Here is a 72,089-nt window from a genome sequence, read left to right as displayed (position 1 = left end):
GATTCTGCTCCCGCCAACATACAGCACGCGTAAGAACCACGAAGATAAGATACAAGAAATTAGGGCTTATCCCGACAATAAGGTCTTCGGCTCTTTCAAGACTTAATAAAGACCTTAACCTTTCGTAACGTTCGCTAAGCAGTTACTTAATCCTAAGTTAAGTGAATAAGGTTTAAACCTTCTAATTATAAGCAGAAATTTCAATTACTGACTTCCAATATAAAAAGATAAGACACTTGTTATAATCAGCAGATTTAGTACAGATATCGAACGCTCTTTTGACACCACAGAATAACAGATACAAACTTACAAGTCTTGCACTTAGTTTATGCTTAGCGTTTACAGATTTGATTGAGGTTGCAGACCCTCATGATTTAAACCCATCTAAAACAACTTTAAAAGAACAGTACTTTAAAACATTAAAAGATAATTCAATATTGCTCAAAGGAAAGACTTAAAGCTAAGGAACAACAAATGGAAACATCAGTGCACATTAAGTGGCGCCGGCAGAATAAGAACAGAACAGTTCAAGAGCAGATTTACCACTTCAGTCAGTGGCACATCTAAGTAAACATTCATGTAACTCAAGACAAACTCAGAGATTGTAACAGACCAGCTGCCCGTACAATTCTTCTTATACACACATTAATTGAAATCACTAAGCAAATCAACAAAGTTACACTCGCAACTTCAAATGTGTTGCAAGAAAACCTCATCTTTCAATCTCCACAGGCAGGTTCAGTGAAGGAATAAACACATTACACACAATATCCTATTTAGTACTCCATATTTCATCATTCAGAGCACTATTCCTGCCGCCAATATCCAAACTGCATATGGCGAGAATACTCCAGAAGGCGAATTACTGATGCACTCTTTCTCCAATACCGAGAAATCAGTCACAATGGACCAATCGTGCGTATGGTTCCCAGTGCACCGATAGGCTCCACCGGCCACCATGTCAGCAGTCCTTCCATGTTGCCGCCTCGTACCAACGTCAACTCGCCAATCGCAGCACGGATCCCGCCTTTTCCTCCCTCGCAAACAGTAATAAACCGAGCTAATCAGTGGGGCATTCGCGCCTCCTTTTGGGACGCCAGTGAAACAGAAGATCCTAAGACAGCTCCACGACGGCACAGCTCGATTAGCTGCACTTTAATTACAACCGCCCGGTATACTGATACACAGTATCCAAACGAAATAACCTGTACTAATATTTTATTGTTTATCACCATTTTGGCTCTTCTTGTGTGTTTCTCTTCTTTTGCCATTACTCTTGTTTTGTTTACAGATTTTTCACTTCACAATAGGCACACAAGCTGAAAGGATGGTGCCGTCATCCGTCCCTGTTGTAATTATGACGCCACATGACATCCTCGCCAACTAAAATAACAACTGTGAGAAATTGGTACGTTAGAATTTAGGATGGTGGGCTGTGTTGCTCCATGGAAGCACTGCGCCCTCGACTTTGAAGAGGACTTTCTTCTTCACGTACAAGAGAACCCGAGGACAAGTATTCGAAAGATTTCCCATGACCTGTGCTCCTACAGCACACAGCTCAGAGGTCACTGTCTCTACTGTGCTCATACTTTGAAACGGGAGAATTAAAAGTGAACCGATCCTCAAAATGGCTTCAAATCCAAACAATACATTTGCAGAAGTGGTTTCCAAACCAAAACATCGTCTCTTAATTCCCCTGTACAGCCCCTAGAAGGCTTTGAAACGAATTTTTTATCACCCTGTGTTCACGAAATAAATTCACAGTGATCAGATTTCTGCACTCTGGACCGTCTGCTCATGATTTAATATTCATGACTTAGTCGTTGCAGTGCCCTAAGAACAAATCCTAAGAGGTGACACTAATAAGACCGCCTTGATATTTCTTGGCACACAACGGAAGGAAATAACTTCATCATAGATAATGAAGGATCTAACTTCACTAATAAACTCTATAACTTATACGGTAAACACGTTCCTCTAAAATAGTAAGAGTACTGAGAATACTCGCCCCTTGGTTTACAGGTTACATCAGAAACCTTACGAGTTTCAGAGACGTAGCATACAGGACTCCTCGGCAACAAGCAACTACGCAACCGAGTTAGTCAGCTTGTAACGAATGGAAAGTTCGGGCACTCCCACTAGTTAGATGAGGACCTTCGCAGACCCAGCATTCTGTGAAAAAATCTACGTGGTCTATGGACAGGCAAATCCAAATCTGCAACTGAACCCTTAGTTCCCACTGTTTCGTCAAGCCGATATCATTACGAACAAGGGCGCTCACCATTGATTCTCTTGTAGTACCAGTATTTGGTACTAACAAAAAGAATTATATGAAGTCAGTAAACCCTAACACGGCTAGGAATTCAATTGCACGAAATAGGTGCGCAGCATTAGGACGTGATAATATTATATTGCAAATGATTTTCTCGTCGATCCACTACTACCCCAAATAAAGAATATTTTTAAATATTCTCTGGCCTCCTGACCAAACAGCCTTGTCATAAACAGAAGAATTTACCAAACAATCCATCTAATACAGGCCAATATGCATTCTACAAAAATTATCCAAGCCTTTAGAATACAGAGTTCAGTGTCACCATCATAATTATTAAATATCAAATAGCCACTGAGATGAATTCCAGTCTGGTCTCGAGAAAATCTTAGCACTGTGACTACTCTTATAAAAGTGGCTGACGAACTGAAGAAGCTATGAACAAGCAACAGGCGAAAGTTATATGCTTTTCAATTACAGAAATTCTTCAGACATTATCAGCTTTGATATTGTGCTTGCGGAACTCACAGGTAAAAAACTTCCTTCTAGTGTTTCCACCCATACCTTACATCTCGCCAACAGTATCCCACGATAAGAACAAGAAGGTCAGAAAGAAGGGATGTGTTGTCAGGGGTCCGACAAAGTTTAGTGTTTGGCCATTTATCATGTGTCAGCAGTTCTCTCTCTCTGCGAATATTACACTACTATCCATTACAATTGTTACACCAAAAAGAAATGCAGATGATAAATGGGTATTCATTGGACTAAAATATTATACTAGTACTGACATGTGTTTACATTTTCACGAAATTTGGGTGCATAGATCCTGAGAAATCAGTACCCAGAACAACCACCTCTGGCCTAATAAAGGCTTGGATGGCGTGTTCAGGTACAGCTGCCCGTGCAGCTTCAACACGATACCACAGTTCATCAAGAGTAGTCACTGGCGTATTGTGACGAGCCAGTTGCTCTGCCACCATTGACCAGACGTTTTCAATTGGCCAGAGATCTGGAGAATTTGCTGGCCAGGGCAGCAGTCTAACATTTTCTGTATCCAGAAAGGCCCGTGCAGGACCTTCAACATGCGGTCATGCATTATCCTGCTAAAATGTAGGGTTTCGCAGGGATCGAATAAAGGGTAGAGCTACGGGTCGTAACTCATCTGAAATGTAACGTCCTCCGTTCAAAGTGCCGTCAATGCGAACAAGAGGTGACCGAGACGTGTAACCAATGGCACCCTATAATATCACGCCGGGTGATACGCCAGTATGGCGATGACCGAATACACGCTTCCAATGTGCATTCACCGCGATGTCGCCAAACACGGATGCGACCATCATGATGCTGTAAACAGAACCATGATTCATCCGAAAAAATTACGTTTTGCCATTCGTGCACCCAGGTTCGTCGCTGAGTATACCAGCACAGGCGCCCCCGTCTGTGATGCAGCGTCAAGGGAAACCGCAGCCATGGTCTCCGAGCTGATAGTCCATGCTGCTGCAAACGTCGTCGAACTGTTCGTGCAGATGGTTGTTGTCTTGCAAACATTCACATCTGTTGACTCAGGGATCGAGACGTGGCTGCACGATCCGTTATAGCCACGCGGATGCCTGTCATCTCGACTGCTAGTGATACGAGGCCTTTGGGATCCAGCACGGCGTGCCGTATTACCCCTACTGAACCCACCGATTCCATATTCTGCTAACAGTTATTGGATCTCGACCAACGCGAGCAGCAATGTCTCGATACGATAAACCGCAATCGCGATAGGCTACAATTCGACCTTTATCGAAGTCGGAAACGCGTTGGTACGCATTTCCCCTCCTTACACGAGGCATCACAACAATGTTTCAACAGGTAACGCTGGTCAAGTGCTGTTTGTCTATGAGAAATTGGTTGGAAACTTTCCTCATGTCAGCACGTTGTAGGTGTCGCCACCGGCGCCAACTTCGTGTGAATGCTCTGAAAAGCTAATCATTTGTATATCACAGCATCTTATTTCTGTCGGTTAAATTTCGCGTCTGTAGCACATCATCCTCGTGGTGTATCAATTTCAATGGCCAGTAGTGTGCCTACAGCTGACGACCTTAATTTATATACACTCCTGGAAATTGAAATAAGAACGCCGTGAATTCATTGTCCCAGGTAGGGGAAACTTTATTGACACATTCCTGGGGTCAGATACATCACATGATCACACTGACAGAACCTCAGGCACATAGACACAGGCAACAGAGCATGCAGAATGTCGGCACTAGTACAGTGTATATCCACCTTTCGCAGCAATGCAGGCTGCTATTCTCCCATGGAGACGATCGTAGAGATGCTGGATGTAGTCCTGTGGAACGGCTTGCCATGCCATTTCCACCTGGCGCCTCAGTTGGACCAGCGTTCGTGCTGGACGTGCAGACCGCGTGAGACGACGCTTCATCCAGTCCCAAACATGCTCAATGGGGGCAGATCCGGAGATCTTGCTGGCCAGGGTAGTTGACTTACACCTTCTAGAGCACGTTGGGTGGCACGGGATACATGCGGACGTGCATTGTCCTGTTGGAACAGCAAGTTCCCTTGCCGGTCTAGGAATGGTAGATCGATGGGTTCGATGACGGTTTGGATGTACCGTGCACTATTCAGTGTCCCCTCGACGATCACCAGTGGTGTACGGCCAGTGTAGGAGATCGCTCCCCACACCATGATGCCGGGTGTTGGCCCTGTGTGCCTCGGTCGTATGCGGTCCTGATTGTGGCGCTCACCTGCACGGCGCCAAACACGCATACGACCATCATTGGCACCAAGGCAGAAGCGACTCTCATCGCTGAAGACGACACGTCTCCATTCGTCCCTCCATTCACGCCTGTCGCGACACCACTGGAGGCGGGCTGCACGATGTTGGGGCGTGAGCGGAAGACGGCCTAACGGTGTGCGGGACCGTAGCCCAGCTTCATGGAGACGGTTGCGAATGGTCCTCGCCGATACCCCAGGAGCAACAGTGTCCCTAATTTGCTGGGAAGTGGCGGTGCGGTCCCCTACGCCACTGCGTAGGATCCTACGGTCTTGGCGTGCATCCGTGCGTCGCTGCGGTCCGGTCCCAGGTCGACGGGCACGTGCACCTTCCGCCGACCACTGGCGACAACATCGATGTACTGTGGAGACCTCACGCGCCACGTGTTGAGCAATTCGGCGGTACGTCCACCCGGCCTCCCGCATGCCCACTATACGCCCTCGCTCAAAGTCCGTCAACTGCACATACGGTTCACGTCCACGCTGTCGCGGCATGCTACCAGTGTTAAAGACAGCGATGGAGCTCCGTATGCCACGGCAAACTGGCTAACACTGACGACGGCGGTGCGCAAATGCTGCGCAGGTAGCGCCATTCGACGGCCAACACCGCGGTTCCTGGTGTGTCCGCTGTACCGTGCGTGTGATCATTGCTTGTACAGCCCTCTCGCAGTGTCCAGAGCAAGTATGGTGGGTCTGACACACCGGTGTCAATGTGTTCTTTTTTCCATTTCCAGGAGTGTATAACGGCAGTCCAACAAACCTTCTACACAGCTATTTAGCACGTAAATGCCGATTTACACTACAGAAATAACGGCAGAAACAACAAAAAATATTTCCCGTCGAGCTTAGAAAGAAGTCAGTAGAGAAACTAATACTACACTTGACTACAGTGATGCTACTCTCCAAGGACTTTCGTACGAAAGCTCACGCAGGCTACAACTGGCGACGAATGTTTGTGTAAGATATATTTGTGATTGATGTATCTTCTTCTACATCATGCCAGCCTCCGAAAAACTGTCATGGCGACGCGATGATAGGTGTAGAGAATACCGTACTCTATGTCTACTCAATCGTATTAACAATCACTGCACTTCCTCTTACTAGTACTCAACTCTTACACTACTCACTGACACAGCACAGCAAAATAATCATTCTGAACAAAGCAAAAAGTCTCTGTGAACCATTGCACAACAGTACCACGTTCTAGAAATGATTTTAGTTCTATAATCATTTTCTGTACGAGGAATCCGACTTTGGAGCAGTCTCACTCACAATATCAGAGAAATTAAATTCCTCCAAAAACTCGTAAGACAGCTAATGATCCACCTTCTATCACATTAGCCATCTCTCCCATATTCTGTGAAGCTCATTCTCGTCAGTCACTTGCCCCCACAACATTTCCCTACCCTTCTGCATCTTGCTCATGAACCAAGTAATAATTTAAAATTCTTGACTACACGACGAATGTCAAGAAATATGTATATACCACCATATATATCAATATGCATGTACACTTCCAAATGAAAAGGAGTCACGATCTGTGAAAATAGTTGAAATGTATGAGTTCTCATTTTTCTAAAGTAGCAATTTGCTCTCACTATTTCGTGGTAATAAGATCTGTCTTCTCCATGCTTAAAATAATTTGCTTAATGTGCAAGTGATGATGGAAAATCGTGTCCGTTTGCATTTCTTCCTACTTTGAGTCATAAATTACCTGGGGGCGAAGCCCGATTCACGGGACAGGACTGTAATAAATTAAGTACATATATAGCACAGACGACGGCTGTAGGTGTTTATCGTAAGTTGGTGATAAAGCATCTGGAATTAACACGCTGTAATGGCCTGATGAACTTCTCAAGCACGTTTCATTTCATAAAAAGGTATCTGTTGTGAACACCTAGGGACCTCACCGGCAAGCGTCGACTGTGGTGTTTTTCGGGTGTGGAACAGTCCACAAAAATTTGCATTTATCTTTTCGACATCATTTTCACTCGATGTAGTGCGACACTACCCATTGTGGGCAGAGTTATCTATTGATAGTCTACTCCTTTTTAAGTTCCACAGTCGCTGTCACTACCATCTTTCCCTTCTTTTCATCCATTCCGCTTCTGGTAATGTTAAACATGGTTTCACATTTGCTAAGCTGAGCTAAATCATTCTTAAAACACTGTAATATCATCATCATCTTCTTCTTCTTCATTATCATTACTATTGTTGGTATTTTGAATATAATTACTAGGTTTGTGTTGTTCCTGGTCAAATGTAAGAGAGGGGCTACAGGCCCTAACCAGGGCAGGTAAATAAGCCACAAAAAATAAATTTTTGCGTTACCATACAGTGATTTAAAGGCATTCAACAAAATCAGAGGCACGTCGCAGTAATTAAGTACATAGATTTACTATAATTTCGTCCTCCCTATCTCAGTGTAGACTTTCTCTTTGTCTAGGAAGGGCAGAAATAGTGACTACATACTTTCCGGTAACTGAAAAAAATGATAACAAGAAACATTTGAGATAATGAGAAAGACTGTGGAAACCGACAAATCAAGGAATTAGAAGAGTTTGAGATGCAGTGCTATGAAAGGATGTTGGAAATTAGGTGGACTAATAAAGTAAGAAATGAGAACGTCTTCAACAGAATGGGTGAGGAGAGAGGTATGTAGAAAAAACTGACAGGGAGGGCAGTGAAAGGAAGAAGTCTGGAGGTGCAGGAAGGGTTCAATGGTTCAAATGGCTCTGAGCACTATGGGACTCAACTGCTGAGGTCATTAGTCCCCTAGAACTTAGAACTAGTTAAACCTAACAAACCTAAGGACATCACACACATCCATGCCCGAGGCAGGATTCGAACCTGCGACCGTAGCGGTCTCGCGGTTCCAGACTGCAGCGCCAGAACCGCGCGGCCACTTCGGCCGGCCCTGCAAAAAGGGTGCTTATGACATTGTGCGTAGACATATTGTGAGCCACGTTAACGTATTGCCGAGCTGTGTCAAGACATCAAGGAGAAACTTGCATCGTACTTGAGGAAATTTAAGCGGGCAAAAGTTATAAGGGACACAGAGGCTGGATTGTGTCTAACAATAAGTTGACGAGGTTGGGTGCAAGTGCTACACTGAGATGAAGAGGTTGTCACCGGAGAGAAATCGATGAAACGAAGCAGCAAATCTGTCATAAAACTAAGGGCCCACATGTAGAGCGTGCTTCACAATACATGTCAGGTACTTCTAGAGGTCGTAGAGGGGACTGCAAAAAAATGTGTGTGAAATCTTATGGGACTTAACTGCTAAGGTCATCAGTACCAAGGTATACACACTACTTAATCTAAATTATCCTAAGGACAAACACACATATCCATGCCCGAGGGAGGACTCGAACCTCCGTCGGGATCAGCCGCACAGTCCATGACTGCAGCGCCCTATACCGCTCGGCTAATCCCGCGAGGCAAGGGGACTGATTAGAACATGTTTTACACAGTAACCCTTGTCCGGAAACGTCATCCAACGTCGTTACAGATGTCAAAGTTATTGGTTCCGGCGCCTGTAAATGTATTTATATACAAGGCGATTTCGCGATGATGTTACATTCATTGATGATGGAGAAAGATAAATTTATGAAATTGAAGAAAGAATCCCTGCACCGGAAACGAATAAGTCGAACGTTCGAACGTTATAGGCGAAGACCGTTATGATACCTTTGACAGTGATATACATGTACCGGTACTGCTGCTGCTAAGACTGTAGTGTCAGCAACTTTCAAAGTTAATAGTATGGAGGAGGACAAGAAGCAATGTTTAGTAAACATGGGCTCCAAAACGCATACCATGAGAACTACGAGCGCTTGTTGAACAAATGTGTTTCACAGTAGCGACGATGAACAAGTGCTCGCAGCTCCTCAGGTATGCATGTTAGAGCCCATGTCTAATCGAATTTTTTTCAGGTCTTGGTCCATACTATAACCTCTGAAAGTTGCATACCCTACAATCTTAGCAACAACGTGGTATTCTCTAGTATTAAGGAAACGTGGAAGGGAGGACCCACCAATGTAACTTTCTTCCCACTCAATCTGTTTATTTAACAACATACAATCATAAATTTGTTTTCTTTGCAAATTAACAAATCTGTGAAATGAATAAGCCTTTACAAGAGAAATCGGAACAAGAACAACATGACAATAATTACAATGCCTCAGACCTGTAGCCCGCCTGTTAGCGTGTGAAACATCGGTGATTACTACCGTTCTGGACACACTTTCTCTTATTAAATGCTCTTCTATAACCCATGAAAACACATGAGTAATATTGTTTCAATTACTCGAACAGATGACGTATTTAAAAAAAGAAAAATTGGAAACTGTGAGTCGAAAGGTTCAGGGTTAAGATTAGCACCTACACTTAAATATTAAACAAAATAGGAAATAATTATGACAATGATAAGGCTTGCCCCAAAGTGAGCAACCTTTTCTTTTCAGTCAGCAACCAAGGTGCGTTTGGATCTCAACCTGTCCCTTTTGACACCTTTATTCTGATTACAGCCCAGGTGACAGTTGTCTGTTAATACGCTTGGCAGTTATGAAGGCCGTTCTCAAATGGTTCAAATGGCTCTAAGCACTATGGGACTTAACTTCTGAGGTCATCAGTCCCCTAGAACTTAGAACTACTTAAACCTATCTAACCTAAGGACGTCACACACATCCATGCCCGAGGCAACCGTAGCGGTCGCGAGGTTCCAGACTGTAGCGCCTAGAACCGCTCGGCCACTCCGACCGGCAAAGGCCGTTCTGAAGGAACGTTTTAAGACATTACGTATGAGCACTTATTACAAGAGGACTCACTCGGCGGAACCACAAATCGAGCTAAGAAAACACACCAATAATGACCCGGTCTTTCAAAGACAGCAACGCACAGTTTAGTACAACAGGTTGTTCAGATTGTAACTAATGCAATTACGATTAAATAATTGAACTGGTTAACATCTAAATTTAACCACAAAACCCCTGTTGCTTAACGGCAACCTGTACATTGGTACAATTGTTTCAACTGTATTTACGACCAGTAACTGAGTCATTAGAGCATTATTGATCGGTTATAAACCAGAAAGGAAAGCAATGTAATATCGGAACAAATTTTCAAACGACAACTATGGCCTAGTACAATACTACGGTCTATATTTACGACCAAAGAGCCGTCTGAGTATAACTCTGAGGGTCGCGTACAAACCAGAAAATAATAGAGAAAGGGAAAATAGTAACGGCACAAATTTTTAAACGACAACCAGTGTCTTAGTACAATTCTACGGTCCGTATTTACGGCCAAAGAGAAGACCGAGTAAAACTCTGAGTGTCAGGTACAAACGAGAAAATAATTAGGAGGTCGGGTAGACAATGACACCAATCACCACGAGTATTATAGAATGTCACAGAATGTCACTCCCCTTTATCAGCAAGCCGTTCCATGGATCCACGGTTCATCGAAGAAGTTACTGAGTTTTGCCGATGACAGCCAGGTTGAAAGTGGGCACCCAGGACACGAGCGGTAGTCCGACACGACTGTTGCCAACCAACAAACGGGATGTCGGCCGGCTGCTTGTAGTCGACGCTGACCCCGGTGAAGTACTCCGGTATCTTTAGTCAGGTGGGGCCCTCCTAGCGTAACTCGTGGCTTCGGCCGCTCGGACCTCGTGACCGCCTCTTGTCGCAACGCTGTCGCCAACCCCCAATCTTGGTGCCTCCTCTCTCGGGCCAGTGAACCCGCATATATATCGGCAAGCAAAGAGCTTCTGAGGACACAACCCCCAGATATTAACTCTTCCTCATAGATATTGGCAACAGGTTCGCAAGAGGGATAGTCGATACTACCCTTGAACAAGTGGCCCCAGACAGAATAGTCTAATAACTTAATGGTGTCACGGCACAACATGTATCCAACTGTGAGACGTACCAGAACGGTTATTGCTAATAACTTTCGACTAGAAACTTCCTGGCAGATTAAAACTGTGTGCCCGACCGAGACTCGAACTCACAACCTTTGCCTTTCGCGAGCAAGTGCTCTACCATCTGAGCTACCCAAGCTGACTCACGCCCCGTCCTCACACCTTCATATCAGCGCACACTCCGCGGCAGAGTGAAAATCTCATTCTGGAAACATCTCCCAGGTTGTGGATAAACCATATCTCCTGGCAGACTAAAACTGTGTGCCGGAACGAGACTCGAACTCAGGACCTTTGCCTTTAGCGGGCAAGTGCTCTCATTCTGCAAACATCCTCCAAGCTGTGGCTAAGCCATGTCACCGCAATATTCTTTCTTTCAGGAGTGCTAGTTCTGCAAGATCCACAAGAGAGCTTCTGTGATGTTTGGAAGGTAGGTGACGAGGTAATGGCACAAGTGAAGCTGTGAGGACGGGGCGTGAGTCGTCCTTGGGTAGCTCAGATGGTAGAGCACTTGCCCACGAAAGGCAACGGTTCTGAGTTCCAGTGTCGGTACGGCACACAGTTTTGATCTGCCAGGAAGTTTCGTATCAGCGCACACTCAATTGCAGAGTGAAAATCTCATTCTGGATCTTCCGACTCGTTCGTTGCCGGTATAGGGAACCTTCCCTCAATCTGACACATGTTTTCTTCTCCATCATGCTAGAAAGTCGGTAACATCGTCATTCAGTCACCCTGCAAATACGTACATTTAAAGGCACAGGCACCCATAACTCTGACACGCTGTAGCGTCGTTGGACTTGATCTACTAAGTCCCCTCTACTGCATCTAGAAGTGTTTAACGTTAACTATGAAACAGCCTTTACAAACGGAGACTTACCCACTGTCATTGTATCCAGACCAAGGGGAAAAGAAATTATATCGAAAGCCAAAAGTACCCTCTGCCACACACCATCAGGAGGTTTACGTAGTATAGATATATATGTAGAGACTTGTATCTCACGGGATTATGTAAATATCAGAAATCGCTAGAAAATGCGAACAGCTGGGAAATGTACACACTCCTCCGGTTTACGAGTCTAGTTTACAGCTTGTCAATTTCGAACGCCACTCTTTGGAGAGTTAACCTGATTTTCGAGATACGTGCCGCTGACGGACTTGTTTTATCATCCGGTACTACTCCTCCCGCAAGGTCGCAGTGATTGGTACAGCACGCGGGAGCCACCGCCTGAATCGGGGCCGGGCTGGAACTCGTCGCGCCGCGCCGCTCCGCGCTATTGGCTATCGACCAGCAGCTGCGACGGCGGCCGCGGCGGTTGCTGGGAGGGAACCACGGCTTACCTCAGACAAACGACCCGCGGCCGCGCCCGCCTGCAAATTGCATGTGATCGAGATTTACAGCCACGTAAAGGCCGGCCTGCCCCGAATTTCCCAGGGTGTCAGCTTGTAAGTGCCGGGACCACTCTTGGGGGCCGCGGCAGCTCCGCCACACTTTATGGCTACGCAGCTCGGGCGGCCAGCTGGCTGGCGGGCTGGCTGAGTGGGTCGCCCGACCACAGTCGCCGAAGTATGCGGGCATTCTTCTCCGGGCGTTGCGCTACAATCTCATGGTTTCGTAATGATAAACAACTGCGTGCAATTGGTGCGCCAGTACTACTGTTTACAACCACACTGCCAGCCGTTAAAACTGCAACGTCAGCCAAGACCGAAAGACTATTTTTGTATACCATCGTCACCAGTTTTGTAAAGGTCTCGTCGCTATTGCTGTGGAGGCCGACTTGCCACTATTGTTATGGTAGACCGAGTTAATGAGTTAACGAAACTGTTTCTGGTGCAATACACCACTCAGACAATATCTCTCTGCCACTGTTTCACAGCTATGCTCCAGGGTTTGGTAACAAGATAGGAGAACGAAGATTCTAGAACAGTCCAGGACGAGGAAGTCTGCAACTCTGCATGTAATATAACACAAAAAAGACCTTTAACGGCTAAGTACAAATAATCGTAGATAAACTTCACAGTACATAGTAAATGCGATTTACAGCAAGCGTATGTTCACATCTAAAAGTTCACTAAACAGCGTTCCCTGTCTAAGTCAGCCCTGAAAGATGATCTATAACGAAGTGGGCAGAGCTGTTCTCTTATCTTCCGAATAGGTTTCTGTCCGTTGTCGTCCGCTCATTGGAATATTGTACTCGGCTGGCAACTGGCCGAGGTGAAATCGATGTTTTCATTATTAGCGCCGCCCGTGGCGCTGGTGGAACTCGAGCAACTGGCGAGTCTCTATGACACTGACACCAGATCGCATTCTTGCGCCTGTGGTACATTTTCCATGGCCTTGTCTTGTTTGGACCAAACAACACTATATTTGGATTAATGTGCCTATGAAATGTCGTGTAAAGAATACATTAGATGATACCCAGTGTTCCTTGGAATCCGTTGTTGTCCGTTTCCTAAAGACGACGAGACTGTGAGAACCCTTGTTATTCAGAACTGATATGTTTAAGAAAGCTATTTCCATTCGGAAAGTGGGTGCCCTCAGAGACATAAATTATAGAGTCCAGCAATCAGTCGTCGTTTTTGGGATTTTATTACGCAAATCCAGATTTCGGCTAGTAGCTAGCCATTCTCAGGGCATCATCTTCTATGCTCAATGCATGTAAGTCTCTGTTGTTCGGGCGTCAGTGACAGTTGTTTGAATACTACTCAAAGCTGTTTTGTTCCCTACTTATTATTCATACGTGAAATCTATTTTATGATGTGCTCTTGCATAAACCGTCATTGCTTTCGTTATACAACAAGACTGTGGCATCCACATAGTGGAAATAGTAATTTATGATGCGGCACAGATCTGGTTGTTCTTTAAAAATGATTTCTTTGATGAAATTCAGAAAGATATCTCCATTTCTTTCTAGACAAACATGAACCCATGTCCAGACCATGTGGCTGTTAGGTTCAGCAATAACAACCATAACTTCCCATTAAAGTGAAAGTAATTACACGAGAGAACTAGCTCTAAAATTGTAAAAGTTCTTCCAGTGCCCCATCTGATAGGCGTTTATGCGTGAAAAAATTCACTCTAATGATATCAATGGTCTCTTTAATTAGAACATTAAGGTAAAAATTCTTTACAACTAGTGCCATCCATTTGCATCCATCCAGGATACTAATGCTTTCTAATTTGAAAACCAGTTCGTATGTACTATTGACCGAGAACTGTCTACCATAAAAATAATTTTTTACCAATATCTCGCTGATTCATGCCATAGTTTATACGATGAGCACCCTATAAAATTAACCACTGGTCTCATCGGTCTATCAAATTGATGTGATAAACCCTCAGACGTGGGGCTTGTTGATTCTTGACCTCAACGGTCTTAGCCGTTTTCTCATCCAATAAAAAGAAGCCGTTTTTCAAAAAGTTTCTAATCTGTTTTGCAAAATACTTTCTTGGACCGTGTTTGATTTTGACACTTCCATTAATTGCCAAGTCTCATTAACTTCGGTGATATATTCACTTACATACTTTCCGCATTGTTGAAATTAATGTCTGTTAAGTTAACAACCTTGTCATAAAATTTATGGCCGCTTTATCTCACAGTTTGCCTACCAGGATCTCCTTGTGAGCGTCTAAGTAAACCTATTTTCTTATTGTGTGTATTATCAATGTTCATTTCTTTGTTACATCGGATGCCATCGTTGCGTATGACTCAGTACATTTCAATAGATACTAATAATTGTTTTTCTATAGTCACATAATTAGAACGTCTCAATTAAGATTGGATGTAAATGAAATTGTAAAGCAAAAAAAACGTTCTAAGAAAAAATTGTGTCTTTAGGAAAATCCCAAAAAAGAGTGCTAATCTACTTAATGAGGTTACTCTTAGTACCTCATCTACTAATAAGAAGATTCATGTCAGCATGAAGTATAAAGGTCGTAATTCTGATAAGATTTCACGGATATTTGGTAAGAACATGAACATAGGCTTTACGAACTTTAACACACTTTCTTTGTTGCTACGTCACTTAATCGAGGAGCACGGCCATTTCTAAGACCAGGTATATACAGGCTGAAAAGCGGCGGCAGTGAGTCTATATACACTACTGGCCATTAAAACTGCTACACCACGAAGATGATGCGCTACAGACGCCACACTTAACCGACAGGAGAAGATGCTGTGATGTGCAAAGGATTAGCTTTTCAGAGGATTCACACAAGGTTGGAACCAGTGGTGACACCTACAACTTGCTGACATGGGGAAAGTTTCCAAACGATTTCTCATACACAAACAGCAGTTGACCGGCGTTGCCTGGTGAAACGTTGTTGTGATGCCTCGTGTAAGGAGGAGAAATGCGTTTCCGACTTCGATAAAGGTCGGATTGTAGCCTATCGCGATTGCGGTTTATCGTATCACGACATTGCTGCTACGTTGTCGAGATCCAATGACTGTAAGCAGAATATGGAATCGGTGGGTTCAGGATGGTAATACGGAACGCCGTGCTGCATCCCAAAGGCCTCGTACCACTAGCAGTCGAGACGACAGGCACCATATCCGCATGGCAGTAACGGATCGTGCAGCCACGTCTCGATCCCTGAGTCAACAGATGGGGAAGTTTGCCAGACAACAACCATCTGCACCAACAGCATCATGGAATATCAGCTCGGAGACCATGTCTGCGGTTACCCTTGACGCTGCATCACAGACAGGGGCGCCTATGATGGTATACTCAACGACGAACCTGGGTGCACGAATGGCAAAACGTAATTTTTTCGGATGAATCCAGGTTCTGTTTACAGCATCGTGATGTTCGCATCCGTGTTTGGCGACATCGCGGTGAATGCACATTGGAAGCGTGTATTCGTCATCACCATACTGGCGTATCACCTGGCGTGATGGTGCCATTGGTTACGCGTCTCGGTCACCTCATGTTCGCATTGACGGCACTTTCAACAGTCGACGTTACATTTCAGATGTGTTAAGACCCATGGCTCTACCCTTCATTCGATCCCTCTGAAACCTTATATCTCAGCAGGATAATGCACGACCGCATTTTGCAGGTCCTGTACCGGCCTTTCTGGATACAGAAAATATGCGACTGCTGCCCTGTCCAGCACATTCTCCAGATCTCTGACCGATTGAAAACATCTGTTCAATGGTGGCAGAGCAACTGGCTCGTCACAACACGCCAGTCACTACTCTTGATGTAGTGTGGTAACTGCACGGGCAGCTGTACCTGTACACGCCATCCAGGCTCTGTTTCACTCAATGCCCAGGCGTATCAAGGCCGTTATTACGGCCAGAGATGGTTGTTCTGGGTGCTGATTTCTCAGGATCTATGCAACCAAATTGCGTGAAAATGTAATCACATGTCAGTTCTAGTATAATGTATTTGTCCAATGAATACCCGTTTATCATCTGCATTTCTTCTTGGTGTAGCAATTTTAATGGCAATTAGTGTATATGTGAAACAAACACTACGATGTTTTCGTGAAAGATTCACAGAACATATTAATCTACATGCTGTTCGACGTTCGGCGATTAAGTTTCATTTAAAGAGTACTAGACATAACATTGACGACATTAAAGAATGCGTGGAAGTATTACATTTCGTTGATAAAGATGGAACAATGAACATGCAAGAAGATATTGAAATTTATATACATGCAGAAATGTACCAACATCTTTATTGAACGAATAGACTGAGTCCCAGATAGGATTTTCTTCGACATTTTTCGTTATCATTTACTCTGATGAGAACTTCGTAGTGGTCGTAACTTGGACGTTCTTTTGTGTTCGGTCCTTCTTCTTGTTACACTTTGACAGACACTCCATTATTGTGGAGTGTTGAATAGGGTTTCGAGTAAGTCATCCTCTGTTACCATCGGCTGTGTGTTAAATAAGGTTTTAATAGTTCGCCCTCTGGATTTTTCCGTCACTATTGCTATATGTTTTCAGATTGTGTTATGACAAGCACGATCTGCCTTCATTTAGTGCTAGGTGGTTTCCTGGCCACCGAATAATAACTGAATCGAATTTGCTACATAACTTGTGGGTGCGCTCATTCAGGTGACAATTACTTTATCTACGTCTTTCTTTGTTTTCTGTACGTTCCAGACCATCCATGAGCCCAAAGTAATACCTTGTTTCAGATTAGAATGAGAATCGACCATTAATTTCTGCAATGTGTTATTTTCGATTTATTTCTCTGACACTGAGGTTCATTCATTTTAACAGATGAAAGTGTTTGCTTTTCGTATGCTAATATGCGCTACATACTTTCTTTACGTGTCCAATTTGAAATCTTTGGAATTTCTCTTTGTGGGCGCTTTAAGTACATGACACGGCATTGAGACAACACAATGTTGAGTAGTGACTCTTGACGAGAGGTAGATGTTTTGACGCATATTTTGAGTTCCCGCGTATTTGGCCCATATTTTTACGATAGTTTCCTCTCCTCAGCTAGCCCACATGTACCAGTAATAAGGACTCCAGAATAAATGAGCCAAGGAAATGTAATACTCTTTTGACAGTGGTGGGTGAGTAAGGTATATTTGCGTTATTTTTAGTGTGGATAGATTTCGATTACGTACGCAGTTCAAAAATGGTTCAAATGGCTCTGAGCACTATGGGTTCAAATGGCTCTGAGCACTATGGGGCTTAACATCTGTGGTCATCAGTCTCCTAGAACTTCGATCTACTTAAACCTAACTAACCTAAGGACACCACACACATCCATGCCCGAGGCAGGATTCGAACCTGCGACCGCAATGGTCACGCGGTTCCAGACTGAAGCGTCTAGAACCACACGGCCACCGCGTTCGGCACGTACGCAGTTTCTGAGCATTCGGACATATGTTTTTGATAGTGGTTCAGTCTGGTAGATGTGGGCTTTGCATTTTATTTTACGACGACGTAGAGAGGTCCGCCGTATTTTGCGAACTTGTTCCACATCTCATGTTTGTTAGAATTGGGACAGATTGTAGGGATGTTATACTGTGCGGGCCACGTAAGGTGTCAACACCGGATGGTGAATTTGAGTGTTTCGTCTTGTTTCTAGGTATTTTTTGGTAGGGTAACCATTTGCGTTTATAATTACAGAATTTAGTATAACTTGGCAACACAACCGGTTTTGTACTCCTTCCCACTTTCTTCCTATGATTGTTGTATTCTTGTGATTTGTTTTGGAAACGACATGATTTCTGTCGTTCATTTTATCGCAATCAGGAGCTACAATTTTAGTACGCCTCTGGTGTGGTGATTTCATGTTTAAAGATGTTTTATTCATTTTTCATCATCTGTGGATAATTACACGTAAATTATGGGGTTATGCTTTGCTTTGTAAGGTTTATATACGTTTTCGACTGTATACGTTTCTACTGGTTTTAGCCTCTTCGTATTCACAGTGGGGATTTGACTTGCTCCGGTTCCTGAGATTCTAGCATTCCACATACTGATTTTGTGGGTGGGGGTGTTGGTCTTTCCAATTTAGTCACACTGCCCTCTGTGACCCATAGAGGTTGACTGCACTAATAGGACCTGTCATATAGATATATAGGTCCACGTGTTCTTAGAAACCGTGATTTTTTTAAAGCTATGATATCTTCATCTGTAGTGAGATTTTAGCAAGTACCGGCTGATGGGGGAGGTGGACCGTTCTGTCATATATTGATATATTCTGAAATTATGTTATTTTACCGGAGCCCTAATTGGTTCTGGTCAGAAATCGGTTCTTCTTTATCTGACGCACGTTGATCCACGTTCTTGGTCATTTTATTGACCTATCATGTGGCACTTTGCTGATTTTTGTTTTAACCTCATGGTGTAATTTGGATACATCGCATTGATATATCAAAGCATATGATGTTTCAGATAGCGTAGTTTTCAGTTTCGAAATACGTAATTGGTGCTTTAGAAGGGATTGTACCACATTTTACTGGTGTTACACCTTATTTGACGTTATTCTGGCTTACATCTTTGAATATGTGTATGATTAGAGATCAGAGGGTACCAGATTTTCTTAGGCTACCGTGCCCAACCCTGAGACAATGAAGCTGTATCAGATAGGTTGCAGATATCTAAATGTGTTTTCTGGTTCATAGGTCTTATTTCTAGGTCGGTTTTAACATAGAGGAAGATACTGTTTGAAATGGATATTTTCGTTTTGTTCTTTTGTGGTCAGGTGTTTGCGTTTATCGCACAAAGGTGTATTTGTGAACATAATATTTGAGGTCTGCTGTATTAGATTATTTAGGGGTACATAGGTATCAAGGGGTTTGAGAGGAATGCTTTTTCTGTTTTTAGATGTAGGTTGTCACAAAATTATGTAGTTCATGTACAGTTGCAATGGGTCTGTGATTAGCCTGTACCAGGTTGGTTTCACTTTCACCGTTACGTTCTTACACCACGTACACATCTTTGCCATGCGCCTGTAAACATTAATGAACATTTTCAGTTGGATTATATCTGATATTTGCGACCCTTTGTTAAATTTATAGCGTGGTACATTGTGTCGTTTTAATTATTTGAATTCATAGGGGCAAACGTTGCCTAATAGATGTCCATTGATTTTGAATATGATGACATCCGTGTGTTTGCTGACTGTGATTCAGATTTATTCTGCCTTTATGTTTTGTATACTTATACTTTTCTGGACTAGAGCAAAGGACAGAAGTAAAAGAAATTGAGGTATTGACTTGTTCCTCTATTTGGTACTTCGTAGAATATTGCCCTAAGGTTACTTCAGATAATACATTAGACTATCATAATTTAATGTGATTGTTGTTTTACAGTTGTTTAGTTTTCAAAAACTGGAATTTTTATCGTTATTTGGTAAACAGGGCCCGAGGATTGCGGTAATGTGTCACCAAAACTAGCCGTGTTAGACAATAAAGTCATTCTCAAGATATAGCTTCGGTGGTACTTTTTCTCATATTTTTGGATACTGTTGCTGTTTTCATTTGTTACTGCTTGTCAACATCCTGACAATAGCTCTACGCCACTAGTCAACCATGCCACCGTATAGGCCAACTGTCTTGGGCCATTACAAAGCGTATTCCTGCATTGCAGTTCTTTCGTTATTCAGTTTTCGTTAGGTAAGAAAGATATATTTGGAACTTAAGTTTCGTAATATTACATTGCTGTTTAATTCTACGTATTATTTTAATGATCTTGTTATAAAATATGTATCACTTAGCAACTGTCCCGTGCACATCGGGAAGTCCGATTTTTCGCATTTGCCATTGATTTCATTGAAACACTTCAATTTACACAGTGTATAAAATGTGTCTCTGTGAGCGTGCGTGCGTGTGTGTGTGTGTGCGTGTGTGTGTGTGTGTGTGTGTGTGTGCGTGTACTGGTTATAGTGTTGCATAGTGGTCTCATATTCAGGAGGACGACCGTTCAAATCGCCGTATGGCCATCCAGTTGGCTGCTTTGATAAAATAGTGCAAATTGAACCGAGGGAATTTTTCCGGAAGTGTCAGGGGTGGGGAGCTTGAGTATATTATTTTTAGTCTCGTTAATTTTTATATTTAGATTTGCTTCTATTTTCATGGCAAAGATGATCATTACGTTGTTATGTATATTCCTTTAGGCACTTATTATTATCTTGTTCACTGCTAGGGTTCTTATAATGTTAGCGAGTTTTCCGTTACCATTGTGTATCCTAAACATTTTCGTATCCTGTTCCATATTAAATGGTAGAATGCCAAGGTTTATGTGGTGGTCAGAAAATACAGAATGCCTACTTTTATACATTCAGCTTGTTTTGTGGTTCTTTAATAATCTGCTTGTTATTCCCAGATACGCTGAATTGCGATCTCTATATTCTGAGTGGTGTTTATCTGCTCCTTGACATTCGTCTTGTTTTTCTGCTGGTATGTACAAATGTGACTTTCGTGTATTTCGTACTCTGTGCTGTGTGTTCCACCTGCAAATCTTGTTTCTTCAGTGTAACTTCTACGCCGGCCCATGGTGGCCGAGCGGTTCTGGGCGCTTCAGTCCGGAACAGCGCGATTGCTACGGTCGCGGGTTCGAATCCTGCCTTGGGCATGGATGTGTGTTATGTCCTTAGGTTAGGTTTAAGCAGTTCTAAGTTCTAAGGGACTGATGACCTCAGATGTTAAGTCCCATAGTGCTCAGAGCCATTTCAACCATTTTGTAACTTCTACACTGTGTGCTGATTCGAGTGTGTATTTTAAATGTACCATTTATTTTTGATGGTCATGTCATAAGTGATTTGGCCTGTGTGTGTGTGTGTATGTACTGTAGTATAGTGATCGAGAGAAGTTCTCCTTTCTGACATGAAATACAAGTACATAATTAATGAGATTGCCCCATGCTGGACGCCAGTAATCAAGTGACATCAATAATTAAGAGAAATCAGAAAGGAAACGAGTATGAGATTAAGATACTGATAAGCGAATGGAGCTGACAGTTTAGAATAATAAAATATGAAATGGCTGCTGTTATTTCAGTACATTTCACACACAAAAAATTAAAAACCTCATGGCAGATTTGACTGGGCACGCACACGACTCAGTTATTAAGGGGAATAAGGGGTGGGGGGGGGGGGGGCATTGAATCATCTTGACATTATCCTTAGTCATTTGACGTGTGGTGACGTCGGAGGCAGGCGCTGTGCCGGGAAGGCGCGTCGCCTCGGAGCTGTGTAGTGGCGAGTCGGCTGCTCTCTTCGGTGGCCCGCGGCTGTGCAGTGAGGGCCACAAATGGTGTCCACATTCACAGGGCGCCGTGTGTTGCTGTAGCTGAAGCAGCATTATGGCACAGTCAGAAGGCGGATGTTGGTGATGGATGGAAAAGACAATGTCTTCTCCATCCGCGTTGTTTCACTGACTGCCCTCTTCTCGTCACGCCACCTAGCTCAACTACTTCTAGAACTGTTGCTTCTCTCGGCGTTGTCTTTGCAATCCGCCCAGTGACTTATGACCGTGCCTCCCAGTGCAAGTTGCAAATGTTCTATCTCGGTCACCTGATGTGCGACTCGAGAATTAGCGTCTTTCTCACGGTTTCAATGACAAGGCTGTTCGCAGCGTTGGTCTTAAATTGTCTCGATTTGTTCTGCACTTCTTGTTTGGTGTGAAAGCAGCCATACAACACTTCACTGTAACGGCTATATCTCCAGGAGGCCTGGGTAGTCTCTGGTTTGTGCTTCGTCTAAAAATCTGCTGGGGTTCGTGATATATAAGTAATCCCCTTACTGTCCGACAAACATTCTTTTAAGAAGGTTGACTTCTTTAACAGTTTTTTTTTAGTTTCGCACGTCTCTCCGGACCACGTCTTGGCGCTTTGCTCTCTGTCCCAATGCCTGAAGAGCTTGAATTCTTGACACGTTCTCGCTTATTATGGCAGGTAAAAACAGCTGTTGTCAGCCAGAAGAATCACACGTCTCCTCGTGCGCATTCTTGACACTTTTGTGTCTATGCTCCGTCCCAGTCTGCAAAGGCTCATCAGTTGTCGGTACCGTTCTCATTGTCTACTAGGCTCAAGTCAACGCAAGCCCCCCCCCCCCCCCTGGGCGCTTCCAGAAGGCGTCTCTGGCGCTCGCTATGTGGATCTGACTTTCTACTTGTCCTGGATCACCAGTGCTGTGTGGGAGAAAGTAGCCATAAGTGGAAGTATAACAGTTATGTCCATACTAATTATATGTACTTAGGACAACCAGGAGATATCCCAGTGTTAAATATACATGATGGCAAGATCCAAAAGTGTTGCAAGCAGAATCAAACAACAACTCAACGTTACGAAAGGTCTTTTTTCGTACCTAGTAAAACAAAAACTGAAACATTTTGTAATATATCTGGAGACATATTTGTTATATGGACTCAGAAAGAATGTATTAAGGCCACTAATTATGCATCACAAACAAGAGAAGTGAAAAGTGTGTGGCATAAAACTAACCAGCCTTATCTTCAGTAGCATACGTGGACCACATCTCATTTTTTTCATTTTATGGGACTTAACTGCTAAGGTCATCAGTCCCTAAGCTAACACACTATTTAACCCAAATTATCCTAAGGACAAACACACACACACATGCCCGAGGGAGGACTCGAACCTCCGCCGGGACCAGCCGCACAGACCATGAACGTAGCGCCTTAGGCCGCTCGGCTAATCCCACGCGGCGGACCACATCCCTAAGACGATAGTAATAATAACGACGTAGAAGGTGGTAACGAACGACGGTTGACTTAAAAAATGTTATTAATACATTTTCAAAACCGGTAATTGCGGTAGATTGTCGAATGATTGTACCGCCACTAACGTACATGTTATCGTAAGGACGCCGGCCGCGGTGGCCGTGCGGTTCTGGCGCAGCAGACCGGAACCGCGAGGCTCCTACGGTCGCAGGTTCGAATCCTGCCTCGGGCATGGGTGTGTGTGATGTCCTTAGGTTAGTTCGGTTTAAGTAGTTCTAAGTTCTAGAAGACTTATGACCTAAGATGTTGAGTCCCTTAGTGCTCAGAGCCATTTGAACCAATCGTAAGGACTGCGAAGTCAAGGTGACAGAATTCAGGTCTCATACGGGAGCACGTAGTCATTATCCCATCGCTCTATATGTAAGTGTAACAGGAAATGCCTTGACTAATTATGTTATAGGGTACCTTACATCTTCCTCAGTATTTTAGCATCTGGGGCTTGTTTCTAAATGAAGATGTTGAGACTAAGCTGTTCAAGTATACAGAGTCTCGTTTCATTGTACCAATACAGTCCGATAAGTTGGCTTAGAAGTGCACATCTGAATGGGGTGGCAAATTAATAGTTTGCCGAAACAAGTGACCCTTCCCAGCAATGTGCACTGACGGTCAGCGTGAAGCTGTCTGGCGGCTGGCATAATGCGGCAGACGCCCCCTCACACCACTTCGGGCGGAAGCGTGGCGCTGTTTGCTAATGCGAATCCAGACCGCACGCGGAAGCCCCTGCAGCGCGGCAGCACTCCAAACATTTAGGCTGCTGCCGCCGCCTCCCTAGTTTCCTGCTGTTGCCGGTCGGGCGCACGCAGGTAGCGCGCGGCATTCGGATGAGTCGAATACTCCACTCGCGAGCGCCCGCTCGCTGTTCGGCATTAGCAATTCCACCCAGCCTGGAAAGTAAATGCGTTGTCTGCATATCATCTCCGGCACTAATGCTCCGACGCAATCCTGCTGACTGCATTGTTTGCCGCTGTGTTTGCACTGTGGCCACTTCTCGTCTCCCGCGCGCTGCTGTCTATTGTAGCTGTGCGTTTGATACGTTTTCTGACGAAAGTGGTATCATAGCAGGCGCGGTTCTTCTGCACTCGTGTGCATTTCAGAAGAATTCAGTTTTTGTGTGCTGTTTTTTGAGGGAGGTAGTAGGTCTCCAGACTGGTTTAAAAAGACCTGTCACGAATTTATCACTTTTGTCGAACTCCTCATCTCCAAGTATCCAGTGGCGTAGCGTGGTTGTAAATGTAGGGGAGACACTGCAGTTACTATAGGGAGACAAAATAATACAATAAACAACAATGTAAACAAACGAAACGAAATGCATCAAACAAAACAACAACAACAACAACTAGTACTACTACTACTACTACTACTACTACTATCACTACCACTACCCCTAATAAAAATAATAATAATAATAACTAACTTATTGAAGAAACGATGACAAATTTGGAGAACTCCAGCTGAAAGATAAGAGGCACTTACATCTTCTTGTACACAACTGCAACGCGCCTGCCTCTTCTTTCCTCGAATAAGTCTGTAACTTGGTCTACAACGATCTGGTCACTCTCCAAGTACTGTCTTTTCTATTCCGAACGTCCTCAAACACGACAGTCGGGTGTTGGACATTGAATTCCTGAAATAATTCTTCACTCGTTTAAGAGTACTCATGCTTCGCTCACCGCTTGCTGTAGTTGTGGGTAGGGTCAAAACCAAACACAGAAACTTCGTTGTTTCTTCATAAACAGAGTCTAAATCATTGTTGACAATGTAATTCAAAAGGATCCTTGGAGATAAATGTTTTTTCTCATCAGCGTTTATGTTACACAGCTCATTTTCAAATTGTTCTTGTTTCAAATAAGAGTACTGTTCTAATAACTGAAGCAGTTTCAACTTTGGGAATTTGTTTTGACAGTTCGGGAATCACTTTTCGTTCAAATGTTCAACAAACTGAATTTGGGGAAAGTCTTGAAACCATATTTCCATCTGAACAATTTGCAAATCCAGTAACTCGCCGGCCAGAGTGGCCGAGCGGTTCTAGGCGCTACAGTCTGGAGACGAGCGACCGCTACGGTAGCAGGTTCGAATCCTGCCTCGTGCATGGATGTGTGTGATGTCCTTAGGTTAGTTGGGTTTAGTTAGTTCTAAGTTCTAGGCGACTGATGACCTCAGAAGTTAAGTCGCATAGTGCTCAGGGCCATTTGAACCAACCAGCAACTCGTAAGTTAATGCCCTCAAAGATGTCTTTTGACTGTCGCAGAATGATAAGTTGCCATTCAAACACAAGCTGCATTTAATGCATTCATCAACGAATATTTCCCTTCGTAACTGTTTCTCAAAACAGTTCTTATTTCGTCGTGGCTAGCTGTTCTACTGACAGCTTCTGACTGAAGAACATTAAAGAGATGAAGCACATAAACAAAGCACGCTCGGTAGAAGCAAAGCAAATAGACAAATGTCGTTTCATTCCCACAGCACAGCTCAAAGAATCTGGGTCCCACTGAGATTCTGTATCATAAATTATATAATTTAAAACACTGTATAGCTCCGAGAAATGACTAGATAATGTTGAAACTGCCCTGAAATGAAAGTTCCAGCGAGTATTCCTTACATGTGGTAGTTTAAATCATATCTCAGTTAGCAATACAGTTCGTTTTGACGATTGTCTGAAAATCGAATTGAATGCAGTAGGATCACTTACAAACATGCGTACTTGTCGTATGATTTTGGAGGCATGTAACAGTACCAAACTAATTTTTTGTGCGTAACAGTGAATAAACAGCGCGTAGGGACAGAACTGCTCCCCCAGTTGTTGTAGTCCTCTATCTCTGCCCGCCATTACTGAAGCGCCATCATATATTTACCTAACCACTTTTCCTTCCACATTCCATTCATTCAATACTGAATGAATAATGTTTGGCAAACCTTTAGCAGTTTTATTTTGAGTAACTTCGTAAAATCCAACGAATCTTTCCTCAGTTTTGTTTGCAATACAGTATCTGAATATTGTACTGATTTTACACTTGCATGACACGTCTAATGTTTTATCAGCCTGAATCGAAATGACATTGCTGTTCTAAATTTCAGCTTTTATTTTCTCTTTAACTGCCAGAGTTATTTCTATTACATTATTCTGTATATCCGGAGAAGTTGGTTTAAAAGTTGAAGGTGATGACAGATGGTCTTGGATTAAATGCTCTCCTTGAGCTAGTAAATCCAACAATTCCAGATTGTTATCTTTGTTGCTGGAGAATTGATCTTTCCGATGGCGGCGAGAGACTATTTCTTGATTACAAAGAAATACAATTGCCTGAATAAGACGAGCCCATGCTCTCCTGTCAGATGTAACTTGATCGCTGTATTTTATTGCTGTCGGACAAGCGGCTTCAGAAAAGGCGTGCTCAATTCCACTTTTACCCAATAACTGAAATGATTCCCTCTTTTGCAGATGACGTTTTGATGTCTGATGCTTCTGTGCATTCCTATCTATGTACTTTATTGTACAAATGCCTTCATTGCACAATTCCTTTTCACCACCAAACAAAAGACATATATAATAATACTATCTGTTACTAACTGCATTCGCAGTCAACAAAGTACACTTTTCGTACCAGGCTGACTCAAGAGTGCGTTTTTGTTTGGCTTCACTTAAAACTACACCGAATATAGCAGTAGGTGGTTTATTGGTTTCTCTTTCAGTTATACATATTTTCGTACGCTGTTATTGTTGTTGTTGTTGTGGTCTTCAGTCCTGGGACTATTTTGATGCAGGTCTCCATGCTACTCTATCCTGTGCAAGCTTCTTCATCTCCCAGTACTTACTGCAACATACATCCATATGAATCTCCTTGTGTATTCATCTCTTTGTCAACCTCTACGATTTTTACCCTCCACGCTGCCCTCCAATGCTAAATTTGTGATCCCTTGATGCCTCAGACTGATGACCATAGATGTTAAGTCCCATAGTGCTCAGATCCTTGATGCCTCAGAATATGTCCTACCAACTGGCCCCTTCTTCTTGTCAAATTGTGCCACATACTCCTCTTCTCCCCAATTCTGTTCAGTACCTCCTCGTTAGTTATGTGATCTACCCATCTAATTTTCAGTGTTCTTCAGTAGCACCACATTTCGAAAGCTTCTGTTCTCTTCTTGTCCAATCTATTTATCGTCCATGTTTCACTCCCATACATGGCTGCATTCCATACAAATACTTTCAGAAACGACTTCCTGACACTTACATCTATACTCGATGTTAACAAATTTCTCTTCTTCAGAAACGTTTTCCTTGCCATTGCCAGTGTACATTTTATATCCTCTCTACTTCGACCATCATCTGTTATTTTTCACCGCAAGTAACAAAACTCCTTTCCTACTTTAAGTGTCTCATTTCCTAATCTAATTCCCTCAGCATCACCCGACTTAATTCGACTACATTCCATTATCCTCGTTTTGCTTTTGTTGATATTCATCTTATATCATCCTTTCAAGACACTGTTCATTCCATTCAACTGCTCTTCTAAGTCCTTTGCTGTCTCTGACAGAATTACAATGTCATCGGCAAACCTCAAAATGGCTCTGAGCACTATGGGACTTAGCATCTATGGTCATCAGTCCCCTAGAACTTAGAACTACTTAAACCCAACTAACCTAAGGACAGCACACAACACCCAGTCGTCACGAGGCAGAGAAAGGCGATCCTCAAAGTTTTTATTTCTTCTCCATGCATTTTATACCTACACCGAATTTTTGTTTTGTTTCCCTTAGTGCTTGTTCAATATACAGATTGAATAACATCGGAGAGAGGCTACAACCCTGTCTCACTCCCTTCCAAACCACTGCTTCCCTAGAAAGGTAGGTTTGCCTTTCCTTAATCTTTCTTCGAAGATAAGTCGTAGGGTCAGTATTGCTTCACGTGTTCCAACATTTCTAGGGAATCCAAACTGATCTTCCCCGAGGTCGGTTTCTACCAGTTTTTCCATTCTTCTGTAAAGAATTCGGGTCAGTATTTTGCAGCTGTGGCTTATTAAACTGATAGTTCGGTAATTTTTACATCTGACAACACCGCTTTCTTTGGATTTAGAATTATTATATCCATCTTGAAATCTGAGGGTATTTCGCCTGTATCATACATCCTCCTCACCAGATGGTAGAATTTTGTCATGACTGGCTCTCACAAGGCCGTCAGTAGTTCTAATGGAATGTTGTCTACTCCCGTGGCCTTGTTTCGACTCAGGTCTTTCAGTGCTCTGTCAAACTCGTCACGCAGTTTCGTATCTCCCATTTCACCTTCATCTACATCCTCTTCTATTTCCATAATATTGCCCTCAAGTACATCGCCTATGTATAGACCCTCTATATACTCCTTCCACCTTCCTGCTTTCCCTTCTTTGTTTAGAACTGGGTTTCAATCTGAGCGTACGTTAATCTTGAGAAAAGCGTTTTTAATAAAAATTCTATAAGGTGTTCACTCATGTTGGCGACACACGAAAGTATGCACTAAAATCACACAAAGAATGGCTATGAACACAGAAAAAAGCACTCCGTCTTCAGGTCACGAGTGGCCTACCGGGACCATCCGATTGCTGTGTCATCCTCATTGGAGGATGCGGATAGGAGGGGCGTGGGGTCAGCACACCGCTCTCCCGGTCGTTATGATGGTATTCTTGACTGAAGCCGCTACTATTCGGTCGAGTAGCTCCTCAATTGACATCACGAGGCTGAGTGCACCCCGAAAAATTGCAACCGCGCATGGCGGCCTGGATGGTCACCCATCCAAGTGCCGACAACGGCCGACAGCGCTTCTATGAACACAAACCGCACGACTATCACTTCCGTGCTTAAATCCTGCATAGAAATGGCAGAGACTATTCGCAATACCTGTTAGCAAATGCAACGCACCAGCCTGCGTAGAAGATGGAGAGAGGAGAGGAGCCAAGAATGCCACTAAAGTGCAGGAGCAAGCAACCAGCTAAGGCAAGGGAGACGGAGACCGTGAGCAGTCGAGTCTCAAGCAGGGAAATACACCAATACTCAGGATATGGCGCGGGATACAAAACTGATGTGTATGCAAATTTAGAGCTCTTATTAGAAGGTAGTTTATATGTTTCTTAAGAACTAATACTCCATCATTTTAAGCAAGAATACAAGGGAGACTAAGTCTCAAACCTCCCCTCCCGCTACGCTACTTATAGTATCACTTGAACTGAGCGTCCTTAATTGTTTGCCGGATATATTTCGATGTCTGACCCTGATTACAATTTTAACCTTCCAGTGCAACGGAAGTTACTCGCCGATATCATATGTCATATGATCCAGTCTCTTCTTCTTCTTCCTGTTTTCGATATGTTCTTGTTTTCGTCGATTCTACGGAGAACCTCCACATTCTTTATTTTGTCAGTCCACCTAGTTTGCAATATCTCTCAGTAGCACCACACTTCAGACGTTCCGAATCTCTTCTTTTCAGATGTTTCTTATGTTTTCTCGTAATGGTGCTAGTTGCTGAACGTAATGGTGATAGAAAGTAGACTACGTCAAAATGCAGATAATATATAATTCTTTTGTCTGGAGAAGTAGAATGATTCGAGTGAACACCAAGCGTAAAATTGCATATTACTACTGACCCCGTGAATTACGATCGAAAAAGAACTAGGATTTAATTTTAATCTCCATGTGTATTCTGCAGGTTATTCAAACCATGTGAAAGAGAATCCGGTAGACAAAACACTATGAATGACAGTACCGTGAACAGTTTTCGTATTCCCACTAAATAACTGAGCTCAGCTAATTCGCTCTCCAGCAAAACGTAATGGTGATTTCTGTAAGACATCTATGAGTATTTTAGAGACAGGTTTGGTTTCAGTAAGTCTCAAGTGGGAGGTAAAATAACTTCACTAGATTATTTACTGAATCACCTCAAGGCATAACATAAACTAGCAACAACATGCCTCTGTTACACACTCATCAGTCAGCGTCCGTACCAATCAAACTAACAGACAACTGTGAGAGTGAGTGGCGGTGGATAATTCGTTTTATAGTGTACTCTAAAGGGGCAAGTTGGCAGACGATGAATATCAATTTTAAAAGTCGCACGCATTACTCTTTCGAAAGCATCGGTATCAGCGACTCCAGAATTTATTATTTACGTGGTACTGCACTGCCCTCAAAGGAGGGGAAAATATGTGCTACGTATACTTGACTTCCACCACACTAGATTCTATGTTCTTAGCAACTATTGTTTTTCCTGCTAAGGCTATAACACTTTTATTTTCTAGTTCTCTTTCGATTAATTCACTAACGCCGAAGGCCATTTTAATTACAGATTCATTTATAATTGCAAGCTTTGGACAAGGAATGGAAGCATCTTCTTCTTTCTTAGTTTGACTACATATAAGCAGTAAAAACACGCCGAAAATGTGAGTTGCATATGAAAAATAACGTAAGGCCCTGATGAAGGCTAGCTGCAACGCTGGCCGAAACGTTGGCGCATTTTAAAATTATGACGATGCGGTCTGATACCCTGAAGAATTTTATTGAAGAAAAATGAATCGTTTACAACAGCAAATCAGATTTTTTACAGCAGAGAAATCTTGCATACCATTATCATGATATTTCAGTTAGTTACATTATCGTGAAATTACTGTATATACGTCTTATCATTTAAAGAACGTCAAAATTATAGATATATTTCAGTTCCTCGAATTGATCAGTTCATAACGTTTTATCTTTCGCTACATGAGACGTCTATGAGATTTATTACAAAGATTTGACTTGTGTTATATCTGTCGCAGACTGCTTGAGCTCAAAATGTCATTTATTTCAGCACTCGAGCATAGCATGTGGAAAAAAGGTGAAACAGAACCTCAAGCACAATCAACGACAATGAAAATGCATACTAGTGTTTTCATTTTTCATTTTCACATTGCTTGATTCCTTTGGGTTCGCCGAGGGAAAATTGCTGCCCAAATAGACTATGAATAACAATTTAATTGATGTAAATATAAAGATTAATTACACAAGCGCAAGGAGTGGTTCTCAATGAAGTCTCAGTCTTTAAGGGATGAGGGCGTTAATCTGGCAGCCTATCAGCCATGGAAGACTGAATCACAATTACTAAAGTCACTATTAATGTCTCACATGTTCCACTAACTGTCTTTGGTTGCACACATAGCATGACGGACATAAGTACAAAAGTCCTGGAGATCCCCTGTAACATAGATTAAATCTCCGTGTAGCTGACGAAGACAGCTGGGTGCTGCATGTAGCATCGGAGTCAAAGAACCGTGGTCCGTACCTGGGGAGGCGATTTTATACTTATGGTTACGGTCTGTTGGTATTTATGGTTACGGTCTGTTGTCTTTTAGCTATTAATTATTAGTTTACTAGAAGTTTGTGTGAATTTTAAATGTCGCTGCCTTTTACAAGAGTCTTAAAACGATTTGTGCTACAAAGTGATGGAGAACGTATCACCCATCATCTATAATGTTCTAATTGCAGAACTCAGCTCGCCGAAACTAAGTAATGTGTTCTAGTTCCCTGCATATAATTCCGAGGTGTCAGGATCTATGATGGCAAATGGAAGTCTACTATAGTTAAAAAATCAGTTGTTGAGTACAAGTTCACACGCACAATTTATGTTATCGCAATTCATTAAAGTTCTCCTCACGTATTTAATACTTGGCATAGTTCAGAGATGACTTCTACTCGAAGTTACAAGTACCGATACTTAATTACCACTCTGTCTGTTAATTACATACAGCTAGCTTTAAAAGCGGTCAATAAGCTCGACCGCTTGCTGCACAGGCTTCCTACGATACTACGAGTGGCACACAAAACAAAATATTGAAAGTGAAACGCAGGCTGTCCAGTAAATTATCAATCGATAATAGTTTGCTTTTACACAGCTGTAGAAAATATGCACTTTAATCAGTTCGATCGAAAAATACTCCGTTCAGTCGCCTTCACTGCCATCCAGGACTTAACGTCCACGGTCGTAGAGAGAATTAAGGCACATCTGAAGCGTCGCGAGGTACATCACGGGCCACTGACGACGATGGGATAACCTCACTACACCACTACGGTGGTCATTCTATACCCTGTTATATCGTCGATGTTGACTCAGAGGAGACGATAAGCGGAACATCTGTTACTGGAACGCCTCTAGAGCCTGATATCGTGCACATTTGGCACCCTTTCCGACTACAAAATTTCCATATCTTTGTTGGTTGAAGTCTAACAACTATCCCATTTTTTCTAGGAGCAATTCTGCTTTATACGTACTTACTATAAAATTTTCAGTTACTAATTACAGAATTTTAGGAATGGAAACTAGTGTAGACTGTGGATTCTGAACTGTTTCTATGCTATCGCCTGTATCCCTCGTAATTTGGTGTAACTCCATCGTTACTTTAGACATAGTGCTGTTGGTTCATAATTGTAACTCATTTCTGCAGATTAGTTAATGTATCAGACTTTTACCTGCTTTCGTAAAAAATTCAGTTTTTACCGTATATGGAACAGGGTGTAGATGAAGATGAAATGGGAGATATGATACTGCGTGAAGTGTTTGACAGAACACTGAAAGACCTAAGTCGAAACAAGACCCCAGGAGTAAACAAAATTCCATTAGAGTTACTGATAGCCGTGGGAGAACAAGCCCTGACAAAACTGTACCATCTGGTGAGCAAGATGTATGAGACAGACGAAATACCACCAGACTTCAAGAAGAATATAGTAATGCCAATTTCAAACAAAGCAGGTGTTGACAGATGTGAAAATTACCGAACTATCAGTTTAATGAGCCACGGCTGCCAAATACTAACTAGAATTCTTTACAGACGAATGGAAAAACTAGTAGAAACCGACCTCGGGGAAGATCAGTTTGGATTCCGTAGAAATGTTGGAACACGTGAGGCAATACTGACCTTACGACTTACCTTAGAAAATAGATTAAGGAAAGACAAACCTACATTTCCAGCATTTGAGGACTTAGCTTTTGACAATGTTGACTGGAATACTTTCTTTCAAATTCTGAAGGTAGCAGGTGTAAAATACAGGGAGCGAAAGACAATTTACAATTTGTACAGAAACCAGATGACAGTTATAAAATTCGAGGGGCATGAAAGGGAAGCACTGTTTAGAAAGTGAGTGAGACACAGTTGTAGCCTATCCCCGATGTTATTTAATATGTGTTTTGAGCAAGCATTAAAGAAAACAAATTCTGAGTAGGAATTAAAATCTATGGAGAAGAAATAAAAACTTTGAGGTTCGCCGATGACATTGTAATTCTGTCAGCGACAGCAAAGAACCTGGAAGAGCAGCTGAACGGAATAAACAGTGTCTTGAAAGGAGGATATAAGATGAGTATGAACAAAAGCAAAACTATAATAATGGAATGTAGTCGAATTAAATCGCGTGATGCTGCGGGAATTAGATTAGGAATTGGGACGTTTAAAGTAGTAAATGAGTTTTGCTATTTGGGGGGACAAAATTACTGATGATGGTCGAAATGGAGAGGATATAAAATTTAGACTGGCAATGGCCAGGGAAGCGTTTCTGAAGAAGAGACGTTTGTTAACATCGAGTGTAAATTTAAGTGTCAGGAAGTCGTTTCTGAAAGTATTTGTATGGAGTGCAGCCATGTATTGAAGAGAAATGAGGAGCCTGCCGCTGTGGCCGAGCGGTTCTAGGCGCTTCAGTCTGGAACCACGTGACCGCTACGGTCGCAGGCATGGCTCTGGCATGATTGTGTGCGATGTTCTTAGGTTAGTTAGGTGTAAGTAGTTCTAAGTTCTAGGGGGTTGATGACCTCAGATGTTAAGTCCCATAGTGCTCAGAGCCATTTGCACCATTTTTTTTTTATGTGGATGTTAAATAGTTTAGGCAAGAAGAGAATAGAAGCTTTAGAAACGTGGTGCTACAGAAGATTGCTGAAGATTTGATGGGTAAATCACATAACTAATGAGGAGGTATTGAATAGAATTGGGGGGAAGAGACATTTGCAGCACAACTTGACTGGAAGAAGGGATCGGTTGGTAGGACATATTCTGAGGAATCAAGGGATCACCATTTTAGTATTGGAGGGCAGCGTGGAGGGTAAAAATCGTAGAGGGAGACCAAGAGATGAATACACTAAACGGATTCAGAAGGATATCGCTTGCAGTAGATAGTGGGAAATAAAGAAACTTGCACAGGATGGAGTAGCATGGAGAGCTGCATCAAAACAGTCTCTGGACTGAAGACCACAACAACAACAACAATCTCTAAAAATACAATATTCTAAGTAATTCTAAATGTACAACTTCCTATCACTAATATTATGTGCTTGAAAAATTACGTAAAACGTGGATTTCTTTGTGGTAACAAATCAGCGCGTAATGCTGAAACTCAAAAGATGTGATACTGGTATGATTTACATCGTTTGGAAAAGTACTGAGGCAGTAGTGAAACATTAAATTTCACTCAAGACCGCTGAGTAAATCTTTCTATGACTGCCTGTGCCATGTGGAGTGCGGCCACCCTGGCCTTGTGCCGAGCGACTGGGAATTCCCAAAGTCACTCGCTCGCCGCCGTTGCTATGTACCGACAGCGCTTGGTTCCCCATACGTAGGCTGGCTGGCGTTGGACTGCAGACTGGTGAAGCTACCAGGAGAAACTCTGACAGATGGACGGCAGCAGTCTTCGGTGCCAAGCCCCCAGTACGCGTCCGAGAAGAGATCAATGCTTCCACGGTTAAACACCTGTGTAAATGCCGTTGTGACCAATGGGTACCGTCGATATCCTTGCGAGCACGTGACGTGCAGAGGTGCGATAGTACCCATGACGGCAAAGTCATGATTGTGGATGCGAGCGCTGCTTCACCAAGTCTGTCGGCTCTTGTGTAGGCTGCCAAGATTCTTTGGACAACACACCAGCTCCATTGTTTGCTGCCTGGGATATTTAGTGACATGCAAGGAAAGTAATGGGTTGTCTGGCACATAGGCTGACAGGAGAGGATGACGCCAGATGTTTGGTATCCCACACAATTAGGGTGTGTAACTGGTTGCAACCTATTAGGCGTGTAGCCACAGATGAGCAGTTTCTATGTATTGTTATTTCAGTATTTTGATAGGTCTGATGTGGCCCACCAGTCGTTACCCTCTTAACCTTCTTAGAATGTTTCTAGATGACGCTGCCATTTACTGCTTAGTCAGGACACCAAAATATGAAAAGAAATTGCAAAATTATGTACACAGAATATCAGTATGGTGTGAAAAGTGGCATTTGACCCTAGGTAATGAAAAGTATGAAATCCACATGACTACTAAAAGAATCCTTAAGGGGAGAGTGTATGGTCTATGAAGCCAATTTTAAAGTACGAAATTATTCCCCATTATCTCAAAAGATTTTTAAGACACCACCTTACAATTTTGCCCAATTTATGAATGTATTGCGTAGATGTACTGAACACGAAGTACTAGAAAAATAGTATTGTGAGGCATATTATGATATTTTTTCTCAAACAGTAACGTTTTTTTGGCAGACTCCATGTGTGCTGCATTTTATACTTGGCAGTCTGTGAAAATTTCGTGTTTCCACCTCCTGTATCTTTCGAGGTAATGAGTCATTTATAGAGACAAAAGTAGTTCCGAGACACTGAAAGCCAAGATTTTAATCACTCACCTTCATAAAGACACAGTGCTGACTCCTTCAGGCACGAATTGTCCTAACCCATATGCCGTGTCCTCCAGGTTGTCAAGGTCGACAAGTGCTTGCCTCATTCTTTACGTACCTGGTTCATTTATCGTTTGCTGAACAGAGAACTGCTTGGTGTACACGAAGCACATCCAGTTTTCACAGTCCTGTGTTCTGTCTTCATCTCACCCGTGACTTTTCCAGTATCCTCAGCCTTATATAGTTCCATCCGTTAAATGTTATTGCAACATCATACACAGCTCACTTTAGAAACATGAGGCCAAAAAAAGAAATACGCACAAGGGACTCCCCGACATTATTGAAGGAAACGTTCACATTCTGGGTTTTCCCCTGCAAAAATTTCTTTAGTAGGTCTCGGCTTGCCAAATCTTAGGATATAGGTTTGACCGCCTCCGTTACTGTAAAACGAAAGGAATTTTTGTGCATGAAGGTTGTAAACGTATTGTCGTATAGCTGGCTTAGTTGTGGAATATCTTTGCGGGCTGCCGCGTCTGTCGAGTCGAGCGCGGGACACGGAACTGTTATGTTGTGTAGTGGGTAGCTCTGCATGTGAGAGGCATTGTTAGTATGGAAGTTGAAGTGTTGTTACAAGTGCTACTTCAGTAAAGTGATAAAATATCTACCCCCGGGCGTGTTACATGTCGACCGTGACAGGACTTGCCGTATAATTAATTTGGGAAGCGACCTATTTCTGCATAAATGGTGACTGTTAATTTGGATTGTTGAGTGACGTCACGGGAACGTACGTCAAAGAACTTGTGACACAGTGTATATACTCTTCTGGTCTCTGACAGTGCGAAGAACTAGTGCTACAAAGTAAACATACTCTATGGTGGTGCGCTTTTGACGACGCTAGCGGCACCTGTGTGCGAAAGTGTGCACTAATCTGATAGTCATTACGGTAGCCGACGCTAGTGTCACCTATGGGCTAAAGCGAAAACTTTTCGGCAGCCAATACCGTGTACGACGTGAGCGGCGCCTAGGAGCGACGCTGCAAATATTACCACGCTTTGCAGAGAGGGTGCAGTGCTGACAACCGGACGGCGTCAACTGAGTCGGCGCTACGCATCAGCCGCGACTACGGAGCCAGAAGAGAACGCAAAGTAAGTCGCGCATCACAATGTTACCTCACGCAACTGAAGCAACGAGAGTAATTAACTGACAGTGCAGATGGCATTCTATATTATGTAATTACAAACAGTGACAGTAAAAATTCTTTTGTATCATTAAATTAATGGCACGAGAGATTATTTACCTTGCCGATCGTACAGTAAAGTAAATGTCACTGCCACACTCTGTTTACTTAGTGGTCTAATTTTTTAGCAACAGTTAATACAATTGCAAAACTATATTTACGTTAGCTTTTATTCCATTTTTTACTCTTTCTTTTACGTGATCTTCTATGTTATGTGTGCTTCTGAGCACGAATTACAACGTTGAATGCATACGGCGCTGTAGTTTAGTTGTGGTTATTGCCATCCATTCTGTGCTACGAGTGTTGTGATTTGTTTATTGCTCACTTGAGTGACTTATTTTTGTTTCAATATGGAAAATAATGAGCTTAAGTGAACTTAAGTAGAAAGGGATGTTAGAGCAGTCTCTTAGGTGAAAGTAATCAGGTTGAGACGAAAACAAAATCAAGTAGTAGTGAAATGTCGAAGGCTTCTGTTATAGGTGACAGTAGTTTATTCACAGAGATGGGAAGTGCAAATGCAGTGTTGTCACCAATCATGGAGACGCTCAAGTGAGTGTAAACTTAGGTCTGACCTGTCCATCGCTGACATGCTCAAAACACTAAAGGAAGATATTATGCGATCATTAGGCAACCAGAAACTGTTATTGAATGATAACAAACAAATAAAGGAAGCACCAGAGACGTGAAAACCAACAATTCAGGGAAGATCTCGTGCATCAGAAGGAAGATATTAAGCGATCAGAAGATCTAGGTAACAAACGATTAAAGGGAAGATATTAAGCGAACGGTAGAGCATATAAACGAACGACTCAGTAGAAAGATCGACGAGACTAATGATGCTCTAAGGAAACTGGCTGAGTCAAGTCATCAAAGGACAGATGAGCTTACCGTTCGGTTTGAGGAGAACGTTGCAGGCAATACTAAATGTTTTGAAACGGTAGAATCGGATGTCAAAGAAGTGAAGGGAGAACATACAAAAAGGGTTCAGGTTTATGACGAACATTTCGAACATCTGGATGAGGAAGTGAAACACTGTAAACACAGGATATCAGCTGTTGCGCTAAACCAGGATGCTTATGCGCGGCGAGTAGAATAGGTGTACAGTGAGGTAGGCAAGGCTTAGGAACAGGTCGGTCAGCAGGTGAAGAGTGGAGTGATATCACTATTACGTGATGGAAGCATTGTTGGAGGTAGCTTAATTGGTATACAAAATGATGAGGTGCTACTTGGCACGGAGAATTTTAAGAACTTCGAACCAAATGGAAGGTGGCATCCCAGAGATTTCCTAGATCGATTTAAAGGCGTGTTACCTGAACTATGGGACGAGCAGAGAAAGGAGCGCTTTATTGCAGCAAGATTGGAAGGTGGAGCGGGCACCTGGGATATGAGAATAGGACATAAGTGTGCAGCCTTTGCTGAATTTGAAAAGGAATTTTTGCAACAATATTGGTCGCGACGAAAGCAAAACGAAGTACGTGACAGCCTATACCAGGGTCGAAGGTTTGAGAGAGGGCGTGACCAGAACTTAAAGAACTTTTTCCGGGATTATTACGAGAGAAACTAGTATTTAGATGAACCAATGACGACAGAGGCAATAGTGTCCCTGATCGTATGTAAGCCACCGACTGTAGTTCAGGATAAGTTGCTAGCGATCTCTGTGGATAACGTAGAGGCAATGAAGTCAGCATTAAGACAATTAAACACGTTGTATGTTTCACGAGGAACTGGAAGATGAGAAGGTGATAGTAGAGTATCAGGGAACAACGAATCCAATACAGATACCCATTAAAACCGTAACAACAGACTTGATGGACGATATTGAAATAATAATGGTAGGAGACATGGCGGTAGTTTCCGTGGCCGTGGTGGTCACAGAAAACGCCGTGGTGGCCACAGAAATCGGAACTCAGGGCCCAATGTATCACTTGACCAGGTGCGAAGCTCAAATCTTAGTCCAGACAGGCAGCATGGGGAAGGAACACCGGAAAACTAGAGGAGGTTCCTGGTGCAGCCTTTCGCTTGCTCTTTTATTATTATTTGCTTTGTTTTATTATTATTAATCGCGTAACAACTGATATAGGAAAAGAGCCCCGAAATACCTTTTAGTGATGCTGTGCTATGACATTCTTTGGATCATTAATTTTCAACAAAACAAAATATATTATGTTCTTATTCTTCTGAATCTGGCTTTCTATTAAAGGAACATTTTTTCGCTACTCTCACTATAAAGTTCAACATATCTTGAAACTTCCTGGCAGATTAAAACTGTGTGCCCGACCGAGACTCGAACTCGGGACCTTTGCCTTTCGCGGGCAAGTGCTCTACCAACTGAGCTACCGAAGCACGACTCACGCCCGGTACCCACAGCTTTACTTCTGCCAGTATCTCGTCTCCTACCTTCCAAACTTTACAGAAGCTCTTCTGCGAACCATGCAGAACTAGCACTCCTGAAAGAAAGGATATAGCGGAGACATGGCTTAGCCACAGCCTGGGGGATGTTTCCAGAATGAGATTTTCACTCTGCAGCGGAGTGTGCGCTGATATGAAACTTCCTGGCAGATTAAAACTGTGTGCCCGACCGAGACTCGAACTCGGTCGGGCACACAGTTTTAATCTGCCAGGAAGTTTCATATCAGCGCACACTCCGCTGCAGAGTGAAAATCTCATTCTGGAAACATCCCCCAGGCTGTGGCTAAGCCATGTCTCCGCTATATCCTTTCTTTCAGGAGTGCTAGTTCTGCATGGTTCGCAGAAGAGCTTCTGTAAAGTTTGGAAGGTAGGAGACGAGATACTGGCAGAAGTAAAGCTGTGGGTACCGGACGTGAGTCGTGCTTCGGTAGCTCAGTTGGTAGAGCACTTGCCCGCGAAAGGCAAAGGTCCCGAGTTCGAGTCTCGGTCGGGCACACAGTTTTAATCTGCCAAGAAGTTTCATATCAGCGCACACTCCGCTGCAGAGTGAAAATCTCATTCTGTTCAACATATCTTTCTTACTTTATAGTTGTTGAAAAGGTTAAAGAAAATTGCTCTGTTATCAATACTGATGTTACAGTACGCAATGATTATTCAACATAAAAATTTTGCAGTGGATTTTTGTTAACAGTAAAACACCAATAAGTACCACGACTAACACGAGAACATGAGACTATTATCGGAGAAAAAAGTTGTTTTTACTATAAGGTTGCCAGACCAGAACTACGCACAACAAGATTTCTTTTATGTTATGAAGGTAAATTATCGTTTTGCACTGTTAGTAATATATTATCAGCAGCCCGCGTCAACCTGTAAAACACAGCATAAAATATGCTGCTCTGCTCTGCTCTGCAGTTCCGAAAGATGAAGGAAATAATTTTACTTCTCTATTACCTGCCCGCTTCTTTGCGGTATGATAGATTTCATTTAATGCAATTTGAATGCGCCGGGGCAGCGGCTCGTTCGTTCGTAGCGCACCTCTGCACCACGAATAATATTTAAATAACTGAAAATGTCTTAAAGGGATGGGATAAAATACCAGGCAAGCGTATTACAAATCATAAAGCAAGGTTTCACTAAGTAACTCTATTCAAAACATTTAAACAATTCAATTAATTACACACCTTTACAAGACTATGTCTAATGGCGTCCCTCTTACAATCTTGACAAAAGAATGCTACGCTAGCGTACAATATAACGTCACAGGCTATCCTACTCACGTAACTCCAAGAAGACGACAGAGAAATTAATGTTCGTTTTTTACTATTTATACTAGTCACCTATTCTCATCTTTGTTTGATATTTAATAAGTATCGTCTGTGGCGGTTTCAGTACTCGCCGACACAGATATTATCAAAATAAAAAATAAAAAATCAGTACATAATTCCATACAAGAACAAAACATGACACACAATGTTTTCTCTTTATTACATAATATGTCTTTTGCTAAGAGACGTTACAATGGCAGCAATTGACTAACGTTAAGAATGTTCGGCAATGTGCTGCCACTAACGTCCGTATTGTCACTGTTTGCCACATTATTTAAAATATTCACTATTCACTTGTTTGCTATTTTGCACTATAGTTATAATCACACTCTTCATGGTTTTCTCACACTTTGTGAGGTGACCGTAAACCTAGTCCCAGGGTCATTATAGTTTTCTGGCTCACCCATTTGGGCTATGAGCGGTCAGAAAACCTGGGAAAACTGTGCCGGAGCCATGGTCATCTCCTCGCAGTTGTAGGCGCTCAGTCCGGAGCTGCGCGACTGCTACGGTCGCAGTTTCGAATCCTGCCTCGGGCATGGATGTGTGTGATGTCCTTAGGTTCGTTAGGTTTAAGTAGTTCTAAGTTCTAGGGGACTGATGACCACTGATGTTAAGTCCCATAGTGCTCAGAGCCATTTGAACCATTTTGAACCATGGTCATCTGGCCTAGTTTGTCGTAAAACGCAGTCTGATTGTTCATTAAAAAAGGTTGGAGTTTATCAAATGTTCACAGAAAGCAAAGGTTATTTATGACAAAATATTAAACTTTTAGTCCCTTGTTGAAAATGTACCTTCTACACTCTTTCACATTCGTGGTAATACTTGTGTTCCGTGTCACACTGAAAGTCAATCATTAAATAGTTTTACAGTAGTGTAATGGATTGTCTCTACACTTACTCACGACAAATCTTCTACCATGGTATGGCATACGTGTCGGTTTGGTTCGCTAATATGACGAAAACATATAACATATATCATCGAACAAATGAATATTTTGAGTTTATACAGAGTAAACTAAAGAAAAAAATGTTTGTCACGTAATTTAGTGTGAAATAAATCATTTTCATATTAGTACATTAACAGCGTAGTTGGTAATGTTCGGTTGAATGTCGACAATGTCGTACGGAGCGGGCGGCGCGAAGCAATTGTTGCGTAGCGTCGTCTGGAACGCGGCGTGCCAACGACCGCTGGGGTCGACGTCCTGCTCGCCGTAACAGCGACGGAGTGTTGGGGTGGGGCCCGTGCAGTCGCGAACCGCGCCGAACCATTCACCAATGTCGGCTTGTTGCAGTTGTTTCCCGCGACCGGCTGGCTGGCGGCACGGCACCCGTCTCTGCTTCTCCGCATGGCTCCCCATCACAACGCATGAAACAAATATTCCACAACGGTGTACTGTCTTTAATGATACAGATTATTAGCAGTGGAAGAAAATGCAAATTGGTTAAAAGCGTTTATTGTTCAGTAAGCCGTCGTTTCGCTGGTATGCACAGGATGTTTAGGCGTGATAACGGGCTTCTTGTGGCTTCACAAGTGAATCGCATTGTGACACTGGTATTTAGGGTTCGTCACACACACGTTGTACTACACACTTTCATTTGTTCTCACGGTCGATACGCTGCCAGAGCGCCTCTCAACACGTGAAAATGTTTCGGTTCACACACAGTGAATGTTTCCGTCGAGCGATGTTTGTTTGAATCGACTCCGAACGGATCACTAACTACCGTTTTTACACACAGTAAATTTATTGTTCGTTGAGCACTGCACTATGACAGTTAGTCGCTCAACACTTGATTTATTCCGACGTATATATTGGTGCAGATACAACAGTCATTTTCTGTCCCTGCTACACACAATATTCCGTCCTTTCCTAGATTGTTTATGCACACAGTTTATTTAGTGCATACCAACTGTTCTTAGCATAATCACTCTCATTTACATTGAGTCCATTGTGTTTACCATGTCATTACACACTTTTAGTATTGTTACTAGGCATATATGGCTTTTTTTGTAATTATTTAATGTTGTGTGATTTTTGGTACATAGTTTTCTTTTCCTTTTTCGATGTAGCTTGCCAGATTATCACCAATCTAGCAAAACAGATTTTACCATGTGCATGACAGCTGGACTTGGGCATATTGCTCAATAAATACTTCATTTAGTATTAGTATTTTTTTAATGATTTGTCCTACGGGACTACAGTGTAGTTTCCGCGTTGATTGACTTGATTCGCGTACCGCGTAATTAATTCTCAAGGACGTGTACCAAGTACACAGGCTTCAATTGAAGCATCGATACATACAAAGCGTAGGTTACACGGAATGGGTTTGTCTTTGCTTGAATTCTGCTCCCGTGTCGTTCTCAGATCACTACTGGCAGTAACGTAATATCACATAATTGTTTCGTACTACAAAGTCAATTTTTGTCCAGTAGAGACTCTCTCTCATGGTTCCTTAATTCTAACATAATTACACCTGTTACATTACTGTATGAAATCTCATCATTAATTGTTCTTACTTACTACAAATGAAAAATGATTCAAGAAATTATTCATTATTTTGTCAACAAAAAGATTGTTCATTGCTTGATGAACATATAGTATTTAACGACACTAATTGTCTGTAAACAATATCTTCAATTTGTATGATATTGCTCATTTTATTGATTCTGCTTTCATGCTATGCTTACTTATTTATGTCTTGCTTTCTCAAGATTTTAAATAGACACAAATTCTTTCTTAAAGCTAACATATTTATACTCGAAAACACAACTGAAATATTCTTACTGCTACTGTTTACATCTGATAGGTCATTGAATAAATAATTTTACTATTCCATTCTAACATCCTTCGAACCTCTTTAGCCACTACTTCCCTCCTCGAGCAAGGGATGGAGTAAGATGCGCGACAGTACGATTTGTGGGGCATCACTTCTATGTGATAGTGGTACCCCTTGATTATTCCTGGTCGGTCGGTAAATACCATGGTATACTCCGATAGCAGCTGCATCAACTGTTGCTTTTGTATGTTGCTTAAACTTTCAGATTCCTGTACTTTCGTTTGAAATACATCAACATTTGTTTCAAAATTTCTATCTGCCATACTCGGATAATAGAGATCCGTCACATGCGAATAATCGTTGAGGTGTAGTACCCATGGTTTCCTACATTTGATATTAATTCGGTTGCAACATGGCACAAGTACCTCCTTCGATTTCATCATAGACAACTCAATCCTCCTACCTTTATTAACTATGCTTAGTTTTCCCGAGGAGAGGTCGATCACTGCGTCCCTCTCACGGAGAAAATCTACTCCCAGAATGCAGGCCACCTTTAACCCTTTAACAATGAGTAACGAGCTCACTATGGCTTCGCCTTCCTTACAAATCTCCACCTGCGCCTGGTGCTTAACTAATTGAATCTGTGCACTTATACCTCCAAACACCTTGCAATTATTAACCGGGAAAGTCGGTATGCTACGTCCCTTCCCAAGCGCTTTAAACAATTCTGTACTCATTACGCTCTCTGAGGCACCTGTGTCGATGATTATATTCACTGCAACATCATTGATTTTCGCTTCTATTATGGCTTGCAGATTTTCGTTGCTATCTTTATTACATTCATGCGGTTCGGTCAGTAGATCTTTATCCATACTGATACCGTCGTTGCATCGCAGCATATGTACTCCAGGCATATTATTGTCATTCGTGTTGCTCTCACTCCACCCCTCGGCCAGCGATGGAGAGCATATCGTGGCCGATTCTAGTTTGTTGGATGGCTTGCTTGCGAGGTACTTGGACGGCTATTGTCCGCGACCTCTACTATGTGTACGTTTTGATTTGTAGGCCGCCACGACTGCGCAATAGGCGCGTTTTGCAGCGGTGGTCTGTTGTTATCGTACCGGTCATCACCTTGCCGTTCTGGGCTTGGTCGCTGATTCTGATTCCAATTGCGATTACTGTCGCTGTAATTGCTATGCCACTGACCTCGCGCATTTTTCCAGCGGTTGGTCCCTGGCAGTCCGGAATCGTACCGGTCGTCAAATCGACGCTTTTTATTATGGGACGGTTGCCCATACCCGTTCTGACTTCTACCATTATTACCATTTTGCGAGTGCTCTTGCCGCTTGTTACCGCCCCCACAATTTCCATGGTTGTGGTTTTGTGCACTATTATTTCTGTCATGTTTACACCCTGATCCATTGTTCCGTGAGTGATCACACGCTGCTTTTGCGTCTTCCTGGATTAAGTCTATTGAATCTAGAATAGACAGGAAATGTTCCATGTCGTTCTCTGGTACGTGTATTAGTTTGTCTTTGATATGAATGGGTAAATGTGATTTTAGGAGTCTTATTATGTCTCTTGGTGAGATCGGCTCATCCCAGTAGCGCGTCTTGTTTATATACTTCTCGAAATACCGTCTCAGATTCCCAAGACGGGGTGAGTACGGTTCCGAACTGTTCATACGTCATGCAGCTGTCTGCTACTTCCGTAGCCCACAACGCTGCATCACCCTGAATGTATGACATTACGTATTGAATTTTATGTGCTTCGTTCCACACACTAGGCAAGATATTTTTAAAGCTTTTTATGAATACTACTGGGTGTACTGACTTCCGTTCAATAGTAAACGTTTGAAACTGCCTATTTTTGATCAAACTTTCTTCAACCAATATTTTTGGACTATACTGGTTTGCTCCTGGGACATGGCTGTGTGCTCCGAACCGAAGCTACAGCTCTTCGCATTATCGCCTAAAGATTCACCATTGTTGGGTCGCGTATAAGTCTGTGCGTTGCTAAAAACATTGGCTAATATCCTCATTGAGTTTTTGTTTGATGGTTTGCACGTCGTTCTGTACTTGACTATTTACTGCGGTACTGAACGATTCGGAATCTCTATCTGCCATGGCATCTTGTACCTTAGAATTAATATTTTTGTCGATCTCGCTCTCCTTCGCTTCTAGCCATGAGTTGAATTCGGTTTCAATTTCAGTCGCTTGTTCGTTCCACTTCTGCTCTACAAGCTGTGTGGAATCTATTTCTAGCTTTTCTAATCGGTTGGCCAAGACACCTATCTCGTCTACAATGTTAGTGTTTGCTACTTGCAGGTTGTTGACCTGTACAGTCAACTCCTGCATGGCCTTAGGTATTGGCCCATAATTCTGTTTCATACAGGCAATCTCCTTTTCATAATTTCTAACGATTGCACAAGTTGCTGATCCCGCTCAGCTTGCTGGCGATCCCGCTCTGCCTGCTGGGCAAGAAACTTTTCCTCTAGCTGGCGATCTCACTCAGCTTGCTGTGCGAGAAAGATCTCAATTTTTTCGTCCTTTTCAGCTTGTTGTTGCGCAAATTTTGACTGGTAATCCAGCACGCGCTCTAATATCGCCTGAAGTGAATACCCACCAGGCAGATTACCACTCTCTAGTTCCTGCTTTTCTGGGGGTGGTGCAATTTCTTTATCTACATCTCCTTGAGCACTGGTGGGCAGTGGCACCACTTCCTGTGCCCCTGCCCCCACAATTTCACATGGTATATCCTCAAAGAGAGTACTTGTACTTCTTAATGCACCCGTTTCTACATTTCCTGCACTAACTAATGGCTGTTCCTCAGTATCCATATTGCTCGGACGTTGACTTCGCAATTTAACCATATTCATAAATTACCTACTCGAACACAGGATCTGACAGTTTTGCCACTTGCACACAAAATATGTTAATTTATCTACAATACACTGCACACTAAAAATTACTATCTACACTCAACTTTGCCCTGTCATAAAAACTAACGTCAAACTACGCACACCACTAGCGTTAGGAGATCACTTCACTGGAGCTAAGCTTCTACAAACAGGACAACTACACTGTAGTCTTACCTTTAGTTTATCTGAATTCGGGGTTCGGCTGCCCCTGGACTATGTAGTCGTTACAGTTTCTCAGTACTATCAGGATCTTTACCTCTGACTCGCTTGCAGTGGTGCGTTTTTTCATGAAAGAATGTTTGTACGTTCATTAATACATGGCATTAATCATAAGACACACACATACATTTATCACTAAATACATATATGCATATAACACTAGACAATAAAAGAAAACACATAGAACATTTATTATTTTCGTGGCCACTGCAAATTCGTGCCCCACGTTGGGCGCCAATTTCGTTTGCTCTTTTATTATTATTTGCTTTGTTTTATTATTATTAATCGCGTAACAACTAATATATGAGATAAAATTTGTTGCTACGAAAAGAGCCCCGAAATACCTTTTCGTGATGCTGTGCTATGACTTTCTTTGGATCATTAATTTTCAACAAAACAAAATATAATTAAGACAGCTGAGTGCAAATTACAAATGAAGGAGCATGAACCATTTTTTGTACGGTCTTATGCGATACCTCAATCGTAACGTGAAAGTGTGGAAGACGAGCCCCAGCGAATGTTGCGAATGTGAGTAATAGAAAGGTCAACTAGCCAATATAACAACCCATTGTCCGTTGTGGAAAAGAAGAATGGCAATGTCAGAGTAGTATTGGATGCACGCCCAGTGAATAAAATTATTATTCCAGAAAGAGAGAGACCTGGGAATTTGGAAGAGTTACTCTAAAAGTTTCATGGGGAATGAGTATTCAGTAATATTTATCTCTGATTGGGGTACTGGCAGGACCCTCTCCATAAGGATTCAAGACCCTGCACTGCATTCCAGTATGGAGAAAGGAGCTAACAGTATCGTGTACTACCATTTGGCCTCAATATTTCCACACCTGCCTTGGTTAGAGCATTGGATAAGGTACTGGGCGAGCAGTTGAGTAAGAAGGTCACTGTGTACGTTGATGATACCTTGATAGCAACTGCAAACTGGGAAGAGCATGTTAAAACTTTTGAAGGAGTACTTACGGCCTTTGAGAAAGCAGGGGTGACAGGTAATTTGGGGAAATTGTATTTTGTTAGGAGTGAGGTTATGTTTCTTGGTCACATCGTTAATGCACAAGGGATCAAACCGGATGAGGACAAACTAGAAGCGGTCAAGGATTTTCCTGGGATGGCATTGGTCAGTCACTTAGTAACCCACATTTGTTGAACCTGCTGAACAACAAGGTGTTATTGGACTGGACAGATGAATGCCAAGGTGTTTTCGAGGTTACCACAAGTAAACGACTGATTGTTTATTCTTAATGTCAACATCTGAGACGTAATAGTAAAATAAAAACAAGACTATTCACAGTCGTCTAGACGTGCGGTTCCAAAGTGTGACTGTTCAACTTTGGCACTGTGTATGAGGTTGTGAAAACTGCGACACATCCCAAATTTAAAATATTGTTTCAATGTCTTTAAATTTTCCGTTTTTAGTGCATGAAATATGAAAATGTTCGGGAGAATCTAGAAAACTTAAAACGTCGGACGTCATAGAATCTGACGTACAGTCTCATTATAAATTTCAGTTACCTGAAGAATCAGACAAATATGAAAGCTGTAAATTAAACTAAATATCTAGGGATAACCCTGACGAATGATGAACTTAAACCGGAAAGATGACATAGATCCTGTTAGGGGAATGCGAACCTAATATTGCGTTTTATTGACAAAAAATCAAAAAATGCAATAAATCCACTAACGAGACTGCCTACAGCATGCTAGTCCGTCGTCTGCTAGAGATTTGCTGTAAGCTACGAAATTATTACCAGTTTGGATTGATGCATGGCATCGAAATAGTTCGTGTAGCTAGTTTTGTATTACTCCGCAACAGGGCAGAGAGTGTCATGGATATGATACGCGAGTTGGGTAGCAGTTATTAAAACATTCTTCGTTACAGCGAAATATTTTCACGAATTACAATCTCCAACTTTCTCCTCGAATACGAAATCAATTTGCTAACGCTTACGCGTGTAGAAAGAAAAAAAATCATCGTAATAAATAAGAGAGCCCAAAGTTTGCACTGATAGATGTATGTGTTCGTTATCCCCGTGCCCTGTTGGAGAATGGAACGGCACGAGGACAGTTTGAAAGTAGTTCGATGAACCCTCTCCCAGGCGCTTAAGTATGAATTGGACAGTATAGTTCTATATGTAGATGTTCGGTGCTAGTAGACTTCTTTTGGATACGAATGTCTTCTTTTCGGTTGCTGGCGGGTCCTTTTTATATTCTCGGTGCATCTCCTTCGCTTTGTCTACATCGTTGTCACAGATTTCAATGTTAAGTTTAGCGTTAATTTCATTTCTGCTAGTCCTCATTACTTCTGTCTTTCCACGGTTTATTCTAAAGCCATTTTCCGAGCTCAGTAGACCATACATTCCTTTATGTCTCGTTCTTCTTCTTCGTTAAGACGTGATAATGACATCATCAGCAAACCCAATCAGTTCTGTTTCTCTTACCCTGACTTTCATATCACTAATGAACCATCCTCTTAAATCTGTCATTGTTTCTTTGATGTATGTATTGAACACTTGTGGATAAGTACTTCACCCCTGTCTTACACACTTTTTAAGACGAGCACTCCTTTCAAGATCTTCTATTCTTGGTTCTAGTACATATTCCACATTGAGCCACATCATTCACCAGATCTTACATTGCCGGGATTGTATCCGTGCTGGCCGGAGTGGCCGTGTGGTTCTCGGCGCTGCAGTCTGGAGCCGAGCGACCGCTACGGTCGCATGTTCGAATCCTGCCTCGGGCATAGATGTGTGTGATGTCTTTGGGTTAGTTAGGTTTAATTAGTTCTAAGTTCTAGGCGACTGATGACCTCAGAAGTTAAGTCGCATAGTGCTCAGAGCCATTTGAACCATTTTTTTGTATCGTGCCTTAAGCAATTTTTATGGTGAGCACTCCGTTCTTGGTCTTCCATTCTTGGTTCTTGTACATACTGTATACTCAGCCACACCCCTTCTTATTTATCTCTGAGCTTCAAGTATCTTGTAGAACTGAGTATTGTCGAACGCTTTCTCTTGATCGACAAATCCCATGAACGCGTACTGTCAACAGTTTCGTCAGAACTGCCTTCCTAGTGTCTTTACTTTTCCGAAGGCCAGACTGACGGAAAGTAACATGTGTATTATGTTTTACATTGTTGCTTACATTATTCTTTTCGGCAACTTGTATGCATCGGATGTTAAGGTAATTGCGCCTTAGGTCTCGTACTTAGGTGCTCTTGTTATCTTAGGAACTGTGTGGATGATTTATTTCAGAAAGCCTCACAGTACGTCTCATAGGTGCCAACATGAATAATCTTTATGTCACCAGTTCAATCTACATTTTCACAAGTTCTCAAGGAATGTTATCTATCTGTTTGGCTTCATGTGATCACAAACCCACCAAAATTCTTACACTCTACTACTACGCCCCCTTTAACCCTTTTCTTCTTTTATCACAGAGTCAGACTAGTCCTTCCCTTCGCAGTGTTTCAATGTATTCTTTCCACATGTCCGCTCTCTTATCGGCATTTAACAGTGAAATACCCGACGCTGTCTTAATTTCAGCGAAGGTTGTTTTGAAGTATTTTCGCAGTTGTGTGGTGAATCAGTTGTGCCGGCAGCCACTTCTTCTTCGAGGTTTCATTTTCCATGCAGGCATTGTTCCCTAGCTTCACTGCATTTAGTAATTATTTTTTTCGTGTGCTGGGTGGGGCAAATAAAATTTGCCCTGACGTTTGACTGACCTGGGCACCTTACAGTGCCAACCTTTTGAGACCATTTGTGGCAGTATTAACGGAGGAGGAAAAGACCTACAGTTACTTCCAACCGTACAGCCAACCGAATCCAGGAGCGCAGTCACCCAATCTTCACGCCCGACAGAATTGTTAGGCAGGTCACTCTGGCCACCCAGCATGAGCAGAGAGCGTTACCGCATGCCTTTAGCGTCGGTAGGCCCGTTGAAGACAGCTTCCCACTGTGCATACGTCAATCCGTATCTCGCCCCCAATGGCACAGGGCGAGGAAGTCCTCCGTCGATACCTCGGCAGAGGTAGGGTGGCCGGATCCCTACATTGCAGTCCCGAGAAGCATTCAGAGACCTGCGAGGTGGCGAACAGAGTACTGACACCCCGCGATGGTCGGGACGGCAGCGTCATCGGCAAGGGGCGCACCATAATAGACTGGTCGCCATATTACTGCTCGGCCTTTGAACGACGACGTGCTAGTTGGGGGGGGGGGGGGAGAAGGTGGGAGAAGAAATTTAAATGTACCTCCTCTGGACCGACTTTGCTGAAAGGGTTGTATTTGAGTGTTACACAGAAATGGCTGGATCAAAGGCCGATGACTGGGGTACGGCTGTTGTCACTTAGTAATCGGTCTAAGTGCATAAGATTTGGGGAGGCTGGGCTCCTCCCAGGTCGTACTCACATTGACAGAAATGTAAAAAAAAAAGTACATGCATTTTATACGGGATACAATACTTAAAGCAATAGCAGCTACAGTAGAATAAAGTAAATTTATATTCCTTAATATAAAAAAGGACAAATAATGCAGATTATAATGAAGTAAATTTAAATTGAAGGCACTAGCAACGATGGAAGTGAGAGACGCTTTTAGAGAGGGAGAGAACGAGAAAGTAATTGATACTAATGAAGAGAACGGAGAAAATGTGTCTAACTCATTAAGAAACGAATAGAGCATGCAGAGAATCTGGCCAAGCCTTCAGTTTGCTGTTACCTACAAAGAAAACATGTCATATGTGTTTACATTTTAGCTCACAGTTGTGGTATTGGCTAGAGGATGTTCTTCACACTCTTCATTAGATGCTACAGTGCAGTGAATTGTGGTAGCTTGCGGAGTAGCTTGTTCCAAAGGAGAACAGCAGTAACAGCGAAAGATTTTGTTGCATGTAGCGGCACAGCAGTAATATCATAGAAGTGAAACCTTATGTTGTGAATATGATGAAATGATAGGTACTTAATGTCTGATTTCTGGGAACACTGAAAAAATGAAATTATTACCTCAGAGAAAGATTTATGTAACTCCTATAATCGTTTTACTTAGAGGTCGAATATGAGGGAGACCTCCAATAAAATCTGTGGCAATGGAGGAACGTAAGCAATCAATGCTGCAATGAAGAATAGTATTCTTCAGGCCCACATGGAGACATTACCCAGTCTATAGGACTGAATTCTTCTAACATAGGCACCATCACCAACCAGGATCCAGCTATGTGTCAACATCGAGCGAAAAGAGGAACCCTTGCAATTTCAGCTCCACCAACGCACTGTTCCAGTGTGGGAAAAGGCTATTTACAATTTGTACAGAAACCAGATGGCAGTTATAAGAGTCGAGGGACACGAAAGGGAAGCAGTGGTTGGGAAAGGAGTGAGACAGGGTTGTAGCCTCTCCCCGATGTTATTCAATCTGTATATTGAGCAAGCACTACAGGAAACAAAAGAAAAGTTCGGAGTAGGCATTAAAATCCACGAAGAAGAAATAAAAACTTTTAGGTTCGCCGATGACTTTCTAATTCTGTCAGAGACAGCAAAGGACTTGCAAGAGCAGTTGAACGGAATGGACAGTGTCTTGAAAGTAGGGTATAAGATGAACATCAACAAAAGCAAAACGACAATAATGGAATGTAGTCGAACTAAGTCGGGTGACGCTGAGGGAATTGGATTATCAAATGAGACACTTAAAGTAGTAAAGGAGTTTTGCTATTTGGGGAGCCAAATAACTCATGATGGTCGAAGTAGAGAGGATATAAAATGTAGACTGGCAATGGCAAGGATAGTGTTTACGAATAAGAGAAATCTGTTAACATCGAGTATTGATTTAAGTGTTAGGAAGTCGTTTCTGAAAGTATTCGTATAGAGTGTAGTGATGTATGGAAGTGAAACATGGACGATAAATAGTTTAGACAAGAAGAGAATAGAAACTTTCGAAATGTGGTGCTACAGAAGTATGCTGAAGATTAGATGGGTAGATCACATAACAAATGAGGAGGTATTGAATAGAATTGGGGAGAAGAGGAGTTTGTGGCACAACTTGACAAGAAGAAGTGACCGGTTGCTAGTACATGTTCAGAGGGATCAAGGAATCACAAATTTAGCATTGGAAGGCAACGTGGAGGGTAAAAATCGTAGAGGGAGCCCAAGAGATGAATACACTAAGGAGATTCAGAAGGATGTAGGTTGTAGTAAGTAAAGGGAGATGAAGAAGCTTGCACAGGATAGAGTAGCATGGAGAGGTGCATCAAACCAGTCTGTGGACAGAAGTCCACAACAACAACAACAACAACAACAACAACGTCTAGGGCATCAAATCATCGAAGCATTTCATTATAAGCTGTTGCAGGACTTCAACGGAAATGTTAAAATATTCCTCCTCAAAAATTTAGTTTCACTTTTGAAACAGCCCAATTTCCTAACTCGTGGAATGAAGTTTTAATTCTGCTGTTTAAAGGTGGAAAGTATCGTGCATGTCTGAGGGGTGTTCCCACACCACCTGCGTGGAAAAGATCTTGGAGTTAATGATCATCCATGGCATTATCTTGGTCTTAGAATCAAGACAGCTTCGCAGTAACTTTCAGTGCATTTTCAGGGCATATTAGACTGGTGACAAGAGTGTTAAGAGTACCCCCATTCTCAGCATCTTGTGGAGGGTGGGAAACTTATCATTCCATATCAGGTGCGAACTCTTCACAGTGCGACAGGTATACGAGATCAAATCTCTGCACGAGTCGCGTGCTGTACGCCTTGCCATTGCTCGCCCATACCTTGATTAAGTTTTAAATAACACTCTGCGACTTACAATGCCTTTCGGCATATGTGTAAAGATACACTTCATAGAAATTGGTGTGTCAAAATCTAAATGTTTTAGGCCACGACCAGATCAAGTCTACACCTCCGCCTCTTAACAGCCCCCAATTGTTGAAGGTAGGACAGTTTCCCTAGGTTTTTTGGAGATGTGGTCCATCTATCCTACGAAATGGACGGCAGATTGCTTTGTGTAATACACATTTCGCTTCTATTTATTGTCAAGCTTCTTCAGTGGCCTGCAGTACATGTTTGTTTTACGTGTCTAATAACTGGGTTTTATAGTGATTTAAAAGGATGTTAGAATAATGAAGTTTCTAGTTATTCACTTGTTTTTGGGAAAATTTAGATTTCATCATCATGATCATCTCTTTCCAAGTATTAGGTGTTGTACTCACCTGTCCGTTCTCTATACAGAGAAGTCTAACTAGTTCTCTCTTTCCATCAAGCCAAAAATTCATCATCTCTTTTGGCAATTTGTTATCTATCATTTAATCAACAAGATCCATCCATTTCGCTCAATTTTCTTGAAGTTCTCATCAACAGAAAAGATATTTAAATCTGATCCTATAATTACTGTCCTTATTTTATCCATTTTCTTACAGTCTCTTACATATTTCATGGATTTCATCTCTTTTCCAGCATACGTCATTTTTTTAATGCCCATGATTTGGAACCATACACCGATAACTGTACACAATTTCAGTTCTTTTTGCAATCTTGGTTTTCTACCCAAACTTCTTCCAATTATTCCGAGGATAGATGGATATTTATTAACTTTTCTTCTCAATGCCTTCATCACAGGCAAAACCAATGTTACAACTTAGGTACATAAGGTGGGATACTTAGTCTAAAACTCTCTCATTTATTATGATTTAGGACGAGACTGGATTCGTTCCTTTGAAAGCCATTACTATTGTCTTATTTTACACTGCACTTTTGCTCAATCTGTATACTGTCTTGCTCTTTGTAAATTATTTCCTGTTTCCTGTAAAATTATCTGGTGATCAGCATATATTACAACAATATTAATACTTCGTCGTAGTTCAACTTTCCGCTTCACAACTAGGTAATCTATATATAAATTAAATAAATGTGGTGATAGACTAAAGCCTTGTCAGACGATTTGATTTATTAAAATTTAATCAGACATTTTTGACCCCGAACATATAACAACTTTTGTATTTATATATAAACACTTTATGGCATTAATAAGGTGTTTAGGAAAATATTTTGTTTACAACATTTTTCACGAATGTCTTCTCTTTACCTTATCTAGGACCTTATCACAATCAAGAAATGGTGTATTACATCAGCGATAGTTTGTATAAGCAGCAAATTCCTGAAGGTTAAATAACTTTGGCTTTTCTTACTTTTTGTGATCCAATTAACCCACATGTTTCTTGTTGGAGTTGTACTTTGTATGCCTGAACACAAAATAATGCCCGATTCTCGGCGAATTCCAACATATTTCAATTGATCGTTCACTTCCAGTGTTTACTGTGTGCTGATGGTGTGAGTTAATTGTATACAGCTTAATACTGTCTACTGCAACTGTCGCCCTCATGAACCATGGACCTTACCGTTATTGGGGAGGCTTGAGGGCTTCAGCGATACAAATAGCCATACCGTAAGTGCAACCACAACGAAGGGGTGTCTGTTGAGAGGCCAGACAAACGTGAAGTTCCTGAAGAGGGCAGATGCCTTTTCAGTAACTGCAGTTGATTGACTGATACGGCCTTGTAACATTAACCAAAACGGCTTGCTGTGCAGTTACTGCGAACGGCTGAAAGCAAGAGGTAGCTACAGCCTTAATTTTTACCGACGGCATGCAGCTTTTTTGTATAGTTAAATGATGATCGAGTCATTTTGGGTAAGATATTCCGGAGGTAAAACAGTCCCCCACTCGGATCTCTGGGTGGGGACTACACAGGAGGACGTCGTTAGTAGGGAAACAAAACTGTCCTTCTGTGGATCGGAGCGTGGAATGTCATATCCCTTAATTGGGCAGGTAGGTTAGTAAATTTAAAAAAGAAAGTGGATAGATTAATGTTAGATATAGTGGGAATTACAGAAGTTCGGTGGCAGGAGGTACAAGACTTCTTGTCAGGTGAATACACGGTTATAAAATACAAAATTAATTAGGGGTAATGAAGGAATAGGTTTGATAATGAGTAAAAAATAGACGAACAGCACAGTGAACCCATTATTATAGTCAAGAAAGACACGAAGCCCACGCCTACCATAATAGTACTGGTAGATATGCCAACTAGCTCCGCAGATGACTAAGACATGAAAAAATGTACGATTAGATAAAAGAAATTATTCAGATAGTGAAGGGAGACGAAACTTTAATAGTCGTGGGGGACTTGAATTCGACAGTAGAAGAAGGAAGGGAAGGAAACGTAGTAGGTGTATATGGAATGGGGGTAAGGAATGAAAGAGGAAGCTGCCTGGTAGAAACTTGCACAGATCATAACTTAAGCAAAGCAAACACTTTGTTCAAGAATCATGAAAGAAGGTTGTATACAAGGAAGAGGCCTCGAGACACTGAAAGGTTTCAGATAGATTATATAATAGTAAGACAGAGATTTAGGAACCACTTGGGCGAATATCAAGAGGTTTGATGGAACACCAGTGCTAAACAAAGAAGGGAAAGTGGAAAGGTGGGAGGAGTATATAGAGGGTCTATACAAGTGCGGTGTACTTGAGGGCAGTAGTATGGAAATGGAAGAAGACGTAGATGAAGATGAAATGGGAGATGTAATACTGCATGAAGAGTTTACAGAGCACTGAAAGACCTATGTCGAAAAAAGGCTCCGGGAGTAGACAACATGCCATTAGAACTACTGATAGCCTTGGGAAAACCAGCCACGACAAAACTCTATCATCTGGTGAGCAAGATGTATGAGACTGGTGAAATACCTTCAGGCTTCAAGAAGAACGTAATAATTCCAGAAACAAAGAAACCAGATGTTGACAGATGTGAAAATTAGCGAGCTATCAGTTTACCAAGTCACGGCTGCAAAATAGTAACACGATTTGTTTACATGCAAATGGAAAAACATGTAGAAGGCGACCTCGGGTTTGTATTCCGTAGAAATGATGCAACACGTGAGGCAATACTAACCCTACGACTCATCTTGGAAGATAGATTACACAAAGGCAAACCTACGTTTCTGGAATTTTTAGACTTAGAGAAAGCTTTTGGCAGTGTTGACTGGAATATTCTCTTTCAAATTCGGAAGGTGGCATTGGTCAAATACAGGGAGCGAAAGGCTATTTACAATTTGTGCAGAAACCAAATGGCAGTTATAAGAGCCTAGGGACATGGAAGAGAAGCAGTGGTTGGGGAGTGAGACAATGTTGTAGCCTATCCCCGATGTTATTCAATCTGTATATTGAGCAAGCAGTAAAGGAAACAAAAGAAAAATTCCGTGTAGGAATTAAAATGCATGGAGAAGAAATAAAAACGTTGAGGTGTGTCTATGACATTCTAAATCTGTCAGAAACAGCTAAGGACTTGCAAGAGCAGTTGAACGGAATGGACAGTGTCTTGAAAGGAGGATATAAGATGAACATCAATAAAAGCAAAACGAGGATAATGGAATATAGTCGAATTAGATCAGGTCATGCTGAGGGTATTTGATTAGTAAATGAGACACTTAAAGTAGTAGATGAGTTTTAATATTTGGGGAGCAAAATAACTGATCGTAGTGGAAGTAGAGGTGATATAAAATGTAGACTGGCAATGACAAGGAAAGCGTTTCTCAAGAAGAGAAATTTGTTAACATCGAGTATAGATTTAAGTGTCAGGAATTCTTTTCTGAAAGTGTTTGTATGGAGTGTAGACATGTATGGTAGTGAAACATGCACGATAAATAGTTTAGGCGAGAAGAGAATAGAAGCTTTCGAAGTGTGGTGCTGCAGAAAAATGCTGAAGATTAGATGGGTAGAACACATAACTAATCAGGAGGAACTGAATAGGAATCGGGAGAAGAAGAATTTGGGGTACAATTTGACTAGAAGAAGGGACTGGTTGGTAGGAAATGTTCTAAGGCATCAATTGATAACCAGTTTGGTACTGGAGGGCAGCGTGGTCGGTAAAACTCGTTGAGGGAGACCAAGAGATGAATACACTAAGCTGATTCAGAAGGATGTAGGTAGCATTAGGTACTTGAAGAAGCTTGCACAGGATAGAATAGCATGAAGAGCTGCATCAAACCAGTCTCTCGACTGAAGACCACAACAACAACAACAACAACAACAACTTGCACTATGTGTCTCCGTCAGTCTTTTGTTGGTGTTTTGTCATCTCTCTCTGCGCGCGCGCGCGCGCGCGAGTGTGTGTGTGTGTGTGTGTGTGTGTGTGTGTGTGTGTGTGTGCGATTGTTGGCAACACTATATACAGTACACATTCGCTGAAATCTGACATAAAAATTAGTATGAGTTTTTCAATAATTTTGATATCAGTCTAGTAATTTAGAGAATGAGAACGGGCACGACTGCTATAAGAAAACATTTATTAACTATCTTGGACATAGTGATTCGTAGTTCGGTGCAGACCGGAGAGACAGGCATCAAGGTTGTTGTACCAGAGGGAGAGCCGTGCGGGGTAGCCGCGGATTCTAAGGCGCCTTGCCACGGGCCGCGCGGCTCTCCTCGTCGGCGGTTCGAGTCCTGCCTCGGGCATGGGTGTGTGTGTTGTCCTTAGCGTAAGTTATTTTAAGTTACAATAAGTAGTGTGTAAGCCTAGGGATCGTTGACCTCAGCAGTTTGGTCCCATAACCACTTATCACAAAACTGTAAAAAAATCACAGTGGGCCACTAGGCATTGTCCAATTTACAGCTTTGCTAAGCTAAGTGGGCCGAAAGGGGCAGAGAGCAGAGAAGTGTCACGCGTTGTAGGAGAGGACTGTTTTCTCATGTTTTGCAGACGGACTTTGTAGATCGCAATTAGCCACTATCGAATACATGAGGTACACAGGATAATGGTCTAACCATCTTATTCTAGCGGATCTTTGATGTGAGGCTAAATAAATGGGCACAAAGTTGTGAGACTGGTTTGGTAGAGTGCTGTCACGATCACAGATCTGAAATGGACATTCTACGACAGTAAGGAAGAGTTTGGCGATATGGTCGGCGTCTGAAGGTAACGCACTGTTTTGTGCCGGGCAGTGTGAGCTTTGCTTTGAGCCACAATTTTTTAAATTTTCATAGGCGGACTTCGGTATGTGGCAATCCATGGAGAACTTTGGGGTGGATTTCGATTGAGGCCAGTCGGTAGTGTTCCCTAGGGAACTGCGGTTGATGGCGGATCATTGTTGGTGTTCGATGCCAGATTTCAAATAAAGTGGAGAGCAGAACATCTTAGCAGACGACCAATATGGTGTTGCTAATTTTGAGATACATCCTCATTTTGGCTGGCCAGGAATTTCTACGCCAGCGGCGTTCATCTCGGCGTAAGAGAAATTTATCATTAGTATTAAAGGCCGCACCAGCGCGCTAGTTCACACAGTTCAGCACTTGTGGAACTTCATAGAATTTCCCATTTCAGATTCAACGTTCATGCGTTGGATGCTTGATTGGCATAATCAATCAACAGACTCGAAGTCACTGTGTTTTTCGGCAGGAGTTTATGTGGTTAAATCTGAATATCAAACAGTGCCTTGTGTTAACTGGGTGCTATTTTGTCAGGTAGTGAAGTAACATTACTACCCCTAACAACCTATAATCAGAAAGTTTCTACACACTAAACATTCCAATTGTTTCACTGCCTTCCTCGTATAATAATCAGTGTTTTAATAACATTGACTAGACTACTTAAATGGAAAATTATTGTCTCCAGTCACATTAATTGTTGTGCAAATCTCTCCCTTTAGAGTGTATACCTCATGCCTAATGTTGCGATATCCATCTAAAACTGCGCACATGAAAATTCATATGGAAAATGTTATTCAAGGGGCCGGTTCACAATTAGTTTTCTCGATTGGGGGATGAATCCACAAAGGAGGTATTTTGCAAATCAACAAACACCCAGCAAGCAATGAAAGTGAAATTTTCATGTGACACTTCGTCTGGACAGCATCCAGAGTCCTCATCAGGAGATTTCGGTTATAAGCTGTTTTCAGAATTTTGCCCCTTACAAGCATTACCGATTTATGTGGCACAAAGACGTAAGCAAAAGCCATCTTCCTTGATTGTGACTGGTTCTCCCTTATTCTTGCGATGTTGTATCCACTTGTTTCCCCTGCATGCTGTCTCTTTTGTATTGTCTATGGTAGCTAGGTAACAAAGAAGTCACCTAGAATTACGTGACATACCTGTGATGTACCAACTGCTTTTTGAGTAGCTGTACACAGTCGCGCAACCCTACGGGAGGTTAAAGATGTTGGTTACAATTACACAACTCGCTTCCAATTTTTCTGTTATCACCCCAGTTGTGATACACTCGATAGCCTCCATTAAGCTATTATTCACCGGAATATATTCGCCCTCTTTGTTATATGTCATTCTCTTCTTGGGCAACTCTCGAGGCGTCTGTATCATTCAACCACTGCCCCGTATAATACTTTCTACGCTATTGTATAACTGCAGCAACACAGCATAGCTTGACACCATTAGGGAAAAACTAAGCACATATGATCAACAAATAAAACTGGGGTATGCACTATCATTACAATTCAAGGCGATCACAAGAGAAGTTAATATGATTAAAGTGGAACCTAACCTATTTTCTGAAAGACACGATAAAAACTACACAACTGAAATAAAAGTCAGAATTTTATAAACAAAAGACAGTTAAAAGGCAGAGATGTAGCTTCTATACCAGAGTAGCCAACCTAGGCATGATACAGTTTACTGGAAAAGAGCAGCAAGCGCTAAGCAGGTGATTAAAACACGTCCTTCATGTTTCTCTAAAGGAGTATGATATTAAACATTTGATAAGGGAAGCTACAGTAACATTCACAAAAATAAAAGTAGTTAAATACCAAGAAATGACCGATACCACGAAAGTTTAGAAAGCACAACAAAATATATCACCAGCATTTTAGAAGAGAACCAGTGCGTCAGATCAATTAAATAAATTCTAAACTAAAAGCAATAAAGGCCGTTAAAGGAGATAAGGGCTACATATTTGTCTTTATAGATGAACTAATGTAACAAAAACACATAACTTTCTCACAGGCAGTGTTATGAACCAAATAAAGAAGATCTGAACAAAGAGTTTCAGAACTGCATAAACAGCAAACTAGACAGAATAGAATTATTAGAGACATGTAAACAGGTAGAATACGGCGTTGCGGTCGGCAACGCCTAATAAGGCAAGAAGTGTCTGGTGCAGTCGTTAGATCGGTTACTGCTGTTACAATGGCAGGTTATCAAGACGTCAGTGAGTTTGAACGTGGTGTTGTAGTCGGTGCACTAGCGATGGGACACAGCATCTCTGAGGTAGACATGAAGTGGGGACTTTCCGTACGACCGTTTCACGAACATACCATGAAAATCAGGAATCCGGTAAAACCAAATTTCCATCATCACTGCGGCCGGAAAAAAGATCCTACAAGAGCGGGACTAACGATACCTGAAGAGAATCGTTCAACGTGACATAAGAGCAAACCTTCCGGAAATGGCTGCAAATTTCAATGCTGGGCTTTCAACAAGCGTCAGCGTGCGAACCATTCAACTAAACGTTACTGATATCGAGTTTCGCAGGCGAGGGTTTGCTCGTGTATCCTTGATGACTGCACGACACAAAGCTTTACGTCTCACCTGGGCCCGTCAACACCGACATTAGACTGTTGTTGACTGGAAATATATTGCCTGGTCGGGCGAGTATCGTTTCAAATTGTATCGAGTGGATGGATTTGTACGGGTTTGGAGACAACCTCAAGAATCAATCAACACTGCATGTGACCAGAGGACTGTTCAAGCTGGTGGAGGTCTGTAATGGTGTGAGGCGTGTGCAGTTGGAGTGATATGAGACCCCTCATAAGCCTAGATACGACTCTAATAGGTGTCACGAACGTAAGCATCCTGTGTTATCACCTGCATCCATCCATATCCGTTCTGCATTCTAGCAGACTTGGACAATTTGAGCAGGATAATGCGACACCCCACAAGTCGAGAATTGCTACACAGTTGTTCGAGGAACACTCTTCTGAGTTTAAACACTTTCACTCCCCAGACATGAACATTATTGAACACGTCTGGGATGCCTCGCAACGTGCCGCTTAGAAGAGATCTCCACCGCCCGTACTCTTACGGATTTGTGGACAGCCATGCAGCACTCATGGCGTCAGTTCTCTCCAGCACTGCTTCAGACATTAGTGGTGTCCATGCCACATTGTTTTGCGGCACGTCTGCCTGCTCGCGGGGGCCCTTCGCGATATTACACGGGTACACCAATTTCTTTGGCTCTTCAGTGTAATATACCCATTTAAGAAACGCTGTATCTTCCATAGCGAAACCTCATAACAAGGCTAGGTCTTGTGGAAACAGATAAAAGTTTAGATTTGCTTCAACTTCTTATGCTCAATAACAAAATTTATAAACAGAACTACGGTCCAGCGTTGGGAAACTACATATCAGGGTTCGTAGTTGGAATTTTTATCCCATAACTCGAAAACAAAGTCTTCATATTAACCTGCATATGATATGCTGAATCAGATGCTATAGACATCAGTGACTCGAACATACTACCTAAAGGAGGAAAGCAGGACACCGGAAACCCGAAAGTCAAATACAGTGAAGAACATTCAAAAGTCAGCTTCACATTTGGGCAAAAAAAAAAGTGTAGCTATAAACTTCCATGTAATGAAGGATACATGTTCAAGATACGCAGAAATCCTACATGGTCGAAAAACATAAAAAGCAAAAGTTCCTGTTACTCTATACAGCAAAAATAGCTTACTTTATTTGCATAGATAACAAACTTAAAACTAACATTGACCTAACTTGGGAAGCAGCGCGAATTAAATATTCTCAAGCAAGGGAATGGTAAATAGCCTTAAAGGGACTGGATTATCCGAATGAAATAAAAGAATTAAGAGTCAAAAATTAAGAGTCAAATGTAACAAATTACGAGAAAGGAAAGCATACGCGACAAGAACACAAAGTATACATGTAGAGGATCACAAAAACAGCAAGATGGTTCCTGAAAATGTCGGCGTGGCATTTCGTACACTTCGTTCTGTTAAAATGATTCTGCGGAATAAGAGCAAAGACTACGCAGGGAATTTCAGTAAATCAGCAGTATATAAAACAAAATGTGCTATGTGAAAAGTTTTAATATGACAGACACTTCGATTCAATGGGCACGTTGAAGCAAGTAGTAAAACTGCGTCGGCAGTGGTGGCCGAGCGGTTCTAGACGCTACAGTCTGGAATCGCGCAATCGCTACGGTCGCAGGTAAGAATCCTGCCTCGGGCATGGATGTGTGTGATGTCCTTAGGTTAGTTAGGCTTAGGTAGCTGTAAGTTCTAGGGGACTGATGACCTCAGAAGTTAATTCCCATAGAGCTCAGAGCCATTAGAACCATTTTTTAGTAAAACTGCTTACGGTACACATACAAAGTGTGCAAATCAAAGAACACAAAATATAGAATAGCATATGGAATAAATGCCTATAGATACGAAGAGAAAGTTAAAGCATTGGCGCATCAATTGAAGGTGACAGACAAACTGTTAAATGAACAGGGATATTTTTATATGCGTAGCATTTCTGAAGATATGCTATAGTAATATAAGCAGTCAACAGACTCTGGTAGATAACGCACAAGCCATTGGTTTCCGGAGATATATCCGAAGGTCAGCATCGGTCGTAATGGCTTATGTCATTTAATTGGATTACAGATCTAGATTTCGACTAACAGCTTTATAAGAAATCACGAAGTTTGAACGTAATAATAATGACACATATTCCATTCTAACTCAGGTATATACAAATATTAGTCTAGTCAGATTTAGGCGACTATCATTCATATTATAGTGGTGATCTACCAAAGCGGCGAGCTTCCTATTTAAAAAGTACAATGCTTGGCAATAGACTAATGCTTGTACACACCTGAGTTGGAATGGAATATGAGTCGTTATAAATATGTTCAGCCTACATGACAACTCAAAATGCGCTGACAACAGCTGCGCAGTCAGCTGAAATCTCGATCTGCAATGCAATAATATAGACGGATGACTTTACGGCCGATTCCGATCTTCTTTCAGTCCTGTACTACGTCACGGTACCATGGAATCGGCCCTGATGGACACACATCTGTTATGAGTGTATGCTGGTTTCATTGTCCTGCACTGGCCCGTTTCGTGCGCGCCGATAACAGTCAAATTCCCTGTGGAACTGTCGGGTGGCTCAATAACTGTATTATACACACTTTGATATGTATCAGAAGCGTATTTCAGATTAGCTATGTAACAGATAAAGCTATATTACTATTCTTAGCATTCGAAGTTTAGTTGCCGGCCACTGTGGCCGAGCGGTTCTAGGCGCTTCCGCCCGGAACCGCACTGCTGCTACTGTCGCATGTTCCAATCCTGCCTAGGGCATGGATGTGTGTGATGTCCTTTGGTTAGTTAAGTTTAAATAGATTTAAGTCTAGGGTACTAATGACCTCAGATGTTAAGTCACATCGTGCTTAGAGCCATTTGAACCATTTCTGAAGTTTAGTTTTAAATTGTTCTCCTCAAATCTGTCTCCTTACTTTTAGGTTACTTTTCTGAGACCTGATATGTTGCTTCACGAACGGATCACTTTATTTTGTGTGTGTGTTTTACTTAATTTTATTAACTTTTCATTATTTTTCTTTATTTGTAAGACATTCAAAGACGCACATTATTTCTTGCCTGTCTAAAGCGTCAAAATAATGTTTGTCAGTTCTTTAGCAGGACAGTCTTTCGCATTATAACGGGGACGTGAAAAAGCTGGGAACTTCCTGTTGAAGAAATATAGTGCTTAACATTCTCTAACTTGCCCCGAGCGCCAAGTCGTCTGAAGTCCCAGAAATATTTATTGACATAGGACTGGCTAGTATCCAAGAAAAGACGGGCAACGAAAATCTTGCTGCTGTACTTCAGATCGATCTATTGGGGATTGGATTTCACTAAATAGTACATAGTACATGTTTGATGCCGAGTACGTGAGTTCAGTGATCACAGGAGGAAGAATGGCGTGCGAATATGCATAGTGAGGCAAAGTGTATGAACTGAAATGAAACGGAGGGAACATTTATTTGCTTTACGCATGATACATGTACAAAATCCAAATACTGGCGATCTGGCATTAAACATTATTATTCATCGATTACTGTCCAGTCGAGGGGAGGCAGCGTGGACGCTCATACGCTAACACATGAAGTCTCGGACATTCACCGAAATACAGAAGATAATATTCACCATTTTCTCGCCAGTGCCGCATAGTCAAAACTAGCTTGTGCGTCACTGCGGAAAGAAAACGCTAAACGTCATCAGAATAATAATGCATGAAGTGAATCGTGACTGGCTAAAGAGCAATTTTTGCTCCGTCTGAATGTAGCTGAAAGGTACCGAAATTACCACTTGCGAGTGCCCCACAGTGCATCTAAAAATGACATATTTACAGAAATGACTTACTTTTAGATACAGAAAGCTTCCTACGTGAAAACTCCGAATTGATTCCCAACCAAGAAAATGGTTCAAATGGCCCTGAGCACTATGGGGCTTAACATCTGTGGTCATCAGTCCCCTAGAATTTAGAACTACTTAAACCTAACTAACCTAAGGACATCACACACATCTATGTCCGAGGCAGGATTCGAACCTGCGACCGTAGCGGTCACGCGGTTCCAGACTGAAGCGCCTAGAACCGCACGGCCACACCGGCCGGCGATTCCCAACCAAGTAGGCACAGAATTGACACATCATAATCATCATCACAGCGATTAGTTTGTGCTTGACTCTTCGGTGACAGCAACGTCTGCCCAGTACCAATCAACTTCGACTCCGAGCATGGTGACTCAAAATGCTGGTGGGGAGAGGGGGACGAACTGACTAGTCAATAGGAAGAATTCTTTAGTGGTGACAGGCACCTATTACAGTCACGACGCCTCTTCATTCGTTCTCAAACATTTTCCTTTGGTTCAACATCTGAAATATGAACAAACGTATTTCTAGCATGTGATTCCAAGTGACCCAGTCGTACGGGCTCCCGCTACGAAAACCCTCACATATAATGAGACGGCGCGCCGCCTGAATGGCGCACCAATCCAGGCTTGAAAGCTGAACTCAGTTGCTGTTTCGAAGCGTCCACCACAAAGTTAAATCAAGAAACTCCACCTGAATTCACCCGGTTTTCGGCATTTGTAATTACACCCACATTAATTCCATCCAGTAATCACCCACGGTTAGCATATTTGGTTACAGGTACATGACTTGCTGAATATGAAATGAAATACTCTGAGGAACACTGAAATTAGTGCAGTCGGAGGAACGAAAGAGAGAAACGCGAAACTTTACATTGATACAAATTTGGTACCAATGATCATGCACACAGACATTGCAATGACGGTGCAATCCGGTAGGGGACCCTATTTAAATGGCACATTGTGTAAACGTCATACACGTGACGATCATATCCCAACTCGGGAAGACGTTAGTAGCTTCAGAGTGATAAGTAGGTGTGTCAGGTAACATTTCTCACAGCTCAGTCAGTTTGAGAGGGGTCCTCCAACCGGCATAAAACCGCAGGCCGGTCGACATGCCGTGTGATTCGCTAGGATGATCGCTCGGAGTGTTCCATCAGACAGTGCTGGTTGCAGTGGAAAGTAGATGGCACCCACGTGCGTCGTACCGCTTCTGGAGAGACCAGGAAGACGAGGCGAAATTGTGCAGTATGCGGTCAGGGATCCTACAGTGACTCGCTCCACTATACAAGTAGATGTATGGGTGCCAATTCTACCACAAACCATGTCCGCGAATTTGAAATCCAGGCGACCACGTCGTGTACTGCCGTTAACACTGAGACGTCGACTACCCCGTCTACAGTAATGCAGACCAGATCAACGTGGAGTGAAACTGAATGGCATGGTTAACCCATGCTGTCGCATGCCTCATCGTCCACACAGCTGGCGTGATAGTCCGTGGGCCACAGCCTACGACAGCCCGTCCTCTCTAATTCTGATACATGTTACCTTAACGGGCCTGTGTTACGCTAATGACATTTTTCAACCATATGTCGTTTTCAAAAATAGTTCAAATGGCTTTGAGCACTATGGGACTTAACTTCTGAGGTCATCAGTCCCCTAGAACTTAGAAGTACTTAAACCTAACTAACCTAAGGACGTCACACACATCTATGCCCGAGGTAGGATTCGAAACAGGCAGTTTTCCCGCAAGATAATGCTCGTCCACTTACAACTCTAGTTGCTCCAAACTTCCTACACCACGTTCCGTCTCTTTCATGGCCGATCTGCTCCCTTTGCTTCTCTCCTATAGTGCGCGTGTTGGACCAGCTGGAACGCCAGATGCCGCCGTGTAATCCTGTACATGTTCACGATTCGGGGGTCAGTCTGCCTCTGGACATCATCAGACGTCTTATCAACTCGAAGCCGAGCCGTGTTGCGGTGTATATTGCAGCAAAGGTTGGCCGACCCATTATTGAACTTGCACTTTATATCTCTACTTTTACTCACTGTATTTATTTACTTTTCTTGATTTTAAGATGAAATGAATCTCTCATCTGTAATATTATTTTTAAAACATTTCATTTCAATCCGATGGTGTACTATTTTCAATATACCTAAGTCGAAAAATGAGAATAAAACACACTCAATTTCGGTTCCCATTTTTATCTTCCTTCTTGGAATGTAAGAGAATGTGAGGCAAGTTAGAGTGAAGACACTATGCCAAACTTGATAAAACAACTAATAATAAAAACACAACATTACATGAAAGGTGTACTGTCTGATACCTTTGAGCATGTATTGTTTATACAGGAAATGTGTTCGGACTTCCGAAGACGGGTACCGTACAAATGTAGAACGAAATGACGACATTGAATATTTCTGCCAGACCAGTACTCGAACGCGGATTTCGCACTTGTCGCAAGCGTTAGCGTTAACTTTTCTTTTTCCTTCTTTTTTTTTCCAAACCGAGTTTCGAACTCGGGACCTGTGTTTGACGGGCAGCTGCCCTACTTTCTTTTATTCGAAATCTGGAACATAAGAATATTCCAAAACATTTTCTGTAGCATTGTTTTAACTTTTGTGAGCAAACACAACAACGCTAAAACGTTGTTACACTCCTGGAAATTGAAATAAGAACACCGTGAATTCATTGTCCCAGGAAGGGGAAACTTTATTGACACATTCCTGGGGTCAGATACATCACATGATCACACTGACAGAACCACAGGCACATAGACGCAGGCAACAGAGCATGCACAATGTCGGCACTAGTACAGTGTATATCCACCTTTCGCAGCAATGCAGGCTGCTAATCTCCCATGGAGACGATCGTAGAGATGCTGGATGTAGTCCTGTGGAACGGCTTGCCATGCCATTTCCACATGGCGCCTCAGCGTTCGTGCTGGACGTGCAGACCGCGTGAGACGACGCTTCATCCAGTCCCAAACATGCTCAATGGGGGACACATCCGGAGATCTTGCTGGCCAGGGTAGTTGACTTACACCTTCTAGTGCACGTTGGGTGGCACGGGACACATGCGGATGTGCATTGTCCCGTTGGAACAGCTAGTTCCCCTTGCCGGTCTAGGAATGGTAGAACGATGGGTTCGATGACGGTTTGGATGTACCGTGCACTATTCAGTGTCCCCTCGACGATCACCAGTGGTGTACGGCCAGTGTAGGAGATCGCTCCCCACACCATGATGCCGGGTGTTGGCCCTGTGTGCCTCGGTCGTATGCAGTCCTGATTGTGGCGCTCACCTGCACGGCGCCAAACACGCATACGACCATCATTGGCACCAAGGCAGAAGCGACTCTCATCGCTGAAGACGACACGTCTCCATTCGTCCCTCCATTCACGCCTGTCGCGACACCACTGGAGGCGGGCTGCACGATGTTGGGGCGTGAGCGGAAGACGGCCTAACAGTGTGCGGGACCGTAGCCCAGCTTCATGGAGACGGTTGCGAATGGTCCTCGCCGATACCCCAGGAGCAACAGTGTCCCTAATTTGCTGGGAAGTGGCGGTGCGGTCCCCTACGTTACTGCGTAGGATCCTACGGTCTTGGCGTGCATCCGTGCGTCGCTGCGGTCCGGTCCCAGGTCGACGGGCACGTGCACCTTCCGCCGACCACTGGCGACAACATCGATGTACTGTGGAGACCTCACGCCCCACGTGTTGAGCAATTCGGCGGTACGTCCACCCGGCCTCCCGCATGCCCACTATACGCCCTCGCTCAAAGTCCGTCAACTGCACATACGGTTCACGTCCACGCTGTCGCGGCATGCTACCAGTGTTAAAGACTGCGATGGAGCTCCGTATGCCACGGCAAACTGGCTGACACTGACGGCGGCGGTGCACAAATGCTGCGCAGCTAGCGCCATTCGACGGCCAACACCGCGGTTCCTGGTGTGTCCGCCGTGCCGTGCGTGTGATCATTGCTTGTACAGCCCTCTCGCAGTGTCCGGAGCAAGTATGGTGGGTCTGACACACCGGTGTCAATGTGTTCTTTTTTCCATTTCCAGGAGTGTATTTTAACTAAGCGATATAAAACAATTCTCTCGTCTAAACTCACCAAAAAGTGAAATACTTGGGGTAAATAAACAAACAGAGGCTATACATTTCTTTTCTTTTAGCTGTGTAAGTCTTTATATACACATAGTTTAGAAAAGAAACTGAATATGAAGAGATGTGATATTTTATGCTGATTCCTCTTTTTCTATTTTTATTCGGGTTTAGCAAATGCCTAGGATTGCAGTGCACATGAAGTGGAAAAACAAAAAACAATAAACAGAAAAGGTTGCATATGCAAGCCAGGAGCGAAGAAGCCCATGTAACAGGTAATATGTGGAAGATGGGGAGAAAAAAGTAAAGGGATGCGTTAAGGAAACTAGGAAGTCTATGCAGTCTTGCCGTCACGGCAATGTCCGTTCTATCGTTGGAGTGACAGGAGATGGGTTGTCCAGCACTACTCTGTAAGTATTTTGCGAAAATGGCCCAATAGCGTTGATGTCCACGCCCTGTGTTGTCTTGTACTTGGATAGGTGTCCCAAAGTCCTGAGGGAGTAGTTGATAGCCATGTCACTAATCCATGTGATGGTATACCACTTCGATGGTGGGAAACAGGCAGCATCATGATATACCAGCATGCTAGGGGAGACTTGACGTGGAGGTAACGAAGGTAGAAAGCCATGCGTATCTGTACGACGGTCCAGACGGCCGCTGCTTCCCCACACTCGAAACTGTGGAGTTCCGTATCTTTGACACTGCACTGGTGGCACAGGTGTGAGTCCATTTCGGTTATCCGTTTACAGTTCACTGACAGATCCAAACCTCGAAATGTTTTTAGTTGTGTTCCGCACATTTAATCAGTAACCTCGTTGTGGCGGACTATTCTGATATTGCTCTGCTTGTGTCTGTAAGGACTCCGATGCAATGTTCTTTCTGACATGAATGCATGACCGTAGGAACACTGCATCGTATTTATTCAGACACATGCACTGCACTATCGTATATGTTTCTTACTCTGGCATATGTTTTTGATATTCTGTGGCCAGTGTATCGCCGCAATGTAGATTCATGTTCTCTGGTAAGACTGTATAACCCAAGCAGGTGAATGGTGTGCAGGCCCTCCTCCTCTGGTTGGACCCTACCCCTGCGCCGTACCACTGCGACGGCCCACACCGCTGCACGACCCGCGGTGCGTTGCCGGTCGGCATTATTTGCCGGCGCACTGATTTAGGGCCCATTAGGAGCAGGCACTCGCGAATGCTGCGCACCAAGTTACCAATTAGCCGTCCCGGCCTTCAGGGAAAACAGCGGCCCATTCCGAGCGCGCGCGCCTGTCGCCCCGGACCACTTACATAATGCGATTGCGCTCACGCGCTCCCCGTGCACATAATCCGGAAATTATTTCTGGCCACCCTCCGGCGGCAGTAAAGCAGGTGGGCAGCTCTTGAGAGTAATTACTCCAGTCCATTCTCCTCACTGGAAAACAGCTCCCGCTTCCACCTTCGCGTTCCCATGAGTCAAGCTTAAGGCAAAGAAAATTTCTTTTCAACGAATTTTTCCATGAATATGCATCGTCGTGGCCTCTTTGCATTTATAAACTTACTTTCTTAGCATTTACAAAGTGGTACTCCGTGGCCACTAACAGTTACATAAAGAGTCTTGTAATAAGAGAAACAAACAAACTGCCATTTCTGCGCAGCAGTGCACTAAATTCTTCTTGGCAAGGAGTTCATATTTTACAGCACGTAAGAATACAGTTTTATAATATGAGTAAACCTGCAAAAAATATAGTGAACGCTCTGCTAGTGGTGCGTTACGGAACGCAGCGACAAACAAGCAACGGAATCGCTTGTAGAACCACGCGAGTTGAGATGCTGATTTGGGCATTGGCCGGAAATGTTATGTAGACTCACAAGATATCACGTTAACTAAAGTGGAGGGCCACGAGGAGTGACATTACTTCGGCGGTGACCATATATTGTCATACACAAGGGGCTCAGGGCGATGTCTGGAAGCGACAACAATGGGTAGGCGGTGTGACCTGCCGTCCACTGTAAAGACTGAGGCGGCGTAGCCTGTGGGAGAGTTCAGTACTCTTAGCGGTCCAGGAGGGACGTCTTTTGTAGGTCAGGCCCGGGGCCTAGATTTGTAATATTCGCTCGCTGGGCGCGACAAGTTGCTACTGTCATTACAAGCGGATCGATATCAATCAGCGAAACTGGAGTCGGGCATACACAGCTGCAGTAGTCAATGGGTCAGACAACACTTGACAGTTGTCTGATTGTACGAGTCGCGGTTTTTCCACTGGTGAGGTGATGCAAGGCAGCCTGAGCTCCGATGGGCCAGCAAGGCGTTTACAATTCCCCTCCCCAGCGACCAGTCTGTGGTTCTTAACTATGGTTGTGTGAGGTTTTGTGAGTGTTTCATCGAGCAAGCAGACAAAGCTGGCGTTGTGCGGGTGTTTATTTATAGGTGTGTGTCCACGCACGTAATACTCAGCGTCTGGCCTCGTGCTTAATGGTTATGACGTCAGATCTGATCTGTCTGTTATACAATCATATAATTTTGTACACACATTCAGTGAAACATGTGGATACTGTCAGAAAACTGTGCTGCGAATATAACATGTAGCAACGAAATAATAAATTTAAACATCATGTAGGATACGGCAGTTACTCACTTAGCTCACTGCTAATGACGTCATATCTCCTGACATACGTGTCATAGAACGGTGTAATATCGCAAGTGCGCTCAGTGACATACGTGAATACCTTACGCAAAATTTATTGCAAAAAGAGTTAGTGGCAAAGAAATAATGAATTTAAATGCCGTGCGTGATGCACTAATTTTTCATGCATCCTATTGGTTATGACGTCGTATCTCCCGACCTAC

This window comes from Schistocerca americana, chromosome 5 (assembly GCF_021461395.2).
Source record: "Schistocerca americana isolate TAMUIC-IGC-003095 chromosome 5, iqSchAmer2.1, whole genome shotgun sequence".
Lineage (NCBI taxonomy): Eukaryota > Metazoa > Arthropoda > Insecta > Orthoptera > Acrididae > Schistocerca > Schistocerca americana.
The sequence above is the reverse complement of the archived record's forward strand: the minus strand, read 5'-3'. Positions refer to the sequence as shown.